At 36.3% G+C, this 51,599-nt stretch overlaps 1 protein-coding gene across 2 annotated transcripts; it reads left to right on the top strand.

The window, feature by feature from the left end:
* Nucleotides 1–330: 330 nt before the first annotated feature.
* TBC1D19 (TBC1 domain family member 19) lies at nucleotides 331–50,457 on the top strand. Of its 2 annotated transcripts, XM_065837775.2 has the most exons (21): nucleotides 331–517; nucleotides 9,967–10,039; nucleotides 10,814–10,859; nucleotides 12,623–12,698; nucleotides 20,615–20,689; nucleotides 21,642–21,705; nucleotides 22,332–22,378; nucleotides 24,442–24,552; nucleotides 25,397–25,469; nucleotides 26,262–26,300; nucleotides 28,857–28,969; nucleotides 35,712–35,786; nucleotides 36,247–36,309; nucleotides 41,285–41,369; nucleotides 41,991–42,035; nucleotides 43,251–43,283; nucleotides 45,640–45,749; nucleotides 46,970–47,061; nucleotides 47,787–47,902; nucleotides 48,893–48,963; nucleotides 49,954–50,457. In XM_065837775.2, the coding sequence occupies exons 1-21, from the start codon at nucleotides 419–421 to the stop codon at nucleotides 50,026–50,028; spliced, it is 1,581 nt and encodes a 526-aa protein (XP_065693847.1). In that variant the 5' UTR covers nucleotides 331–418; the 3' UTR covers nucleotides 50,029–50,457. The 2 variants fall into 2 exon arrangements, with proteins under 2 accessions (XP_065693847.1, XP_065693848.1); XM_065837776.2 differs by lacking the exon at nucleotides 48,893–48,963.
* Nucleotides 50,458–51,599: the final 1,142 nt, after the last annotated feature.

A 51,599-nucleotide genomic window follows, 5' to 3' on the forward strand; every position in this document is an offset into this window, starting at 1 on the left:
CTTATGCTTATTTCTGACTTCCTTTCTAGTAATGATACATTATAAACGTTTATGTCGGACACAGAAGCAGCGTGCGAGGCTTTCACCAGAGCTTTAGGCGACCCTTATCTGGCCCATGGCGGGCGCAGGAAGCCCGCCGGGTGCCCGGTGCGAAGCGGCGATTTGAGACACCACCGAAGGCCGAGTTCCGAGGAGCCGCGGGGATCTACGCCACACCTGGCGGCGGAGGACACCCTGCCGCGCTCCGGTCCCCACGGGCGCTGGGGAACGTTTCAGTGAGGCGGCGCTTTCCAGCCGGACGCCGCAGCGGAGGAGCGGCCCCGCCGCCGCCGTTGCCCGGTAACGCCGCTGAGCGGGGCGGGGTGCGGCGGCGAGCGCGGCCCGGTGCGGCAGCCCGCCCGCGGGCAGGGGCGCCGCAATGCTGGACCCGGACAGCGGGCTCTCCCTCACCATAGCGCGGATCGTGCAGCGGCTGAAGGGCTCCAGCCTCCACTCGCAGCTGGAGCGACAGGCCCGGGTGAGCCCCGCCCTGGCGCTGTGCCCGCAGGCCCGCCTCCCTCCCCCAATCCCCGCCGCTTTGTTCCCGGTCGCCGCTTCCGGCTCGGGCTGTGCTGCTCCGGCGGGGCAGCGGCCCGGGGCTTCCCATCCTTCCTCCCGTCCTCCATCCTCGACCGGGCCGGAGGGCGGTCTGCTTGGTTTCTAGAGCTATATTTGTAGTTTCTCCCCCTGGGACTGGAGGATTTCTCAGTGAATATTAAGATGATCCTCTTGCATTCTCACTGCTTGTAATAGTTCCTGAAATTAATTGCGTTGTCTTTTAATCTCTAACTTGGAAAGATTTAAATATTACTTTCCCCCTCCAGAGTACCCCTGAGAAAATGAAGATTTGGTGAAAAGAAGTGAAAATAAATAAAAAACACAAATGAAAATACATTTTTGTAGCGGGGAGGACAGTTGCTTTTTTATATTTCGTAACTTATCTGCATTCGAAAACAGATTTTCACATTTCAGCTGAACTTCATTTAGAATGTTTCAGATTAAGGTTTTTATCAACTTTCATGTAATAACATAGCAGTGGTGCTATTACAGTTATTGTGTGTTAGTGAAATAGTTAAATAGTTTGGATTCGGTTTTATAAAATCTTGGGGTTTATTTTCTTTTTCTTTTTCTTTTTTTTTTTTTTTTTTTTCCAAACAGTGCTTAAAATGGTACAGTTTTGGTGTTTGTTTGTTTTTGTTTTTTAATAGAATGTCCATTATTTGCCCTTGTTAGGTTTCAAATGAAACATAATTTTCTTCTTTGAATATCTCTAAAGTTTTCCATAGCGAGTGACTTCACTGTGTGCTTTTTCCCCCCCTTTCTTTTTAGACGTATGCTAGTTTGGTTTCTAAATGGTATTTTAAATATATATCTGGTTTGCTTCTTTTGACTGGTTGTTCTCTAAATATGTGAGTAGGCAAATATGCGTGGCAGAGGGGCTGGAACTATATGATCTTTAAGGTCCCTTCCAACCCAAACCATTCTGTGATTCTATGACTTGAAGGGGGCTGGAATTATAAAAGAATACAGCATTGTGTTCTGCTAAGTGTTGAGGAATTCAGCATCCCAAGTAGATGGCCTGACAGGAAACGTGGAGAGTCAAATTCAGGACCTTGTCCTCAGTAAGGAAAGTGATGGGATTTCAGAACAGGACTCTAACAGCTACTGATTATAATAAAACACATATGTGCTCACCTCTGCTTTCATTGTTTTGTGACCATCACCTCTGAGGCCTGATTTTGCAGTCACTTGATACCTTGCATGTTTGATTTGAAACACAAGGGAGCTTGGTGTTGTCAGGAGTTGGCAGGGTATTTAAATGCTGCTGGTGGGTGGCTATTTCATACAGGCATTTTGTAGAGGTGGACACTCTGAGGACCTTAGCAGTGGCCTTCCGTGGTGGTGTCTGATGTCTAAAAGGGTGGTTAAATGTCTAAATCCCTCCCTGATGCTGTAGCATATCAATTTAATCAGTGCAAGCAGAAACCCTATTTAATCTAAAAGCACAGAGACAACCTATAAAATTAATAAAACAGTGTCATGACCACAGCCAGATCTGTTGTGGTAGTTTTGCAGAACACTGCTGTTTTACAGATTTCTCAAAGAACTTAATGTATATATAGAGCAGAAGATTATTCTTGTCATATGAAGTCCTAAGAGGAAAAAAAATAAACAGAGCAACAATATTCGAGTCTGTTCTCAGAGCAGGTGTTTGAAGAGTTTGTAATAGAGATGAAATCAGAGCTCTGGTCAGTGTAGTGATCTGAAAGACTGGGAAGTCTTTATATAACGAACTAGAGGATTCCTTAATCTAAGGAGTCATCTTTTGGAGTTTACAGGTTAGATTAACACGGCCAGCTGTACACCCTATTTGTCGGGAATCTATATATTCTCCTTGATATTGAATTTTTTCATTGACCTTGCATGCGTTTCTGTTACTTCATTACAGTATAGACTTATTTTATTTGTAACGCTTGTATAGGCATATTATTGCTACACTATGCAGTTGCAGAACTGCTGTCAGCAAGTTCCTTTTCCTTCCTCCATCCCTTAGCAGCTGTACAGAATTCTGAATGTTTCTGAATTTTGCTACGCTCTGTATTAAGTTGTTGCTTGATTTCCCTCCCATGACATGGAGTCTTTCTGAAGTTGCATTATCAAATACAAAATCTTTGCTACTGGTATGCATCACACCTGAACTCCAGTTTATCAATAAGATGTGGTGGGTTTTCTGTCTGCTGGTTAACAGTCAGCTTCTGAACAATGCTTAGTCTGCACTGGTTGCAGTGTTGGTCTATGGGTGGTCCCTTTTTAGGCAATTTTAAGCTATTTTGGGGGACACATACTGTATTTTTAGAAATCTCTTGAGGCAGTGCATTGGAATAAAACTTTCTTGTTTTGGATATTTAAACTACAGTTATACTTTACCTTTGTAAATATTGTTCTTTATCTGACAGTGTAGAAAATTACACTGCTGATACTCATTCCTCAAAAATATTTGCCATCTCTGAAAACGTGAGAGTCAAAATGGATTTAAGGTCCATTATAATATTGTCTGAAATTTTTGAGAAGTCATGTAGTCTCACAAACAGTATTTTAAATATTAACAGAAACTCTGTTATGTAAATTCATCTCTTCTTTTAACACCTGGGGAGGAAAGCTCAAGATGAACAGTTTCTTTCACAAGTAAGTAGAATTTTTGGGAAAACACAATATCCTGACATTATTTGCCAGAGGTGATAAAGTAGCCCTGTGATTATGCTCTGATCACACCAGTCCTGCTCTTGCCTGTCACTGAGGTCCTGAGCTTGTGTCAAGGGCTCTGATGCACAATGTCTGCAATAAGTTTGTCATGGGCACCAAATGATTTGCTGTCACAGCTTTAGCTCTGTGCTTGCCAAGATAATTGCATTTTTGTCCCGAGGACTGAGGTAGAGTCATATACTTGTGTTGAGGTTTTGATTGCGGGGTGACAATAAAACCGTGGCAGATGTGTTGTTAACCCCCTCTCCCCTCACCTTCAGCCCCTCCCTCTCCCCCCTTCCCGCTAAGGACAGGCAATCAGGAGGGAAAGAAGGACAGAGAGAAGAGAGCTGGAAAAATTAAAAATGTTTTACTAATGCTACTGATAAGAATAGAGAAAATAATACAAAATATACAAAACCAATCTTGAAAGTCCCAGCAACTGCAGAGCTGGCACCCGAAGTCCTGGATTAGACTCTGCAGCCAACCGGAGCGGGATCCAGTCTCTCACTAGGCCTCAGTTCGCAGGGACGACCAGCAAGGTCCTCTCCTAATGTCAGCCATAAGGAAAAGGGATGAGATCCTCGTGATTTCACACTTTTATATGAAGTATTCACGTGAATGGGATGTTATACTCTGAGAGGTGCATCCGTGCTTATCAATAACTTTGCATTTCATTGCTATGTTTACCAAAACATGTATCTGGTTCTCCAGGAAAATGCAGCTAATATGAAGGCTTTAGCTGACAGGCAAATTCACTAAAAGAGAAACTTGTTTTTAACAAAACCAGGACAACTTGTTAGTGGTGATTTGGAAAATAAATTTTAGGTTGATTTTGTAGGTTGAGTTTTGGTACATTGATAGTGTGTTTGCAGTTAGTACAAAGAGATTAGTGCAGGAGGGAGTGTAAATTTGCCTGTCATTTGCTCTGAAATTTCTTCTGAGTGTATTTTGTAGTGTGACTGAAAGGCAAGAATAACAAAGAGCCAAAATATTAGACAATAGCTTTTCAACAGGTAGAATTGCTGCTGGGGTTACTGGAGTATCAGAAGAGGAATCTGATCTCAGTTTCTCAGGTGCAGCATTCACTGTGTGAGTTTGTAACCAAATTTATTTGCTTTTGTCTTAATTTTTCATTTTCTGAAATGTGAATGTTTTTAAGGTGACAGTTAGAAGTGGTTAGAAAAACTGAGATGTGACATCTTCAATCACAAAATGCGGTTTGAAAACAAATATATTTGTGAAATCTTGCTAAAATTTTGGTTTAGGGAAAATCTTTTTCAGTAAAGTAACAAAAAAATAGAACAGTTCAGAGACATGAAAAAAGTGCTGCTTTTAAACACATTTTCATTTGCAGACAATTCAGAAACTTTGTTTTTCATCATGTTTGAAGGGAGTCAGGCTTTATTAATCAATTAAGACTCATCAGTCTTAATTATTGTCCTCTGTAAACCCCAAATGGAAATCTGTCTGACTTGTGAGTTGCCTGAAACCTCTAGTGGCTGGAGGCAAATAACAAGTTAAAAAAACCCAGACAAACAAACAAACGAAACCAAAAATACCCCACTGAACTAGCTAACCAACAAACAAAGAAACAAACAACAGCCTCAGTAGTTTTAAATTGAACAAGGAACACTCACAATCTATTTTCTGTGTAGACATTCTCAGTTCTGTTTCTTATAGGTGGGTCCGTAGTGGGACAGCTTGAGGGAGAACTTGTAGAAAAACAGGATAATGGCTGTCAAACTAGTCTAAAAGTGGTAACTTGTCTGTAAGAATCAGTCCTGACACCCCATCCCTCCCCACTCTGACAATAAAGTTTGGGAGTGAGAAGAGATTTTAGGAGGTACCTGAAGGTATAAACAAGGTGTGGAGAGACGTGCCAGGGGATGTCATGGTCAGAATGATTTCCCAGAGGAGAGGGCTCTGCCGTCACTCTTTGAGCAGACCTGTGACTAGTACCACAAAAGTTTAAAGAAAATATTAAACAAAGTGGGAGGTAAAGGTCTTCACAAGACTTCAAATGGGGCAAGGAAGAAGAGGAGTTTGCTTTGGGAGCACCAGGAGCAGTGCAGCTGGGGTATTGCCGGACTGTGTGAACATCATAGAATCATTTATGTGGAGTGAATGGCTTGCAAGATATCTGAAGATATTATTTTCATGACATTTTTCTCCAACAGTTAAAAAAAGAAATTGATACTGATTCTTACTTAAGTAAAAGATCAAATTGAGGAGGAGAATGTTTCTGTGAAATGTAGCATTTATTTAATAGAACTTAGCAAATAAACGTAGGCACATGAGTCATCATAGATAATTAATGATTCGTTTTCGTGCACTGCATTTAACAAAGGGCTTACTGTTCCCTCCTGCTAGAGCTTGTACTTTGGTTCACTAGTAACATTTACAGTACAGTGAATTTTAAATATAATGCAGCTGTGTATATGTTGAAGAGATTGCAGAGTTCAGAAACAACACAAGCTTTATTTACACTTTTTTTTTTTTTAATTCATGGAGACAATACGTTTTACTTTGTTTATTTTAGTTGCAACACTAATTTTTATTCAAGTAAAACATAGAAAATGTATTAAAACATCAAACCTATATTATTAAAAATGTATCCTGTGTATCCTGTAGGAGAACATAACATTTGAAACTGTTTATTCCCATATCAGGCTAACTGAAACTCTCTGTTTTGACTGTGAGGTTATTTTTACTTGTTTAAGAAAGTTCACAATACTTTTTCCCTTCGTGTAATTACCGTCGAAATGTAGAAGGGTTGGAAAACTGTCAATGTAGTCAGGGTTTTACACTTAACTGAAATGGGTTTAGTTATGCTCAGAATGATTTCTCTTTCTGTTATAGAAACGTATAAAGCTAAACCGAAATCACTCAATTATATTTGCAGGATTTTAAGTGTTTAGAGAGTGTTTATGTTGAAATCGTTGTGATCATACTTGAAGAGGTTTTTAAACAAGTTGTTTTGATCCTGTTAAAATGTAGTTATACAGAATAAAGTATGTGAGAAAATGTGAACATTTATTAGCTTTCATTTAATTTACTTCTGCTAAAGTTGGGTTGTATTTGGGGTAATGTACTTTATTGCAATTTGAGAAACAATAGCAATAAAAGCGGAAAACATTGTGCACTTGTGCAAAATCATAACAAACAGTAATAATGCTTTGAGAGTATACATACTTATCTAAACCAAAAAGACTTTGAAGAGAAATCATGGTGGATAGCCTGTAAAAATATTTAGACTGTGTAAAGTTATTTGCAGAACTGTTTGCAGCAGGATAAAAAATATGTGCTCACCTGATGCAGTTCCACATTTCAGTACAGTTGGATCACTTCTCTGCAATGTTTATTCTTGCTGAGAAAAGAAATAATTCAACACAGGAGTTATGCTGGAACACTTTGTTCTGTCAAGCCTCCTTTTTGTAGCATGCTGCTGGTCTTCTAGCTTTTTCCTGTACTTCTTTGAGTGTGGTGCCTTGATGGCTGATTTGTCCTCTTGCATGATCAGTGCTGTTCCAGTCATCATGACTGAATGCCATTTCCAAATTTAGATGTTAATTTGCAAATAGATTTCTCGCTGTGTTCAGTTGCTCTACAAATCAATTTACTATGCCTGCTAACTTTTTCCACCTAGCACTGCACTATCCTGTTGCTTGCTTTGAGCCAGATCAACATTGAGTGTCTGGATTTTCTTCCATTGTGGCGTCCAAGTCCAGGAAGTGTGATACATTTAGAGTATCGCTTATGGTGGTGACTGCCTGTATCTCAGCAGGATACCTTGCCAGAAGAAGATGTACATGAAGAATTGCTAGTGGTACCTGAGACAGCTTTCAGAAGGTTTGGCAAAATTTTAAAAGGTCCCAAACTATCTTTAATCTTCTGTACAGCTGAAGAACAAGAGGCTGCTAAGAAATGCTGTGATAATAGCTTGTTTTATGAAGGAATGTCTAACTGCCAGTTGCTTCTTGATTTGGAAGATGGTGACCAAGACTGTAGATGAACATGGGCACCCAATGCCTGAGCCCTGGTGCTCTATTCATAAGAACATGCACAGTGCCAGCTATATGGGAAAAGAAACTGGTAGACATTAACTTTTATTTAAAATAATTTGTTACTGCTTGCTAAAATACGCTACTTTCATCCCTGTCTCCTTCCAGGACTCTGTGTTGGCCTGACTGAACCTCTGAATAGCGTGAAGAGGTGAAGGTAACTGGTGGAGACTGATGCACTAACATAGTCCTTGGAGAAAGTTTTCCCCAGAGTGCTGTCCTGCTTCCTTTTTGTCTTCTGCCCTGCTGCATACAAACGAGTCACTGTTTTTTTTCATTCTGTAGCTGGGGAACAGGCTCTGTTGGGAACAGCAGTTTACAAGAAAGTCTTCTGTTGTGTCTTTTGGCCTGGCAGGGAAAATGGGAGTCATCTGTTTAGACTGAATGCCTTTATCACCTCAAATGCAATATGCAGTATCAATTTCCAGAATTTCCAGGAAACCACAAAAAAAAAGGATCATTAATATGAGTGTCAGACCTTCCTCAGTGAGCCAAGAGCTCACAAATTTTACAGATGTGTGAACAGTAGAGAAATAAAATACTGTTCTCCTGATCACACTTTTGTCGCTTCTTGCACTGTCTACAATGTCAAGACAATGAACCAACTTTTTAGTAGATTGTAAAGCTGCTTTTTTGTTGTTGTAATTAATCAGCTGTCGATAAGTTGTATTTGTGAGGGAGTTCTTGCATATCTAAAAAAGACTTTGAAACATGTACAGGGCCGCACAGGTAAACACCCTGTGGACACTGAGATTAAAATTGGCCATATTTAACCCAGGAGACAAAGCTGAATATTTACAAAACTGTGCACAAAAACTTCAAAGGAACAGTAAGGCACAATTTGCCCAATTTGACACTTATCGCTTTATTTGAAGTTCATACAGGAAAGGTACAAATTCAGTGCCTTACAGCAGAAAAAAATTAAACTCAGCCTGACATACATCAGTCCAAAATGGACATAGGGCTTTCCATCAAAGTTGGTTTAGAAGGAATCCTACATAAGATACTCCTTGAGGCTGTTGCTTAAAAGCATATTTTGTGAGCTGCCCAAGAACTCCCATGAGAATTTTTCTTTGGACCCCTGCCTTTAGTGGTGAACCTTTGCCAGCTATTACCATTGTGCTAAACAGAGTATGCGTTTGTCATTTGACACGAGAGTTGTGCAACTCACCACACCTTATGGTTTGTGCTTATGATCCTTTTTTTCTTTTTTCCCTGGAAAGCATGCTTAAGATATCTTTGCTATTGCAGTCCACAAACCAAATATAAAAGCAGTCCTTACCTGTAATGGCAAGGTGACTTAAAATAAGAGCAGAAATGCTGATGCCGTCAGTCTCTGCATTATTGACTGTTCCTCCTTTCAACTAAGGAAAATGGAAAGGTTTCCTTAAAGTTCCGCCTTGTGAATTCATCTAGACCAGTTTTTCCAGCAAGCTGTATAGCACAGCAAATGCCCTTTTCTGTATATAAATTGTAAGGTAAATGGTGGAATTGTGGAGTTTGTTAGTTGCGTGTGATGGACCTAAAGCATACCGTGCTGTCAGCAGTGCTGTTAGGACTGGCAAACTGCACAAGCTGATGAACGTTTACTTTTAATTGCAACATAAGTTACTGCAATAGAATCAGCAGCTGATATGCCTCCAGCATATTGCTGAGTAGCTTTTGGTAAGAGATATCTCACATTTCTAGGCAAATGATGTGGCCATATGCTTCTAACATATGCCTTGAACTGTCATGGCAGTGGAGTAAGTTGCACACAGCTCTCCCAGTGTTATTTTCAAGTTAGCAGTCGGGGCTGCTATTGTTTTCTAAGCCTCTAGCTTTATCCTCTGGTGTTAATTGGGTATCATCACGCTTCATGTTTAGAAAAATATGGATTAGAAGTCACTTCACAGACACTCCTGAGTTTCTCATTGCTGTGCTTTGGGGACCTTTGTGGTCTATTTTTCTTCTCTTGGTCCAGCTATAAAAGAAGAGATGCTGTAGCTGCTGCTCCTGCTGTTGCTGAAAAGTCTGCAGCACCATCTGCATGGTAGCATTGTGGTACGGTTGTGAAGCTGGTTGGTGCCTAATTGTCTGTGTTGAGTGCATTTCATTAGAAGAGGCTGAATGTACCTGGTTGTCCCAGCTGCAGTGGGGAATGTTCGGTCCAAAGTTTTTATTTGCAGTTTGAATATGGCATTTCTGATCTGAAAGAGCTGAAGTTATGGAATATTTTCAGTTTGATTCTTTTGATGTAGAATACAGTGAGTGGCTTTGAGTTACTTTCTTGTGTAACTTATGACCAATCCTTTAACGTCTGGAGTCTAGCATTATGCTAAGTACTTGCTCAGGATATTAAGCATACACGTCACTGCATACTCCATCTCCCTTCTTCTCTCTCCTTCCCCACATACAGCTTTTAGCACTGATGTAAAAACAAAGACATTGAGTAGGTAAAAAGTGGGCTGATTTTTTTGGCTGCAATTGCCATTGTCGAGTTAGTAGGAAGTGGTTTGCTTCGTATGTAACCTTAAGCATCTACTTTTCTATTTTCATAACTTGAAATATGCAATTTAGTTTCTTTTTAGTGCTTGCTTGGTACTTATTTATTTATTCAATTATTCATTTCTCATATTAGGTTAGCCTACACAAACCAGAAATCAAACTGGAATCACTGAAAGAAGATATTAAGGATTTTCTGAGGACATCAGGTTTGTAATACTTCATTGATACATTTGTGATAGTATAGATCTACATAAGAATATATGTGGCATACATGATGAAAATAGTAGTTTCTGCAGCTTGGTGTCTTGTCCCTGACAGTAGACAAAAGCAGACATTCAGTGATTCGAGATTGTTAAAGGACATAAAGAAAATTAAAATGGAAAATGTTCTTGGATTTCAGCAGCATTTTGAAAAACATACTGTGCAAAAAAGTGATTTTATAATTTTATTAGATATTGGTAATTGTTTGAAAGTTCTGAATGATACAGAAGTTCAGTCACTTCTGAAAATGGAAATTAACATTCAGAGAGGTGCTTTTGAAAATTTTACCCTTAGTTAAATTTTCACTTTCCGTTGGAAGATGTAGGCTACGTGACTATATTGTGAAGATTTGATTATAAGTGATATAAGATTTTTAATAATCAGGAACACTGTGTCTAATAGTATTTGTAGCTGTTTTAATAATATGATGGCTTTAAAAAATAGCATATAATATTTAATCAAAACTATGTTGTAATTAGTTGAACAGTAGATGGTCATAAAGGATATTCAACCTTTAAACAGGTCTCAACTTGCAATTTTTCTTGCAGTTTTTCCTATATTAATTAGATTAAGGTTTCTTCATCTCTTCCTGTTTGTCTGCTAGGTAGACATGAATTGAGACAGGACAGAAAACTAGTGCCTGCAAAGCGAACTCTGATTCATGTTCCATTAGTATTAATTCCTAAAGTAGTCTTCTGGATGTTTTTTTATTTTAACAGGTTGGGAAAAGAAGCTTCAGAATGCTGTTTATAGTGAACTCAATGTGTGAGTTTATTTAGTATTTTTATTTAATAATGCTACTCAGTGGATTTGTATTCTGATTCATTTGTATGTGTAGGTGTATGATGTGTTACTATCAATCTCCAAGATCTGTCATACCAAGGGTACCTTCTTCATTTCTGTTTTTGAAGTGCCATTATTTCTTTTTCATCCTTGTGACTCAACTACATTTTAAAGAATGGGTGAGACAAATATCACCAAGTTTTTTAGTTACTTCAGTAATTTCTTTCTTATTTTACTTCCAAAGGTACCAACAGTCGTAATATAATTCTTGTGTAGCTGAGTTAGTTGTTGCAAATGAATTTCAGTTATTTTCAGATGTTTATGACATTATCACACTTTTTAAAAATGAATTACTGAAAAGAATCTTTAGGGTTTTGGATCTCGAGATCTACCAGATCAGTGCTCATCATGCTTGGGATATGGTTATAAACACACGGAAATTTGTGAAATTCCCATTTTATAATTGTTCGGTGAACTTTGGATTAGACTTCTGGGAAGCATAAATTGCTGTTACATTCTGACAAGGTGGAAAGGTGAGTTTTGTAACAGATGTAACCATAAATGCAACTATATAATAAGAAATGTGTATGCGTATCTATTTCTGCTAATTTAAACAAGCTTGTTAGCAGTTTTGAACAATGTGTCTTAGTAGTACTTCAGAAAAATACTTATAAATGTATCTGTTAGTAAGGATTCATGTTCATTGTATCTTTCAAGGGAAAAATATTTACCTGTCTCTTAGACTAATGCTTGTATTTTCTTTGACTTCGCAGAAATAAGCAGCAAAATAATGAAATTAGCCCTGGAAAATGGAGATTAACTAAGAATACCATGATTTCATGACCATTGTGGAAAAGCCAGAAAATGGCATTGCTGAAATCTGATAGTGTTGATTCCATTTTATACATAGGCACAGAGTTGTCCAGAACAAATTAGCAACAAGTAAAAGAATGATCTTGTCAGTTAAAAATGGGAAGAAATTAGGGGAGGGTTCTGCAAAATCATATGATACAAACTGACTGAATACATTTAAACCAAAGGAAATTCATGATAATGAGAGAAGCTTTGTGTAAATTTGATTTCCTGAAAGGAATTTGAGAAAGTTAAGATGAAATGGAATAAAGAATTTGACAGTGACTCATTGGAAATCATCTGCACTACTGGAAGATAAATCAGTGTTTTGGTTTGGTTTTGTTTTTTAGTTTTGGTTCCAGCTTTTGTATTTTGGCATAATGCAGTTTATGAATGGATATTCAACTTTGCTCAGGTCAATACCACAAAGTTTTAGTTGCTTTGTACATGTACATGTTCACTTGGTTTTTGAAAGGAAATCCTCCAAAAATATAGTATTTTAAAAAAATATAATATCCTGGATAGTAAAAGTTCCAGGGTGTCATAAAGATGACATGATGTGAAGAGGAGGATACACTTTTAAAATTTCTGATTTGTTCGTAGAATTATTTGATTTTATTTTACAAATATGTGAAATTATTAGAGACTATTACTTTTAGTAGAAGAAGAACTCATGTTGAAATGTTACTTACATACCTTGTATTGTTTATGTCCATAAGAAAGGATGAGAAGGAAATACTTCTAAAAACTATGTTTATTCTTAGTTTTGATCAACATACACAGTGGTTTTACTAGTGCTCTCATAGAAGAAGTTATGTTTAGGTTTACAAAGACAGGATTAATTAAGCATAATAGAAATCTGACCATTTAAAACATACAATACTTTCTTAAAGGTTTCCTTCGCCCTGTCATCCTGCAGCACCGCCTGAGCATATGAAAGAACCATTAGCTTATATGAGGAAAGCACAGGTTGGTTGTTATCAATTTTACTGCTAATGTGAGATCTTTGACTTGACTGTTTGACATTTACTCTGTATAATGTTCTTGTACAATTTCTAGATATTATACTGTAGGAAAAACACAAATTTGTAATTGCATCGCAGTTGTTAATGATGTTGTATATGTGACATCTTAAATACACACAAAAAATGCTCAAGTAATTCTCCTATCAAGAAAGAAGTAGGATATAACCAGGCAGGTGAATATTTTAGAATAGAGACAATGTGAAATATGTCAAGGAGGACAACTTCATTTTGTTGGAGAGAAGAAAAAGTGTAGCTATAGGTCATTTCACTTAAGTTACAAAAATGTCATTTTGAAGAGACACAGCCAGGCAGTTTCACAATGAATGACAACAGGGTGCAGAGATAGTGAGATCTTCAGGAAGTAGAGATATATTTAGTACTTAGAAATATGAAAGGAAGATGAGAAGTACAGAGCTAAGAACCTTAAGGCATATTGAAGGAGAATAAGAGAAACTGGACTGTAAAAAATTAAATGAGGATTTTTAGAGTCAGGAAAAAGGAGAGTTTTGATTTGTTGGTTTTGTTTTTTCACCAATATATGCCATTTGAAATAAATAAAATAGTCTATGTAAAAAGGTAAAAAAAAAGTGCTTGAAGAATATGATCTGACCAAAATATCTGAGGTAAGGATAAAATTGTATTGATCTCAGCCGTGCTTAGAAATATATTGCAGTATTCTTTTACAAGGTGTTTGACAAATTGTGTTACTTTTTAAATCATATTGTTGCTTATTCCAGTAAAGCTTATCTTCCCGTCCTGAGTTTGAATCTTTAGCATTTGGAGACAAAGATTGTATTAAACAATTTTTCTTCTGTGGTGTGAAATATAATGCCACAATTTACTGCCTGAAAATAATCACTCATCAGTTTACTAATGCAAAACCCACAGAGATGTATCTGTGTGTGTGTTTGTCTTAAACCAGTTTCATTGATTATTATTTTATAGAAGTGTTTACCATACTTAGGGTAAGCAATATTTTTAGCTCTATATGGGAAGGACTGTTTTTCTAATAGTTTAGGAATGAGTAGGAGAAGCCCTATTTTTGCTAGTTTCAAAATTTCATAGCCCTGTTTTGAAGAGTATTAGGCATCCATGTCCTCTGGGGTGGGTTAACCCTGATAGGCAGCTCAGCCGCTTGCTCAGTCCCCTGCAGCGGAATGGGGGAGAGAATTGGAAGGGCAAAAGAGAAAATTTTTGATAAAACCAAATAAAGACAGTTTAATAGGTAAAGCAAAAGCTACACATGCTAGCAAAGCAAATTAGGAATTAATTCACTACTTCCCATGGGCAGGCAGGTGCTCAGCCATCTCCAGGAAAGCCGGATCCGTCACACGTAATGGTTACTTGGGAACAGAAACACCATCACTCTGATGGTTTCCAGAGCAAGGCAACATTAACCAGCCATCTTCAAGGAGACTGACAAACTCTGCTGGGTCTGGAGGACCCATGTTGTTTGAGTTAATAATGCTTATTTTTGCTTGATCTTCTTTCCATTACCTCTGAATTGGTCTCCAATGAAAAAAATGATAGGTTCATCTGAAATTTGTGCAGTCAGAAACATAACTCTGGGTGATCTTTTGTGATACAGTATACCCTTCTGAAGGTTGGGCAATTCTTAAAACCTGAGTACTGGAGTGATTCACAAAAATGAGAATTCGATCTGTTACTTTAGGAAATCTTAATCATGATTCAGTGTGTTCTTCCTGAGTAGCATCAACTGGTTGTCTAAAAACACAGAGACCTGAAAAGATAAATTGTTCCCTGGTGGGCTGTACTTCAGATTTCTGGGAATATAGAAGACCGTAACTGTTTTGTTGTTGTTGTTGTTGTTGTTTTTAACCTCTTTGTCCCTTTTTTCATTAGAGTCTTTACCTCTATGCTTCTAGTCAAATCTGTGACGATCTTGCTGAAGTGGAGCTTTACTAAAGCAAATCCTTCCTCCCAGTACTTAAATTTTCCTGTGTTCCTCTTTGCTCATTTTCAGATCTTGCAATTTGAAGAAAGTCCATACATAAACAACACACCTGATTAAAAACTTACCTTGAAATACATTGTTACATTTGTTATTGATATTCTGGTAGGTTTTTTCACCCAGCCAAGACCAGATTCTCCATGTTGCACATGCTGTACAGACACACAATCAAAAAAAGCACTCTGACCTGTGGGTTTATAGTTACAAACTAGAGCATGCCCCAGTGCAATTTAAAATATGAATAATGTTGCAGTTGATTTAAATAGGAGTGTGGGTACTAGGAACTTTCTACACAGAGATGTCCCTATCCATACCCTAATTTCTCCCAGAAGATTTAAATAATCCATAAAAGACAAAAACCAGCTAGATTATTTGTTTTCTTTCTTGAAACAGACTGGTGGACTTTGAAAAAATTGAAATGACAATATGGCATATTCTAATGCTGTGACTGCTAATGATCTGCTTGAAACAATAGTCAGTTCACCTTTCCTAGTTTATAAATCTCTTTGAGAAGATAGACATGAGTGCTTGAATAGTTGATAAAGAAAAACCATATTTTCTCTGAAAAGTATTAAAGTCAAAAGAAATTTGGTAACATTTTTGTTATTCCTGAAAAAGTTTCTGTTTCTTGTTACAGAAGTTGTGGTAGGGGATATTCAGTATCTTTTAGATTGTGTATTGATTTGGCTTCTTGTATCCTAAATTAAGTTATGCCTCATATCAGAGACCAAGTGAAAAGTTCATGAGCATGCAGGTTTTGATTCGAGAAAATGTACCAAATGAAATCTGTGTTCAGATACCTTGAATTGTATCCACAGAGTAGGTTTTATTAGGTACCCTCTGAAAGAATCACATTTCCGTCTAGTCTTGTAGAAGAAAGAATTTTAGGATTCATTCTTGTGGAAAAAAATGTAACAAATCCTGGCTAGTTTATGCATTTGTGACATATTTCTCTTTAGTTTATTTGTCCACCCTGTTTCATTTAACTGCAGTGAAAGTTTATAAATTACTTTGCTACAGGATAAGATAAATCTGATATGTAATAGTCATGTTTGGAATTGTTTGCAAATTGCACTGCTGCCTTCCTTAGTCTAAACTGTTTTACTGAAGGTTATCATTGTAACCATAGCAATCACAGAACCTTAGACTCATAGAATGTCCTGAGTTGGAAGGGACCCACCCACAAGAATCATTGAGTCCAGATCCTGTCCCTGCATATGACAACCCCATAGTTCACACCGTGTGTCTGAGGGTGTTGTCCAGTCTCTTCTTGAACACTGTCAGGTTTGGAGCTGTGACACCTCCCTGGGGAGCCTGTTCCAGTGCTCCACCACACTCTGGGTGAAAAGCCTTTTCCTAATGTCCAGCCTAAACCTCCCCGGCACATCTTCCTGCTATTCCCTCAGGTTCTGTCACTTGTCACTGAAGAGAAGAGTTCAATGCCTGCCCCTTCTCCTCCCCTTGTGAGGAAGCTGTAGACCACAATGAGGTCTCCTGTCAGTCTCCTCTTCTTCAGGCTGAACAAACCAAGTGGCTTCAGATGCTCCTCATACCACTTCCTTTCCAAACCCTTCACCAACTTTGTAGCCCTCTTCTGGACACTCTCCAGTAGCTTAATATCTTTTTTATCTTGTGGCACCCAGAACTGCACTCAGTGCTCCAGGTGAGGCTGCACCAGTGCAGAGCAGAGAGGGACAATCACCTCCCTCGCCCAGCTGGCAATGCTGTGCTTGATACACCCAGAACACAGTTGGCCCTCTTGGCTGCCAGGACACACTGTTGGCTCATGTTCAACTGGCCGTTGACCAGAATCCCCAGGTCCCTCTCCGCAGAGCTGCTTTCCAGCATCTCATCCCTCAGTCTATATGTACAGCCAGGGTGACCATGTCCCAGGTGCCAAATCTGGCACTTGCCCTTGTTAAACTTCATGTGGTTGGTGATTTCCCAGTTCTCCAATTTGTCCAGATCCCTCTGCAGGGCCTCTCTGCCCTCCAGAGTGTCGACAGCTTCTCTCAATTTTGTGTCATCAGCAAACTTACTAAGCAATCCCTCAAGTCCTGAGTCTAAGTCATTTATAAAGACATTGAAGAGCACTGGCCCTAAGATGGATCCCTGCAGAACCCTCCCAGAACAATATTCTCCATGATTTTGCCAGGCACAGAAGTGAGGCTGTAGTTGCCGGGGTCATCCCTGTTGCCCTTCTTGTAGACTGGGACAGCATTTGTCAGCTTCCAGTCTTATGGGACCTCTCCAATTTCCCAAAAGTGTTGAAAAATCACAGAGAGTGGTCTTGTTATGATGTCAGCCAGCTCTTTAAGCACCCTTGGATGAATCCCATCAGACCACATCGTCTTGTAGGGATCTAGCTGGAGTAGCAAATCCCATACAAGTTCCAGATTGGTTGGGAGTTTATCGCTCTTGCAGCCACAGTTTTCCAGCCCAGGGTTATGGGCACCCTAAGTGCATCATCGGTATTGAGTACTGATGTGAAGAAAGCAGTAAATGTCTCAGCTTTGTCTATGTTCCTGTTAATAAGGTGACCGTGCTTATCAAGTAATGGCCCAATGTTACTTCTAGTTTCTCTTTTGCCATTAATATAGTTGAAGAAGACTTTTTTATTGTCCTTCACAGTACTGGCCAGCTTCAATTCTAATTGAGCTTTGGCAGCACAAATTTCCTCCCTACAATGGCAAGCAGCATCTCTGTAGTCCTCCCATGTTGCCTGACATGCTTCCACTGACCATGTAATTTATTTTTTCACTGTATTTCAAGAAGACCCCTTCTCAACCAAGCTGGCTTTTTGCCTCACCTGCTAGATTTTTGGCATTTTGGAATTGCCTGGTCTTGTGCTTTTAGTAGTGGTATTAAAAGATGACCAACACTGGTGGACTGCAATGCCTTCAAAAGCTTTTTCCCAGGGAATCAGTATTACTAAGTACTTCTCTGAGCAGCCTCAAGTCTGCTCTCCTCATATCTTGTGTTAAGGTCTAGCTGGTAGTTTTCCTCTCATTAGCAAAGATCTTGAACCTGACTGCTTCATGGTCGCTGTGGCCAAGGAAGCCACCAGTCACCACTTCTCCCACAATACCCTCTCTGTTAGTGACAATTAAATCTAGGAATGTGTCTAGGAAGGCACATTTTCTGCTCAGTTCCCTTAGCACCTGCACCAAGAATTTATCTTCCAGATGCTTTAGGAATCTTCTGGACCCGTTCGTGCCAGCTGTCTGATACTCCCAGTTGATATCTGGCAAGTTGAAGTCCCCCATAAGGACAAGGGCAGATAATTTGGAGGCTTCGCTTAGTTTGTTAAAGCATAACTCATCAGTGTTGTCATCCTGGCTGGGTGGCCTGTAGTAGACACCCATGATGACATCTGCTTTATTTGTCTGACCCTTAATCCTTACCCAGAGGCTCTCAACTTTACCGTCGCCAGCTCTATGCACTCCAGCCCCTCTGCTATGTACAGTGCTACCCTCCGCCTTTCCTACCCTGCCTGTCCTTTCTGAATAGCCTGTGGCCATCAACCATGACACACCAGTCACGGGATTCATCCCACCAGGTTCCTCTAATGCCAATTATATCATATCCCTGGGACCAGGCCAAGGCTTCTAGTTCATCTTTCTTTTCCCTCATGCTGCGCACATTAGTGTAGAAGCACTTCAGTGCTGTTGATTGTGCCCTTCACCTCGTGGCACAGTCTGAGAAATCTTGCTGCCAAGCATCTCCTCAATCTTTGGTGTGCCATCCCACTGCTCATCACTGACTGGCCTGGTACTGCTGCCTTCCCCATTCCAGTCTTAGTTTAGAGCCCTGTCAATCAGCCTTGCTAGCCCCTGAGCAAACACCCTTTTCCTCTTCCATGAGAGGTGGTGTGAGCAACGTGTTTTCTTAGTGTTAAATTTCTTCATGAAATTGGTGGAATCATCTTGGAAAATGTATTGTTCCCATCAACTTAATGAATTCACAAACTCTGCTACCGGATTTATTTCAGTTGAGGACACTGCTTTCTATTTCTGCTCACTGGAGGTGACTCTGCTGTCCCGGGGAGAGGGGAGGATGTTAGGCTTGGAGAGGCTGTGTAGTCCTCACTTCTGTTTTGACTTGGTTGCTTTTATTTGGACATATTTACTGGGCAGAGTCTTGAAGCCTGCATTATGGCACAGTCTATGAGTATCTGGAAATGATCTATTACTTACATGTTGCATCCTCAGCCACATAAGTGGGTTAATGTTTGTTCTGGCAGTTGTCAGTCAAACCAAGAGCATTGACCTCCATCACTCCTTGGAATAATCTGGTTCTTGGTCTTGCAAAGCTGCCATCTGCCTCCTCTCTCCTTCTTCTGTAGCTTTTATATCTTGGAGCACATCTGTGTTTTGGGTTTTTTTTTTTGTCTTCTCCCCGCCCCCCCCACCTTAATTTTTATCTTGGTTATTTCACTTTTTGATTTAAACTGCTATGAAGACCTCTGTATTTTCTCTTTATTTCCACTTTCTTATCCTATATGGCTTAGTAGTGTTCGTGCTTTCTCACTTGTCATTTCTTCTAGCAACAAAACTACACTTAGCAAAATAGGGTGCTGGAAATGCTCTGCACAACCCCTCCACAAGAGAATAGCTGTTTTGTGGTATGGTATTGTGTAACTGCAGCATTTGAAAGGCATTTGAATACAATAATACAGTTAAATAAAAATATTATACAGAACATTATTGAAAATACTGCCATTTGGAAAACACTCCTTACAGTCAAAACTCAAATTATTTTACTTATGCAAGAGAAAGTGAAGGGATGACATGATCATGAGAATAAATTTCTGGTGGAAGATAGCTGTTTCACTTGATGGAAAAAGTCATGAGAGGATCTTGTAAATGGAAGCTAAAATGAAACTATTATAGACAAATACAAGTTTTATTTTTTTAACAGCACATTTGGACATCTGCCTTTCCCTTCATTTGCTTCCTGTCTAATAAGCTTCAGCTTCTTTCAGTTGGAACTTTGAGGAACAAGGGAATGGACAGTCACTAACTGTTGTAGAATATGTGTCTAGAGCAAATTACAAGTAATAAATAGAACTAAATGACATTAAGAGGACTCTTCACATTCATTTGATCAAGGCCTGATTCATCATCCACAGAAAACTAAATTAAATATAAAACCCACCAGTTCTGCTGTAATCACAGAAGCATAATCCTAAATCAGTTGACAAGGAAGTCAGTACTAGTTGGCATTAACTTCAGAGGAATTATCCACGAATTAGGCACCATATGGTAAGTTTGAAGTCTAATGCAAGAGTGGGAAGAATCTGATTGCTCTTTAAGCTGTCCACTTGCTACTGAGATATTGTCTACTTCTGTTTTTCTCTTCAATTAGAGAACTATTTCCTGAGCATTATTTTAGAAGAACTATCTTTTTGAGCATAGCAGAATTACAGATTTACATTTTTTTTAACTTCTGAAACTTCTAAGAAACACCTTTTGTGGAGAAAGACTTGTACTCTCTGTAGGTCATGAAGTGGAGAAGGCATTCTCTGGACACAGTTGATTGCCCTGCATATAATCATTTGAAAAATTTGTTAAATGTTGATAAGGAAGCTTAATCATTAGACATATGTCAAAAATAAATAATGGTGAAATACACTCTTTTTGGTCATCTGAAATATAAATAGCTCATTTTTCTGGTTCTTTATTGTGATGTAAATTATGCAATCTCTTTGCTTTATTGTTTCCACTTAAGCATGTAAACGTTCCCTTAACATTTTTGCAGATGTTAGTCTGTGACTCTTGCTATCCTTTCTTATATATGACTTTAAAAAGCCGCATGTTATTATATGATAAATGCAATTGGAGGAAAAAGAAATTCCATATAATTTTTTGTGTGTGTGCGCCTTTTAGGGAAACTGGGAGAAGCGAATTCTAAAAAGTCTAAACAGCATGTGCACAGAACTCGGTATACCACTAGCGCAGAAGGTAATGTATTATTAACTCTCTGTTGCCAAACATACATTTCTGGACATTAAGCCTCATCTTGCACACTTGTAATGTTTATTTTGCACTTGGTTATCAAGAACTGCAAGGCCACTATCTAAATGATTTTAATACAGAATAATTTTCAGGGATAGTGGAAATGTGTGCGTCAGCTCAACTGGGGAGAAGATGAAGTCTATAGGTAGATCTTCCTCTTTGCTGTTGCAGTAATTATCCTATTGAGGGAGCAGCATGTTGGAAAGCTAATTACTATGTTCATTGCTCTTAATAGAGCATTTTTGTGTGCAGACTCAGCTGTGTAACTTCTAGCTGCATAGTCTGTGCACTATATAGATACACTTTGTGTGCTGGAGAAAGCCACAGGTGAACTGGTTCTCTAGGAGTGAGAGATGCTGGTACATTGCTAATTTTGTAATTAATTCTGCTCTGTTTTGTTTTGTTTTATATTAATTTAGAGGCTTTAATTTTTGAAGATCATGGAACTGGGGAATAATGTTAGAATGTTTTGGAGTTTATCTTTCTCCTTTTGTATGTCTATGAAAGGTAGCAGAACCACGGTGGTTCATCATATGAGATAAAGGATGCAGGGTTTGCTTTTCGTGACTGTGCCAGGGTCAGGAATTTGATGACAAAGTCCAACAGCTCTATGGAATGAGCAATAAATCTTCAGTAATATGAAACTAACTACTAAATAACCTGAAATTCATTAGTGAATGCATAGAACTATTTAATGAGTTCCTTTTTTTCCTTGAACTGGAACTTGGACTTTCTACAATCAAATCTACCTTCAGGCTGGGTACAATTTGTAAGCAAAATGAGTTTCTGTTGCTGTTGCAATCTATTTTTTAAAGTGTTACATTAACTTATGTATTTGAAATAGGCATGTTTTAACTCATTCTGTCAAAAATAAGAGTTACTTTCTTGTGCCTTTCAGAGGCCTGTAAATGAACAGAAAGAACTACTTAATAAATGGAATGAAATGGGAACTGATGAGCCAGGTAAGGTCAACTAAATTTATGTGCGTTACATTTCTGTACATAGAAAAATAGCATATACATCTTATTTATCAGTCACAGATTGATGTGATCAATTCAAAGTAAACTTACTTCAGTCTTTTTTTTTTTCTCATTGGTAATGTGTCATCATGTATAAGAAAATATATATTCATTTCATTGTTATTTTGTTTCAAGTTATTGTACTAACTGTGAGTTACCACTAAGAGGTTATAGTATAATACTCCTCATTCCAGGTCTTTAGAGATTCACACAGCTTAGGGCACAGCTCCTCTTAGTGTAAGCTCAAGCTAATAGAAAGAAAATGTTCAGAGCTGTGGATAATTAAGCTCAGGTCTCTTCCATATCCAAGAATGGTTCAATCTAAAGACTTATGTGGAACAAGTAAAAACTTCCTGTGACTACTGTTCATGTACTTGGGGTTTACAAAACTAACAGTAGCATAGTCTCGGAGAACATGTGGTGGTTGTAGCCATGGTGCCTGTGATGTTATATTCATCTTTGCTTTAGTATGTTATTGAAATTGCTAGATTGTGTTATAGGTATGGGAAAATTGCATATTTTTTTTCATCTCTTGGTTTTAACATAAAATCATTGAAATCTTATTTCAGATCTAAGTCTCTTCCGACCTGTTTATGCTCCTAAAGATTTTCTTGAGGTAAGTATTCATGAAAAATGACTCAGCTATTGACTTGCATCTATTATAGTCCTTAATGTGATGTGGGAAAAACAATTTCTAAGTGTATTTCAAACAACTTGTATTTTATAGCAAGTGAAAACTGACATGTTTGTGATGACTCCATATTTTATTTACAAAATGTAATCCTATTGTGTCTTTTTTTTTTTTTTTTTTTAAACTGCAGTTTTAAAGTGTACTTGTGATAAACTCTTTCTCCAAAGAACAGTTTGGAGCTAACTTTTTTCTTTGAGGGCAATTCTCCAGCTGATTTCATAAATAATTTTACATTTTAAGCTGCAATGCATTGAACTGATAAATGAATGCAGTTGAAATTGTAGGTCATCTATGAAGACTGTGAAAAATCAAACATGAAACAGAACTGTGTGGAATTTGGAGGCTTTTGTCTGTAATGAAACCAAACCATTAAAAAAAGGTGACTGCTGAATCTTTAAAGTCAGAAATGACAGTATTACTCCTCATATTGTATGGTTCAAGCACAGGACATCTTAGTAAAACAGAAGTTGCTTTACCAGCTATGCCAAGAATAGTAAACATTGTTGATGACAGTGGACTTAATGGTGACACAGTAGGAGATTTTGGATTAAAATGTGCCTGAAAATAAAATTTTAAAAATCGGTATCTGTATATCCTATGTGTTATACAGGGAAACAAATCGTCTAGAGCAGGGTTGTCCAACTCATTTTCACCAGGGGCCACATCAGCCTCACAGTTGCCTTCAAAGAGCTGAATGTAATTTTAGGACTGTATAAATGTAATTACTCCTATGCTTGTAGTATGACAACAGTGTAGAATTCTAGAATTAAGATGGCCTCCTGATTTACAGAATAAAACTTAGAAGTCTAACACTGAATTATCAGTCAGAATTAATGTATTAATATTGCAATGTAATTCAGTGCAAGTTTAGTGGAATGTCTTTTGTAGTGGTAGAGGAGATTTACAGTATTTCTGACTTAAATGTAGATTGTTTCATGGTTATGAATTGTGCATGCATTTCTGAATCCAACAGTAAACTTTCTGTCCATTTTATTACATTTCTAAAGAGTTCCTCTTGTTCAGTTAGTGATAATAGTATTGGAAATTTTTAATCTGTTTTCCATCACTGTACAGACAGTTGAGTTGTATATTTAATCTTGAACCTGTAAACAAATCCATCTTCATTTTAGCCTTATCCAGTGACCTTCATGGTCACTCTGTTTTTCTTTTATACTGTTTTCTTTCCAGAGTTTGTGTTTTTTTACATTATCTTTTAATTTACAAATCTGACAGTGAGGTTATATGGTACTATAATACTTACAAGTCTGAGAATAGTAGAGGTAGGATGCTGTGGAAGAATTTAACAAGAGGTGGAAACTCATCTTAGAAAGAATCCTTGCCAGCTCAACATTATATCAAAATCTATACCCATGGAATACCAGTATGTAAGAGACTGTAAATTCCTTTATATATCACAGTTGCTTATCTTGACATGTTTCCTTGTCCCTTCAATTCTATCCTTACTTTAGGTTTTCAATTCTGGAATTTTTTTTCCTTTCCTAAATGAAAGAAGATATTTTGGTGTATTATTATTTAGTAAGATATTATTTTAGCATAAGATCACCAGTGTAAGAATGTGGGTAAAAATTCTTTCTGAAAAAGTAATACTGAAGAATATCCTGGATATTGTAGCTGTTAGAAATATACTTTAGGTGTTCCTATAGCTTTGATGAATAACTGAATTTCAGTCAAGACGTTACTATATAGCCAGCACTTAATCCCATATATCAAAAATTATTTCTGCTTTTTTATTTCATAATATGAGCTTACTTTTTGAAGTAGAATACGTTTGCTTCTTTAAAAAAGTGTCTCCTTTTTGATTTTGAAAATGTTGAGATATAATTTGAAAATTAGGGCCTACATATATAATAGTTGCAACAAATGATTTTGTGCTGAATGTACTGTTTGAAATACTCATGATGTTAAGAAGAGCTCTGAATGTAAATTTCTGAATATACACAAGGAATGACAAAACTATCATTTTGAAGGTACTGATGAACCTTCGAAACCCAAATTATGAAAATGGAGAACAGCTTAGTTTCAGAAATCACCTGGGGCTAATTCAGGTTCCTCTAAAAGTTAAAGATATTCCAGAACTGGTAAGTATATTTTTTCTTACAAGAGGTTTCTGTAAGAATTATTTTGCTTTGCTGATGAATTAGATGCTAAACAATAAGAAGAATATTGGTATCATAAGTTTCTGCTTTTGAAAGTGAAAATCAGTCTAAGTACGTAGTTAAAACACAGAGCTTAAAAAGTTTTATAAAAATACATTTTAATGAGAAATAAAACATAAACATTCATTTGCCAGTAGAGAAGTTTTCATTTTATGACACACAAGTTTTATTTGTGCCAAAACTAAAATACACTTCTGTACATATTATTGACTTACTAATTTTTTTTTTCTGTACAAGAAACTTCAAATATGTAGTATATCTTAATTCTACAGCTTCATTTGATGCTGTACAAGATCAGTAACCTGACGGTCAGGTTCTGATTCTCTTTTCAAAGTAATTGTAAATCCCCTTGTAAATGAAAGGAAATGCTTGTGTATTAGTATTATAATTGGAAAATAGGGGAGCTCTTCTTAATGCTTCACTGATAAGGCTCTTGAGGACTTTATGCTGGTAGAAGAACTGGCACCTGGGTTGAAAAAGAACTGGGAATTAGAGATCCCTAACCTGATCTTTCTTTCACCACTTTATTACATCCAGGTGTTGCTCATAGTTGCCTTGAAAACTGGGGCCTACAACAAAAGCTAGAGTAAGAATTGATGTCAGATTCTTCTCTTTAAAAACATGAGCACATATTTCATTTGTATGCATTCAAAATAACTATGTTTGGTTTAGAAAATATTTGCATTAGGCCTTTCAGAAGATATCTCCAGTGATTTAGAGAATTAAACGTTGCTAATTACTGTTTTATGGTTTTGTTTCTTTTCAGAAAGAAGACTTCAGTGAACTGGGCTTAAATATAGGACAGCTGGGTATAGATGATTCTGCACAAGTACCTCCTGGTTAGCTAATGCTGTGCTTCGGTCATTTAAATGGAACACTAATGAGCTGACTACTTATTATCAAGTAATCTGTGTAGTTTTTCCTTAATGAACCATAAAGATTTTTTTCTGTAGCTATGACTGTAATTATTTTCTTAGTAAAATACAACTAGCAATAGAAAACATTGCAAATATGAAGGGTCAGATTTGGAGAAGGTTTAAAATCACCACCTTAAGTTGAAAATATGTTGATTTCAATGTGTTTGAACACTTCACGATCTAGAGAACAAAATTGTCTGTCTCCAAAAATACAGAAAATATCAATAAATGTTAAGCCAACTAACAGGCATATATACAAACATTTTTAAAATGACTGGCTTTGAGAAAAAATTAAAGAAAATATCCAAACATTAAGTAGCTTAAATAGTACATAATTTCTGTTGTTTTTCCATGTATGCATTTAGTCCTGCAGAAACAGGTTTTAAAATGGTCTTCCATATGGAAATGGAAAACATTGTAGGATCAAGTGATTTTTCTTTTTAAATTGAAACAGACCTAACTGAAAGTCTAGGTTCATGCAGTATAGTGCTACTTCAGTGTTTGTGTCCTTCAGATAAGTAAAAAATCTGTAGTATTATTTTTTCTTACTTTCTGAAAAAGAACGCTGATACTGATGCAGGTTAATTTTAGTGACATTAGCAGTAAAAATCAGCCGAATGTAGTGTTGTGTAGTAAAAATATAGAATACATTACTAGCTAGAACATATATTTTTTCAGTTTAATTTTTGCCATTCTTTTCTATTTATTTTCTAGAGTTCTTTGAAAATGAACATGTACGTGTTGGACAGAAAGGTATGGATCTCTTTTCATCTGAAATAAACTGTGAGTAGTTAGGAATGCATATAGTAAATTTCTATCTCAATTACGTATACCTTTTAGGATTTTAATAATTTAGACAGACTAGCGCAAATCATAATCACTAATACCATTGAAATTTAAACAGAGACAGTCAGTGATACCGTTGTAATTTAGGCAGAGACAGAAAAGCAACCATTTACAGAGCACCAGTAGCTACCAGATAAACAGTTCTGTAGTGATTTCATTAAAAATTAAATAGGAAGCATACAGACGTAAGATTTTGGTGGCAACTTATTCCACTACTGAATTTCATTTTAAAATCAAAAGACTCTGGACTCCTTTCTCTGCTCACACAGTTCTCATTAGTGTAATGGGGTTTATGCCTGTGCGTCAGAACAGAGATTTTTAATGGTTATTTGCAATTGCAGGACTTGCTAAATATTGCAATACTAGGCCACTGTGCAAAACTCACTCATTTGTCTCTGTATACTGCTTTTTCCGAAGTTCTGGGTTTTTTTGTAGGTTGAGAAATAACCTACAAAACAAAGGGAAAGATACAAGAAATAATAATTTATTAGCTCAAGTTTGCTTGTAGAAGAAACATACAAGGAATGTTTGGAATACATCAAAATCTGCTCCTTAATGTCTCTTGTGTTACGTGGTAAACATCATCACCATCAAAGAAAAAAATACAGAGGATAGCATCCCAAAAGTTCTTCATCCTATTCTTCTGTTACAGTAATGAAACAGTGACATTTCTTGCTTGCTTTTCCTTTTGTGATCCTCCTTCTATCCCTCATCATCTGTCTTCTGATCCAAGAGCATCTCATTCGGATACTGTCCGTCTCTCAGTTCTTTTCCTGTTCTTCCAAATAAATTCCCCATCCAGACTTCCTGAGCCAGTCATTCAACTCCACAGTGTAATTCTTACTCTTTGTCTCTTGTCTGTGTAGAGCAGCCTCTGTTAGAGAGATTGTCTTAGTTTTTCCTATATACAGAGACACAAAATTCTGTGAAATGTCAGTTAAGAGTCTTGACCGTAAACTAAAATCTCAGTTCATTCAGTGGGAATCCAACTCCATGCTCTGTTAGGTGTTGGTTATGACTTTGGTTGCCACTGGTGTCTTGATTTTGCTTTTATATTAGATGTATTGCCAAGTCTGAGCTATTTTCTTTATTGTATTTAGTAGAACCAATGCTGTATACAGCAAAACTACTTTTAAATATTTTGCGTCTCAGTAAGAAACAATAAAGGGAACACTCATGGACACTGAGATGAATCACAGTCTTTTTTGAAGTTTTGTGGGAAATGTAGGAGTGTTTTCCTTTTCGCCCTCTTCATTTAGGAAAAATAATTACACACCATCTGTGTTAGAGCTCAGCAGACTGGTCTATTCAGTATTTAAGGAGAGAGGAATCACTTAAATAGATTTATAATTCCAAACCTCATACTTCTAAGTCATGTCAGGACAGATATTGTGAATATCAAGTTTAGTAAAATTTAGGAAAGCAAGCAGTTTTTGAGAGACTTCAGAAAAATCAGAGGGTAGGGATTTGTGGAAACTTCTGAGTACCAGCACAACACCTATATAATGTCTAGGTAATCTCACAGAAATATTCTCCTGTCTCTCTGTTGTGAAAGACATTTCAGGTATGAGGGTACAGTTAATCACATAACCTTGATAGGAAACAACACTTCTACCAGATGAGGATAGCTAAAGATCATTGTTTTTCAATTTCGTAGATTGAAGTAGGGAATGAGGTAATCTGCTTTAAAGGTACGTGCAGTACTGTATTCAGGATGTGACAGAGTAGCCTAAAGCCTCATAGGAATGACACATCTAGGCAAACCTGTCAACAGTAGAGTATTTGTTTCATGTCAATCTGAAGAAACAACAAAATCTTTTGAGAAAGTCTTTATCCTCCAGAGTATGTGTACCGATGAGAGAACATGACAGTAGACTCTGAAATGGAAAGATCTTGCCCCACAGTTATCTGTGAAGATATTAATACAGTTCACACAAAAATAGGGAAGACAAAAAAAAACACCACAAAAAACTCCCAACAAAACAAACAAACAAACAAAAAACCCCCCCAAACAAAAAACCCACAAAAAAATGAAACAAAACAAAAATACCAAAAAAACCCAAACCAGAATGAGTGTCGATCTGCTATTTGAACTGAGATACCACTCATAGTTACACAGGAGTATTTTGTGGCTATATACAGCTGCTTGTTCTGCTTGATACCAGCCCACTAGCTGCAACTATCCTTGATACAGCCATAGATGCATCCTAAGGATACATGCTAAGTGCTATTTTCTTTCAGAAGGTAGTACAGCCTTGCTTATTAATATCAATTGCCTTGTTTCCCAGGGACCTGCTTCAAAAATGTGTTGTGTAAACCAGACCTTTTAGATATTTTCCCATTGGCTAATGCTTACAGTATGATAAACCAGCTTGTAAAGTTAAAAATTAAAGTACTTGATAATTTGATAAACTTTGGACGTCTTAAACTACATCAATCCATTTCCTGCTTTGTTTCTTACAGTTTTAGCAGAGCAAGATAGTGCTGCAGCTCAACAATATGTTCGTCAGGGATGTCCAACAGCACTCCGAGCTGATCTGTGGGCCCTCATTCTTAATATTTCTAATCAGCCAGAGGTAAGGAGCAAAGTGAGAGTAAAATACGAAGACTAGATGAAAACACAAAAATGCGGCACATATCTTCTAGTGATCTTCTTCCAAAACAGAAATGCTTCATTGAGTTGTCACAGAAGCTGATAAACATTTTATGAGAATAGACACATGCCTGTAAAAAAACTCTGTGCTATGGTGAAGTCTTTTAGGTTCTTCCCTAATTCTTTAACAGGTACATGGACAAAATACTGTAGAAAAAACTACTCAATTCATCTGGCTAGCTCCTGAGGTTTTCCTATGTGTTGCTGCCTTATTTGGAAGGAGATGAGAAAAAAGCCCTGGAAAGAAGGCTGAACCTCTCTTATCTTTGCTAAGTTTTAGAAAAAGAAGACATGCTATACCTTTTTTCCTGGCTATTTGAATCTGTCATCATATTTCATGTACATGTCTTGTAGATTACTTTGTATATTATTGCAGGTACTCTACATATGTACAATCAAAAAGACATTAAAAGGAACTAGTAAGATGTGGATTGTTTTACTATTGCCTTGTACATCACCCATTTTTCATAGTACCTTATGTTTGACTCAGGTACTCAACAATAAGATCTTCAGCAGTATCGAAAGACTTGCTATATTTGTTATATCTAACATACCATAAAAAAGTTAAATCCCTATTTAAATCTTTGCAGAATTGTGAATACTTGGATGCAAGACTTTCATTGCAATAACAAATAACATGTATACATGTAAATTTGCTCATAAATGTGAGAATTTTACAGTACTTCATGTCCTTTGAGGAGGTAGCCATTTTCTTGTAATACTGGGGCATTTCTTGGTAACTACCTAGTACAATCATAAGATCTTGTCCATAAAAACAAATGTAAATCTTGTTCTTCACAGCTTATCTAAGGAGTTGAAGTTATTTGGTCTGGTATTAGAATTACTTAGTTTATTTCTTTTTGAAAAAAATAAAATAGACTTTTATTTCTAGTAAATAAAAGATTGAATTTTCTGCAGAAGAAAGCTGTTGAAATAATAATGAAATATTTTACATCTTACTTAATATGCTCAACACTAGATTAAATTGAAGTTATTGGGACAGCTTGTATTTTAGAGATCGTTATGAGAGCAGGAATATTAGAGGTGTAAATATAGTGTTGTTGGTTATGTTGGATCTATTTTTATTCTGTTAAATGCTGCATTCTCTAAGAGCATTTTTATCTTAATGTGAAAAACAAAATAATTGAATAAAAAAGGCAGGTGTTCTGTTTCTATGACTGGGAGTCAAGATAGTATTTGGAAAAAAGATAAAATATTTCATTTTATGTTCATATGAAGCATGAGTTGGTAGAGAAATAGTTTTATTAAAATCAATAGACACATAGACACACATCATCACATAGACAATTTTCAACAGCTACCTTTTTTAAAGAGGAACAGGATATTTGTGTCTATTAATATATTTGTCAGCTGCACTGTTAGGTCCTTTAGAAGTTAACTCTAGTTTATAGTTTGCTTTGGTATGTTTTTATACTATGCATGAAGTATGAATGTTTTAGACCTTCTCAAAAGGTTAGTCTCTCCTGTGAGGATATTAGCTCAAGTTACTGTTAGGTAAGCTAGAAAACAGTACATTAGCTGTTTGATCACAAGTGCTCGTGTATGTGCCTTTACTGTGTAAGAGTAATTCAGCTCCAACTTATTGCAAGGATCCATGTGGACACTGATGTCAGGGCAGCTAATACGTTCTCATTGACGTATTATTGAAGGTTTGGTATGGGCAGCATTGTGTGTGTTAGCATCCAATATTGTTGTTTGGAAAATGTTATTTAGCAAAACTCAGTCTCTATATAAAGCTAATATACAGCCAAGCAATGGATGATGCTAGTAATCTAGCATCGTAATCGTAAAAATGATAAACTGTAAACTCTATATGCAGGATTATTTAGAAAAGCGTAAACACATTTCCTGGCAAGGAATTGTTCATTAGTTTTCATTTGTAATGTTACATGTTAGAGAAACTGTGTTAAAATAGCATTTTTAAGGTTGCAAAGTCAAACATTGGAAAGCTGAACAGTGTCACAGTTAATATTGTCTGTGCGAACAGTCTAATTTGCTGTATATATTTTTATATTTTATTGTATGCTCTTGAATCACAAAATCAGAGTTTTTCCTGTGGGATGTCTGCCTCATTGATTACACAAAATGGATGGTACACACTTACTGACAATCAGTTTAATATTTTTTTTCCTTCTGTTTAGTGTGTTACCTTAGTGTTTATTCACTGCATGCTATTCAAGCAGTGCTTGAAAACAAAATTTGTTCATTGTCTTATAGGCTTTTTTCTCTATTTTTTTAAGTTAATAGGTTGAAAATCAATCTTTATTCTGAAAATTCCAGCATGCAGAAATTAGTGATGCTTTAGTATAGATTTTACTGAATGTAATATCCTAAGTTAAAAAACTTAATAAATAGGTCAGGTGGTAAGTTCATAATGGAGCGTGATGTAACTCTGTGCCTTATCAGTAGAGTGATTTAGATTAGGATCTGTAGCTGAAGGTGCCCATTGCACTGTTCAACCAGCTGAGAAACCAGTAGCAGCAATGGACTGTCATCATCTTTGACTGGAGAAGGATGTATGTTACAAGCAGATTTCACAGGTGTCTAGTCAAAGGAGATTAAGTTTTAGATCCTCTTCCAGGATTTACCAGGAGGGACTTTCTTTAGCTGTTTTGTCTGTTATCTCTTCATGTAATCTGTTTAGATTTTTATTTTGTACCTGTTTCTGATGCTTCTGTTCCAAAATCTACAGCTCATCTAATGAATGCTGATTGTTTTTCTTTAGGCTTCGTCCAATTCTCACAAGTCTTAAAGTCTCCTTTCTAGACTCCCAAATGTCAATCTTTCTTCATATTCCTATTTCTGCGCTTCACCCACTCATTTCTTGTATTAGATTTGAGAGACAAGTGTAGACAGTGTAATCAAGTGACAAGGGTAACCTGAAAATGAATCATGACCTGCCTGCGACTCAGCAGTGAGAGTTCACGTTCTCTGCCAGGGATTTCATGGTGGCCACAGGTGGCCTGTGCTGGCACAGAAGCTGCTGAGTAATCCAAACCTTCCTTTCAAAGGAGGTGAATCACCAGATTCTGCTTAAACTAGCTTTGCTGGGTACTGCTGAAAGATCTGCTCTCTCTTGCTTCTAAGCTACTTTCAGTGCTGCCTTTTCCTTATGTGCTCAGGTCGATACGATGTGAGTATTTTGGGCAGAAAGTTTGGTGTGTGGCTTTGTAAAGTCAAAAGGTCTGGGCACTGCAATCCTGAAATGTACTTTGCTTCAACTTGGAAAGATATGTTTGGACGTGCAGTATAAAAAATACATATTATTTTTGAGAACAGCTATGGTCTATATAAAAATGCAACACATTAAAAAAAAATACAGATTATATGAAGATTTGGCATATGGAGAAGAAAGGTTGAATCAGATGAAGATGGTAAGATTTTGGTTTTATAAATCAAAACATTTTAGGCTAAGAAACCTACTACATTTTTGGACAATCCTGAAACTTAGTAATAGTCAGTTATCTAATCTGGAGGAAGAAATGCAACCAAAAAGTAGTAAAAGAGGACTTGAATCTTTTTTGAAGCCTGAGAGAGGCTCCTAAAAATATTTCTCACTGTGTGAGAAAAACTGGTCACTTAGCAAAAGGGTCATGTGACTCGAAAGCAAATCTGTGACCAATCTTGTTTATAATTTGGGTATAAGGAATACATTTATTAATGAATCACAGCTTCGTGTCTTACTAAGAGGCATGGGCAAGATCTTCTTGTGGTCAAACCATGTCTATAAAACCAGAGTGATTCCCAAGCCCTGTTTTCGTTTTGCATCACAAAAATCACAATTTAAGAGAAAATTAATGACAAACAATGAGTAAACTATTCCTGGAATGGTTATGATGGGTTTTGTATTGCAAGTCTCTTTTTAATAATTTCTGATTTGTTTCCCAAATTTTTTCTCATGAGTTTTAGTTCAGATAGACAGTTTGGCCTTCGGGTCTTTTTAGTAAATTATTTAACTGTTATATTTAAGTACTGTTTTAGTCTGCAAATATTTGCAATAGAAATTTGCTATTCATTTTTTTCAGGGTAGCGTTTTGAGTTGTGTTTGCTGAAATTATAAGAACAACAGCAAGTGGTGTCTTACTTTCTGAGAAATGACCATGTTGGTGTAGTGGGTTTTTGTAAGAGCGAAGGAGAAATTAGTCTTTATGAAAAACTAAAAAGTGATGAACTATTGAGCTTTTTGTTTAAAATCATACTGAATATTCAACTGAATTATAAAGAACTTCCATTCAGTTTCTGCAAGTTGCTGAAGAATCTGAGCGCAGTTGTTCTCCCTTTTAAGCCAATGTCTATCAGGTTGCTTTTCTTACCATTTTTTTTAAACTGGTTGAAATATTTACACTAAATAAACCAAATTAATGGAGGAAAATTGGGAAGGATGCATATTTCAAAAATTGTACATCCTGCTGGCTAAGGCTGATTATACCTCTGTTCTAACTCAGGCAATATTTGCCCTATATTCTAATAGGTAGATTGTTTTTTAAAATCAGTACACAAGTAATCTGAAGGGTGAGAAATGGGAAGTCTCTGCATTTCAGCTTTATTGATTCCTTTGCTAAAACAAAAGAATTTTTTCAAAACGTTTTAAATACATGTGTCATTCTGGATTAACAAACAGCAAATACTCTGTTCTAATTAAACCTGTTTCATTTAAATTTCTTCCAGTGGTTTTCTGTTTTTCTTCCACGGAAGATACTGTTCACTGGCTACACTAAACTGCAGTTTATACTTGCAATTAACATGATTCTTTACACTTCAATTAATAATGCAGTTGAATTAAGGCATGGGAAGCTAGTAAATATTTTAGAGATTAATAAAATAACAATTACAGTTCAGTATGATGCCATAAACAAAGCTGCACTGAAGCTAGCATGGGCTCCTGTAAGCAAATGTAAAACATAACTGAATGGCTTCCTAATTCAGGAAGGAAAAGTTTAGTACAAAATCCTGGACTAGTGATAATGTCAACTTGTGGCTTGGAGCCACCATGTGACCTGCCTTCTTCCAGGCAGTTTTAGAGAACTAAAACCAAGGAAATGATAACAGGAAACCTTGAGGTTATTAGAATCTCTTTCCCAAGTTTCAATAAATAAGTCGTTGCATTAGCTAGTGCCCTTGTAGCCATGAGTTTCATTGTGCCATTTGTTATGCAGGACTATTTCCATGTACAACAGAAACAGTTAAACATGCAGTCTGCTTAGTATGAAGAAGAAGAGGTTTGCTGTTTTTAATTAGCTGCTTCTGTTCTAATATATACAGTCACTTGAGATGGCAAAAAAACCTCCAGACATTATTCATTTGGCAGTGTTACACGTAATTAGACTACAGTATTGATGCTTTAAAATTGTGACTGGAACATTAGAGTAGTTCTCTGTAGCTCTTAGGAACAGAGTGATACATTCATATGACAATTAACTTACATTCAGTAAATATTTGTGTCCAATGGCGTACTATTTATACATCCGCTTTTTTATTTCTCAGAAAGAAAAATGTAAATATTTTCCCTGTGGTAGTTGTCAGTATTTAATAAATAAAGCTATTGTTCTCATTCTAACTTAACTGTCTAATAATGTATTAATTCTCATAATTTCTAAGTGTATGATATTCACCACTTTTTGGTTTTGGATCAATACAAAGAACAGTTACAATGTTCCCTAGCCTTCTCTTAGCTTTTTTCCATTCACTCTCTCTCAAAATTTGATCTTACTTCCCATTTGTTCTTTAAATCTTACTCCAGACTTACCTTTTTTTTGCAAAGAAACTGGCAGTAAATATTATGTAAAACTTGGAATATACAACCTTTCATGTGGTGCCTGTAGAGACACATTGAAATAAAAATATTTTTCTGAAGAGGAGTGGAACGTTGGGACTGCTGATTTAGTTTATAAATTTATTCAATCTGAAATTGTTATTCAATTGTAGGAATAATGACAGAGAGGTATTTAGGGTTTTAAGACTTACATGATGATAGTGCGATGTTTAGTTTTGTGTTTCCTTTGTAAGCCCTTTCTAAGAAGAAAGGGGTAGACTAAGCAAAAGCAAAGAAGTGTTTGCTTTAATACTGCCCCAGCATTTTATCCTTGTCTGTGTTCTGTAGACATTCAGGAAATGACTGGAGTTCTAAAAGAGGTCTGAGTTCTTTGTATTCTTCACAAGATATTTAAAATATAGTTATAATTTCATCTTTTCATAAATTATACTATTTAGAGATTCATATTAGATTGGTATCAAATATTTGCAACAACTCATTAATGCTAGAAGATACGACTAGAGGGTAACAAAGAAAAACAACAACAAAACAACATAATTATTTTGAACATTGAGAAGGTTTTAGCAGTAGAGGCCCAAAGGTTGGAAGATACTGATCTTTGGTTTGAATTAGATCCTTCATTCTCATTTTAGTGATTATCCAAAGGGGATGTCATTTTATAAAGTCTCAAATATCTGCCTCATTTCTTAGGGAATAAGCTAGAATAAACAGTGATAGAATGCTTCACAAATTGTGCAGTGGGGTTTTCAGCTGAATAAATGCTTATCATTTTTCTTTATTTTTAAAAAAAATTGTTAAAAATTGGCTTAATTTGTTTAAATATAAATTAAAATTATGTCTCAGACTGATTATGATAATGTTTTGATTTTAGGATATCTTGTATTATGAACAGCTTAAGTCAAATGTGATTCAGCACGACCTTTTAGTGGACAGCCTGATTTACAAAGTAAGTGGTTCACTAAGCAGTACTTAAGTGATTTATATATGCATCACATGAGTATCTTGTTTTCTTAACAAAGAAAATATTAGATGGTTTGGTTTTAAATAGTGTAAGAATAATTAGTGTGGATTTATTGTTAACTCTCTTCTTGAGCCCGTGTTCGCTCTTGTGTAGGATATTTGTTTGAGTTGAGCCGTTAAGTTGTACAGAAATGGTAACTTCATTTGAAGGAATAACTGGTTTTACGACTAAGAAAGCACTGGGGTCTGAGTGCATCCATTTGGAGTTTCAATTCTGAATATTCTAATCGTCAAGTTAATACAGCATTTTTAATTTTAAAACGTGGAGTATATGCTTAACTACAGCACTTTCATGATTCAGTGGTGAAACGGTGTTATTTACTGTTAAGTCCAGCTTCTATGGGAATCTGTTTTTGGCTTCAAACTGCTGCATGTTTTGATTGCAGGATGTAAAGCTGACAGCAAGCAATGATGACTACTATTTTGTATTTGAGGATTATTTATATCAGGTATGTAACTATTTTTTTCTTAGAAAAGCTAGAAAGTATACTCCTGTGGGATTAAATCTTCTTCTGAGTGAGGACTGCCTATGTTTTTCATGTACAAGCAGAGTACAGTGGGACCCCGGACAGCATCTGTTTGCTGTATTACGTGTACTTTCCCTTCTGGATAGCAATACTGTAAATTAATCTTGTACACTTAAACAGATTAAGCAGGACAGGCTTCTTAAACTCCTATTCTGAAAGACTCTACACAACATCTTTCAAATGCAGGAGCCAGAAAATATGCAGTCAGCCATATTCTTCCCCTTTCCAGCTTTGCAATAATAAAATTATTAACAGCTGTGGCATACAGAGAAATTAAGACTTGAGAAGTATAATCAGGGTTCTGGTTAAAAAATGAACAAATTTTAAAAAATGCTTTACAGTGGTGTACTACGGTAAGCATAGAAGATGTTGTATTGACATATTTTTAAATTGAAGACATTGATTCTGAATAAGGTAGTGATATATATGGTTACTTTTAGAATTGCTCCCTTTCCAAAGCTGCTTCTAGCAATGGGGAACCCAGCTATTGCTGCCTGTCAGATGCCCTCAAATAGAAGGACATTACATCTATGAATTTCCTAATGTGTAGTTGATTGCAGTGTCAACATAAATGTCATGCAGCAAACTTATCATTTCCACAGTGCTTTCAATTTCATTAGTCTCATCTGTTAGGTTAGACTTGCTTAATTTTTTGTTTAAGAGCTATGTGAAACTAAATGATTTCTTTTTTGATGGTAATATGTAAAACTGCTAGTAATTAACCTAAGCAAGAAACTGTCCTTAATGCTGCTTAGTCCATGTAAGTATAAAAATATGCATTACTGTTTAAGCATACTTTCAATCATGTCTACATAGAACATTTTAGTACAATAAACATTCAAACATTAATACTTAAAATTGTAACCTCATGAAATCATAGCATTTTTTACTTCAAATAGTTCCAAGATTAAGATCTGTAACTGAATTTGTTTCTGAATAAAAATTTGAAAAATTATTGCATAGTGACAACTCAGGGATATTTATTCACTAAAATATTTATAATACATGTAGAAGTTTTCCTTAATTTAAGGGTCAGAGTTGATCTTCATTGTTGTGACATTATCTCTTCATCACAGAATGCGAAAATCTCATTCTTATTTCTGCTTCATTCATTATATAGACTACTAAAGCATATTAGTTAGTCATAAACTGGCAGTTCCAGTGGACACAAGTTTATAATCTCTGAAGGAGCATGAATATGGTATAATATTTTATTTGAAGGCCATCAGAAATAGATTTTGTTCAACATTCCCAATATATAGCACAGTTGGATATTTTAATTTTCATATATCTTTCTTAAGTAAAATAGTTATTAGGGAAGGAAAATCATAAAAGGAATTAAATTAGCCTTACTAATTTGAAGGAGAATCACCAAAAATCTTTGAAAAATGAAGTGCCTAGTTTTACCGCAAAAGCTTTGAGGCAAAGAATATCTCAGACTTCTAATTACTGGTTGCTCTGGTTTTGTTTGATACTTTGTGGTATTCCTTAGACTCTTCTTCTAGAAGAAAGCTATCCATTTTTAGAATCACAGAATGGGTGGGGTTGGAAGGGGCCTCTGGAGATCATCTAGTCCAGCCCTTCTCCTGAAGCAGGAACACCTAGAGCAGATTGCACAGGAATGTGCCCAGGTGGGTTCTGAATGTCTCCACAACCTCTCTGGGCAGCCAGTTCCAGTCCCTCCAGCCTGTCCAGGTCTCGCTGAACGGCAGCACAGCCTTCTGGTGCACCAGCCCTTCCTCCCAGTTTTGTACCATCAGCAAACTTACTGGGGGTAGACACTTCATCCAGGTGACTGATGAACAGATTGAACAAGGCTGGACCCAGAACTGACCCCAGGAGAAGACCACTGGCCACAGGCCTCCAACCAGGCTCTGTACTGCTGGTCACAACCCTCTGAGCTCTGCCAACCAGCCAGTTCTTGATAGTTTTCTCTTCCAACCTAATCTGCAAATGCATTGCTGCTGAATGATATGATTCTGTGGCCCCTGAAAAGAATTTGCAGTGTGAATCATTCTGATATGGAATATTATATATTGATTTCATATGATAACTGGAATTAAATTGGCCTAAATCAAATAGGTAATGAAAATGTTAGTTTCAATCAGATAAATTATTTCTGGTTGCACTGGGTTTCTGGTTTTTTTCATGACAAGTTACTGCCTCTGAGTTTTCCAAGTCATCAAGCAGAGTGTGGTATTTGTCTGTGTATTACTTAACAGATAAAGCATCCATCAACCCCAGAAAATTTAGGCCTAAAATAGCAATGAGGATATTTGGTTGGATTATTGGTACCCCTTTATTAGCATGCACAAGTTTATAATCTCTGGGAAAAACACTGTGAAATTGTCGAGGGTTAGATTGCAGGGGTGACAATCAAACCCTGGCAGATGTATTGTTAACCTCCTCTCCCCCCCACTTCCCCCTTTTGCCTCTCCCTCTCCCCCCTTCCCACTCAGCACAGACGATTGGGAGGGAAAGAAGGACAGAGAGAAGAGAGTTGGAAAAGTTAAAGATGTTTTACTAATGCTACTAATATGAATAGAGAAAATAATACAAAATATACAAACACAATCTTGTAAATCTCAGCAACTGCAGAGCCAGCACCCAAAGTCCTGGATTAGGCTCTGTAGCCAACCGGAGCGGGATTCAGTCTCTCACTAGGCCTCAGTTCGCAGAGACAACCAGCAAGGTCCTCTCCTAATGTCACCCATGAGAAAAAAAAGGAAAAGGAAAAAGGGAAAGGCCAAAAGGAACGAGATCCTCGTGATCTCCCACTTTTATATGAAGTATTCACATGAATGGAATGTTATACACCATTGGTCAGTTCCTTGGTCACCGGTTTCTCGTTGCCCCTCTTGCGAGATGTCCATCCATGCTTATCAATAAGCTTGCATTCCATTGCTAGGTTTACCAAAACATGTGTCTGGTTCTCCAGGAAAACGCAGCTAATATGAAGGCTTTAGCTGACAGGCAAATTCACTAGAAGAGAAACTTGTATTTTAACAAAACCAGGACAGAAATGATGTAATCTGTCTCCTTTATTATCTTTGCTTTCTTCATCCGAAGCTTTATATGCTTTTATTAGTTCTTTGTAACGATTGAAATAGAATACAGTTACTTTTAATATAGTGATTTATTTTTCATATAAGCTTAGGTTTTGTGTTATTTTTTTCCTTTTTTTTTTTTTTTTAGTCCTTTAAATGATGTGGTTTTATTTTATTTTTTATTATAAATATCCAATAGTTTGCCAAAAAAGGGGTTTGTGCCATTGTTTTCTTTAGCATTCTCATTTTTTGTGAATAAGAAAAATCATGCACAAATTACTAAATTTGTAAACTCATTATTTCAGGCCAGAAGTTCACTTTTAATACTTTACTCTTACATCCTACATAATGAATACATGCAAAGAACCTCACCCAGCCATTTTTAGGTACAGTCATAACTTAAGTTTGAGCTAGAGTCTATCTCTTCAAGATGCATAGTCTTAATTTAAAGACTTCCAGATACTGGTACTAGACACTGTATTCCTAAAAAAGGGGGCCTCAAATTAAGGTTACATTCTTTCCCTTAATGTATGTCCTTTCTAGATTAGTTTCTTTTTCTTTCAGCTCAGTTAACATATACAAAGAATTATGTTTGCCTGTGTATTGTTATAGTCAGCTATATTTTGGCAGCTACGAAAATGATTGTGTATTGTGCAAGAATAATGTTTAGCTTAAACTGTTTGAGATAAAGAAACTATTTATTTTTTAAAAGCTGTTTGTATCTGAGAAATAGTTTTGATGTTCAAAAGAGGAAAAAGTCTCATAATACGACCTTTCCACACAAAAAAAAATTTAAAAGCAGTGTTGTTCAAATGTCACAGTGTTTCAGTTTTGCATGTTTCCTTTTGACAAATGCTGGTATCTGCAAAATGTCTTCAAGAATTAGTTGAAGGAAAAATCCATTCATTTTTATTCACAATAAATTATGTCATGAAACGCCATGTAAAGCATTTACACCTTTTACACCTTGGCTACAGGTAAAACAAACAAACGCTTAAAACCTACAAGAGAGAGGGTTTAACTTATGCAAAGAAGTCAGCAGCAAGTTGAAGTCTGTCTTACTTCTGCCCTCTTGTGTACATTCTTGATAACGCAATCTTTTGTTGCATGGAAACATGGAAATTTTCAAGTACAATCCTAATTATGACAGTTTTTACAACTGCATGTAGGGTGACAGTCTCTCTTGTTAATTTTTTTTCTAGGAATTCTTTAATTATTTAATTTTATACTCAATTACTGTGAATACTAGATATTTCATTTATGTAACCAATAAAAAATACAAATATATTTTACAAAATACAATGTGCGTTTCAGAACTTATGTATATGAGGTGAACATTTTAATCTGTGCTTTTCTAAAGAGCTGAGTATCATGCAATCACTCTGTAAAGCTCCTGGGAATGAAAGCAGATGTAAGGATCAGTCTTCTATATCTGCACACAGGCAGAAATGTAAATGTTTCATTTGCTTATTCACTTACTAGGACTTCCCCAGGTTATAGTGACTGAATAGAAAAGTAACCAAATAGACAGTAAAGCAGGCAGTTGCATGCACAGTCACTAATGATGTGGCAGCAGGGGACAGACCCGTGCTGAGAGGCAAAGAAGAGAGTTGGAGAATGGGGATATTTTACTGACAACAAATGACTGTGAAGGCAAAATCATAGCAGGTTCAAAACAAGCCTGGGAATTTGAACAGGAAAGTAAATCAAGTTGGTCAAGAGCTTTCAAACATATTAGCTGTCTTCAATAACATCTAATAGGTGCTAATTAAGGCAGGTCCTTAAGTCTGTTTGACATTGCTTTGTTGATCCAGTAAGTCAGCTGATTCTTACATGCCATCTTTCTACAGGTATTGCTCTGTTTTTCCCGAGATACGTCTGTATTGGAGCACTTTACCTACAGTAGTGCCACCCCACCCAAATCATATATACGAGGTAAAAGGAATTGTTTTTAAAAGATTGTATGGATTTTTGCTGCAGCATAGATTGTACAGTTTGCTGCGGTAATACAGTATGTGAATTTCCTTTATGTTCATTACACCTAATAGACTACATTGAAAAGAATGTTAATAAAAACTTAATGTATCTAGTTGACACCTGGACAGATTCCAACAGTTTAGAAGCTGATCACATGAAGACCAGATTGCAATGTCATTCTTTTACTGTAGCTTTCTGTATTCTCCAGAAGAGCATGGCAGACTTATTCCCATAACCTTATTCCCTCATAGAGCTTCACTGTCTTCCAGGTATGCAGCAAATGCCTTTAGAGCTCCTAAGACACACCCCAATAAAATCTCTACGCATAGCATTGCTGAAATCTTCCTCTTCTTTTTAGCTGTTTGTCAACCTCCATTGTTGGTGCTGCATTTTACTTTTATATCTGACACCCTACCTGTCCTATTGCATTGCTTGCTTGTTTTAGACAATAGCAAATGGTCAACAAGGTAATTAGTTATTATTTTTATGATTGTAACTAAGAATCCACTTTTTTTAATTTAAATCTTTACACCTTTTAACAGTTTAATGACATCTTAATTGTGGTTTGATGATTCACAGGAAAGCTTGGAATGGAAGAGTATGCTGTTTTCTATCCTCCAAATGGTGAGAATTACACTATTGTCTCCGCTAGTGGTAGATTTTTCTCAAGCACGCGATAATTTCTATTTCTATTACAAATAATGTTTCACTGTTATTCTGTGAAATTCATTAGTTTAAAGCTGGACTGAAGCTATTCCAAAACCACATTCAGCCTGGTGTTAGTAGTTGCACATGGAGTCTGTCTGTGTGGGTGGGAAGGAGAAGGAAAACAACTTCTGGTGCAGCAGCTTGTGCTCCAGTCTTGTATCACCACTCAGAGGATCTGAATGATACGTGCTGAAACAGTCTGACCCCCAGCTTTTCAGCACTCAATAAACCATACCTTAGAGTCTTTTCCTTTCAAAATTTGTGTTCATTTAAAAAACTCAGACATAACTAATCTATATAACTTTAAGTTAATAACATTGCTGTTGGTTTTACTTCAGTTATTTAAAGTTTTTTCAGCTTCTGTTTTAACCATTTAAACCCTTTTCTATTTAATCCTTTCCCTGTTTCTGTGCTGCATTTGTATTTTAAGTTCAAGCTCTTTGCTTTCAAGGTCTCACCAATCTTAAATCTGCATCACTTGCCTTGTCTTTTATGTCTTCTGTGTTCCAGTGGTGTCAATTACAGCACATACTTTTGTTCCCCCTTCTTCCATTTTTGCTTCCACAGTTCTTTGCAGCTTTGTAGCCATGAAGCATTGTTCCTGTGGCCTTTTGCCAAAGCCGCTCCCTGTTAACAGTCCTGTATGAAAAGTAATGAATGGGAGCTAAGATCAGCTGGGAAAGAGGAGAGAACTGTCATGATACAACTGCCAAGTCCTATAAATGTTTTGCCTGAATAGTGCATGAATTACTAGAGGTCTTGGCCTCCTTTTTTCCTGTTCCCTACTTGTCAGTGCATGACATTTACAGGTTGTCATTTATCTGAAATTAGATGCTGATTTCAGCAAAGCTTATATGTAATAACTTAATGGAAACGGAGCTTTACTTGGCTTTCTAGGAACTATAGCATGTGTTCAAGCATGTAGCTGGTTGTACTGATGTAAGTGATAGAGTTCCTGTGCTTAAATATTTACAGGGCTGAGATCTAAGACTTAAGGTACCATAAAAAAGGAAATATTTTATTCCTATAGTAGGCAGAATACAATTTAGAAACCTGACGGGAAAACGTTTTTTTTTTACATGGATACAAAGAAATATAAAAACAAAAAAAGAAATGTTTTTTGTTTTGTAGGTGTAATTCCATTTCACGGCTTTTCTATGTATGGTAAGTGTGACTCATAAACTTCATAACCTTCATAAACCTCAGGACTGCTTTTTATTATATTGCAGTTTAAAGCTGTGTGTACTTTTCTGCAACTTTTAAACGTGTGCTTTCTATTTCTTTGGGTATGAAGACAGTTGTATATAATTTAAAAAATTCTAGGCTGTTTCTATTTAGTTGTATTACAGCTGACTACCATGTGGGAGTTCCTTCTTTGAGAGCTAGTAGCTGAGCTATACATTTTAATGTATATGAAGAGAGGGATAGTTTGTTAACAGAGTGCTCTTGTGTTTCACTTCTGGGTAGACCAAGTTATCTGTGAAAAGAATTCCTAAAAACATGAATGATGTGAAATGCCTGTTGCTGTATCAATTTTCCTAGGACAGGTGTTAAAGAAGCATTAAAGGATAGAATGGTTGCTAGTTTACTGCATGGAGGAAAGTTCAAATATCCACAAGATTTCTAGGAAAAGAACAGAAAAATCTCCTCAGTTCTTTGACATAACAGGGCAGCTGGTGTAGAGAGACTCCAACAATGGGAGAATGTTTGTTGCAGCTTGCCAGTTTTTTCCCTTTGATTTGTCAAAGGTGTTTGTGGCATCACAAGGCAAGCAGATTTTACAGTTATGCTCAAAATGCTATGTTTTGCTAATAAGAATGATTATGACCACACAATCATCAAAACCGGATTATTTAAATAGGAAATGCAAATTTCAACCTGAGTAGGGCATTTAAATCTTTGAAGTAACTAACAGCTTAGTTACAGACTCTTCCTTAGGTACTCACTAGGAGGCTTTCACTTCTATGTGAAACCACTTGTCAAAATGTTTGTATTTGACTCTGCCCTTGAGAACAGCATCTCAAACTGGGTGTGAGCTGCTTCCCTCCCTCCTGGCTTCTCTCTTTGCAAGGGCTCAGAATGTGCTGGCAGATAGAAGGAGGGGGGCTGAAAAGCAAGAAAGGCTGGTGTAACGCCAGGCTCTGGGTAAGGCAGCTGGGACCAAGCAGAGCACCCTGTCTGTTCCGTGCTCTGCTACTTGGGGAGGAAGTACCTGGGTCCTTAGGTAAACCCTGTGTGCTTTTACACATTCGCTTACATACCCTTGGACAGTGACAACTGTCAGGCACTGCTCTGTTATCCCTCTGCCCTTTATGTACATATGCACGCTGCCACCTTTGATCCTTAAAAACATATACACTAGTAACACCCTCTGCTTTTCTTACGCCTACATAAATACACATTTCTGTGAACATCTCACCCTACCTTAGCACCCCACCTCTCATACACACATACCATTATTTTCTACTAAGCCACCTTCTCTACCCATATATATATATATAAATGTACATATAGTCATGTGCGTATGTATACATATGTATACAGACAAAATGTATACACATCCCTATCTTTGTGTAAATAAAACTGTAAGGGAAGGTGAATGTAGAGATAGAGGCTATGAGTGTGTTAAAAAACAAGCTGTCATCCAGGATTAATGCACCTGTAAAATGAAGCAGTAGATGCGATGAGTGGACAGATGAAAAGACTGTAAACAGAGATGTATATAGAACAACTGCCTGTGAAACGTACATTGAATGGATGAGTAGAAATTGGGGGGAACTGCTTATGTTTGTACGACGTGTACATGCGATAGATTTATCTGTATGCTAGACTTTTACAAAACGAAAAAAGGGGTTGATTGAAAAAAAGTTTGAGAACAGCTGCTTTACAAATGTAGCCAACTGTTGTTTTGAATCAGGTATATTAAGAGACTTCTAAATAGTACAGTACTGAATGCCTGTGTTTTTGAGATCTTACAAGAAATAATCAGGTCTCTATCAATCAGTTGTACTTATGTAATGTCATTGTGGCAGTCAAAAGCTATTTTTTTAATATTTTCATCTTCATAACACCCATCTTGAAGCAGTAAACTTATTCCAGTCTTACAAATGGGGAATCAATTTGGAGATGGTCACTGGCCCAAGAGCACATTGGGAGTTATAGATGGTTGAATTAAAAACTGCTGTTCAACATATCGTTGCCCTATACCTCGGAGAAGCTATTCTTAAAGTGTATTTCTTATGCTTAGGAAACCAGCACTGTAGTAAACAGGTTTGAATTAGTTTAGATTATTGAAATATATAGAACTATTACCCAGAATGTGTTATACTCCCTTTCTTAACTTTTTATGTCAAATAATAGACTCTACTTTAGAATTTCTCTTTCTAAATCATTTGTTTAGCATTGGTTTTGTAAATTGTACTACTATAAATTACTTTTCCTTATACTTCATGCACTTAATCATTGAGCTCTTTTAGCAGTTTACAGTGTTGAATCGATTATAATTTTTTTATCCTTTCAGTTGCTCCACTTTGCTTTCTGTACCATGAACCTTCCAGATTGTATCAGATATTCCGTGAGATGTACGTAAGATTTTTCTTCAGGCTCCATTCCATCTCTTCTCATGCCTCTGTAAGTTCATCAGGAATGAAAACTCACTTGATATTCAGTTTGCTATGGAACAATAATATACATTGGTGTGATTTTGTATGCAATTGAAGTATGTATGTACTTCAGGCAAGCTTGAAAAGAATATTAGGTAACTCCAATTTGGATATTTTTGTTTTCTGTGTCAATGTTAGTAGTTGCTATATAATATCATGTACTCTAAAACAGTGCAGTTCTCATTTTATGAGGGGTTTTTTTGAGAATCAAGTCTTTCCTGTAATAGGTTTCTTAGTTCAAGAAGTCACACAAGTATGTACTTACTTTCATTTTTATCAATAACAGGTAAGTGCACACAGTTTAGTGTTTTCTGAGGTAGAGGAACTGAAATATAGTCGTAGATAGGTACTGTTTCAGTGATTTCAAGTGAGTGCCTGTTTCTTTAACTCAATTATCTTTGTGTGACAGCACATGCTTTTTAGCACTACTAGATGAATTTAAATAATTTGCTTCTGTTTATGACCAGGAACAGCTGTCTTGAATGTAAGACAGTTGTAGAAATTTACTTATCTTCTATTTTCAAAGAATAAAACATAGTAAATTTGTTTTTCTCCTTCACAAAATGCTGAATAGTTACATTGATTTTTGAAAAAATTTCTTGGTTGAAAGAAAATCCATTCCTTTATGTACCATTTCAAGGCTGTGCATTGTGCTTTCAGTCATTAATAGCAGGGAAACCGGTCAGTCAGGAATCTTTTGATTTTCATGGTAATTTTTAAAACTAATTTTGAAATGTGTTTGCATTTAACTTTTCGTAATTATCCCCATTACTGCTTGTTTCTAGTTATCAGAGATATATTATTTGTCACATCCTCTTATTTTTAGTGTATGTATAGTGTAACTGAGTTCTATTTCATGAAAGGGGAACTATGTCAAGTAGGTCATATTATAATAACCTGCTAAGTACTTAGACCCTGACATACAAATACCATAAGTAACTTACAGCTGAAATGGACTATGAAAATATGTTATGTTGCTAATACATAGAATCGTAGGAGTAAGGCTGCAGTGACTGAAGGCATTAGAGCTGCTTGTGTCCTGCTTACGTGAGCTGTATATTATTAATGCATCACTAATAGTGTTTTATGACTTGAATTAAAAGTTCAAGCATACTTAAATGCTGATACTGTTTTCTCAGATTTGACAGGATGAGTGTTAGTATTCAGGGTGTGATCTTGTTTCACTAGGGCATCGTGTCATTGTGCTTGCTGTTCGAGACTCTTCTACAAACCCATCTGCCCCAGCTCTTTTATCACCTTCGAGAAATTGGGGCTCAGCCGTAAGTACTTCTTTCTGACTGGCTACAAATGTTGCAGATCCATTTTCTGAAAATGCTGTTCTCTAGTATTTTAGTTTAAAAGCTATGGGAAGTTATTAAAAAGTGCATTTTTCCTTGAAAGTCAATTGGAGTCCTTTCTCTGACATGCGTATGTGTGCTTTGTGCATTTCTACTACATGTTCTATGAAGAAGAGAGGAGAATTGCTCTGTGAGAAATGCTGCATTATTCAGTTAAGTTTCAGTTATTCATGTCAGATCTGATGAAACTAAGTGATTTATTTCCTGGGGGAGAGAAGACACGGAGATACGTGAGTTACAGCAGGAGCTACCAGAAGGGGAGAGAGCACAAGGGACTGTCATTCTATAGAGTACTCCTGGCACCAAGTGCAATAGAACCTGAAAATCTTACTGTTATAACTGGTATCCATCTTAAAAGCAGAAGGATGAAACATTGAAGGTGATAATAGCTGCGGATCCCTCTAATGTGCTTGTTCAGTCGGAATATTTTTATGGTAATAGTACTTTGTCAAAGAAGATGCTAAATAGTTTTCTCATGGTTGTTGTAAAGGGAAACATTGATTGCTAATGTAGCAAGAGAAAAAATGGCTATTCTTCTTGGAGAAGAAATACAGAAGAATAGTAAAATATTTTCAGTTTATAGAGGATTTGTCTAATAATTATGGGATACAGAAATATAATAACTATTATTTGTCACTTATTTGCAGGCTACGAATTTCATTTAAATGGCTGGTACGGGCATTTTCTGGTTATTTAGCTACAGATCAGCTCTTGCTTCTGTGGGACAGAATCCTGGGATACAACTCTCTAGAAATTCTTGCTGGTAATATAATTATTTTTACAAAATGTTTGAAGTCCAGGTGGATGTAAGGCAAATACATGTTAGCTTGAATATGTTTTGTGACAAGAAGAAAATAGTTACTCTTTGAATGTTGAAAGCAGATTACTTACATGTCAGAGGGTATAACTTTCGGAAAACTAGAATTGCATAAATACTACATCTCTAAAAAAACGTGTGAGGTATTTTTTGTTATGACAGTACTCCAAAAATACCAAGCGCTCTGTAAATAGAACATAGGATGTTCTCTCAGCTTCAGCAGTAACAATATTAGATTAGATTAGGCAATATTAGATTATTGCCTTTCACAAAATGCAAGATTTATGTTGCTCATTTATGGCAAGTACTTCTTCAGTACTTAGAGCAGCTGAGAATTCCCCAGATTTTGCTGGATTTATTCTTTCACAGCCCCATCTTTTAAGAGACTTTGAGTGTTTTGTACTGATTTTTTAAAAGGAAATTCTGTGCTAAGTTTTATGCAAAGTTTTAGATGGGGTTTCTAAGGAAGGACATGTATCTTCAGTTGGGTCAGATTTTAAAAACAAAGTAGGTGAATAGAAGAGAAGAAAAAAGATTTTGATTCTATTTGTGCATGTAAGAGAGCTATGTAGAGAGATACAATCATATAAGATAAAACAAATGAACTTTGATTAGTATTACATAATATTCACAATTGAAATACTGCTATTTCAATTAATTAAGATTATTGGCTAATTGTAAATCACCCTGTCCCTTTAATCAAAAAGCTAGTCACATAAAGCATTTTCAATCAGACTTTCCTGAAAGAATGTTGTGGTTTCCTATCCTTTTAAAGAATGGCGAAAGAAACTCAAACACAGCCATGCATCATTGTATATTATAATTCAGAATCAAAATAATTACTCTAAGGGAGTTAGAATTGGTGTTTTACATCAAGAATAATTCTAACCACTAATTAACAGGTCAGCAACTTAAATATTGGGCATTTTCTTTCAGTCTTGGCAGCTGCTGTGTTTGCTTTCCGAGCAGTCAACCTGATGGAGGTGACATCACTGGCTGCAGCTGAAGTAAGGATAAGTTTCAGTTAGAGGAATTGAAATAGTTTCTGATGCTTTGCCAACACGAGTAACTTAAGCTCCACATGGCACATAGTACATAGTGCAAATCTTTCTGCCTGAATTCTTCCTTAGATAAAAAACTAAGGAAACTGCCAACATGCAGTACATAATATTGTTTTTCTGGAGTAAAAAGAAATAAAGGAGTATATATGTTACAGAAATGCAATGTTATAAAATTACTTCGTAAAATCTGATCTTTTTACTATTTTTATATATAATTTATGTGTGTGGGATTTCAAAATATTGTGGAGGTTTGTCTCTTTTTTTCTCAGTCCATTTTAATGTAGTTGTTTATATGCTTTTTGATATTACAAAAATTTTGCAAAATTATTGTTGTCAGTGTTGAATCTGAAATTTTGCTGTGAGTGCTGTCATTTTACAGATGGGAAATGAAGTAAGTAAGATGAAGATTATTATTGTTTATCTCTACCAATTTGTTAAAATATATTTTTTCCCAAAAATCTGGTGATGTGTTTCTTTCAAACTTTGAGTGCTTGTGATGACTCTTTTTTTTTTGTTTGTTTTTAAACCTGCTTTCATGAGAAGACATTGACTACTTGAGTCATTACATTTGACTTACTTCACAAGCACTGGCCAAGCCACAGGATAAGGATTCTTAATTCCCAATTATTTTTAGAAGCAAGTTGAAATGTTAGACCCCTTATTCACCCATGATGCCATGTGTATTTGAAGGCTAATGGCTAAAATAAAGTTACTTGGTTTATATACATAAACATATGCTTTTTCTTTGAAATATTAAAATGAAGAATATTACAATAAGGCACTAACATAAAACAGCATATTTTGTTTCTAGTCAGGTCTGAATCGAATTATTGTTAGTATTGTAGTGTTTAAATCTTTTTCTGACTTTTTGTCTTGGTTTAAAGAAATTTGATTTAAATGTCAGGTTTAACAAGCCTTTTTGTTATTTTATCCTAGGCTGTACTTGCTGACCTGTCAACCCTGAAAGTTATGCCTCTTCTTCAAATCTTCTTGTTTGCTACTGTCACTTGATCTGCTTCAACAATACTGGTACCACAGTTCCAGTCTTTCTTAAGAAGCCTAATCAACTATGCAATGTCTGCATAAAACCAAAATTAAGCTGTATGTATACTATTAATTTAGAAATCATGACTTAAAAATTTCTGAACTGAGAACAATAACTTTGCACACAAGTGTGTGCAGTGCATGCTACTGAATTCTTACTTTCACATTAAGAATTGCTACCTGTGCAAATAAACAATATGAATCAGTGTCTAAAATGCATGTAGTATTAAATGAAATAAAGTAAATGTGACTTGTGATCTGAGTATTGTGATGTTAATGTTGGAGTTGGAAAAGCTCTCTTTTAATATGAAGTTACCTTTTCATGCTCATGGCTTAGAGGTTATCAGCTCAAATACTGTCAGTTGAGAAAATAAAGATACTTTTAACTTGCAAGAATGTTTTCTCATTTTCTAAGAAAAACATGACATCATACATCAGTTCTACTATCTCTTTTATTCTCTTCATATAATTTTTCTCCATGTTCTTTCTCATGTTAAATAGAGAATAAACTTCTGTTTATCCTTTTCATATACAGAGATGTAGTCACGCATTCCCCATTCATCTTCAGTTAGGTATACAGCTATCTCAGGCGTCTTCTAAACTCCTACCCAGAGTTCCATCAAAGGCCCCATGTTGTAAAATATGTTCCCCTGCAGAGAAGGTCTGAGCATAGCTTCCTCCAGAGCTTGTTGGAGCCAGTCCTTACGTGAGCCAAACTATTCCCTGAGCCCGATGCCAGCAGTCCTTTCGCTGTGCCCCACACCCCTCGAGGAGCACAGTGCTGTGCCTTTGCCAGTTTTCCAGCCTCTCTGATTCAGCAGCTCAGGCTTCAGTTCAGAATCCAAACTCGTATCAATGTGTGACGGATTGTCACTACACTGTCACGCTGGCTTGTTGTCTGGTAGTGATCGTACCTTTTTGTGACGTCTTCCAGCTTTTTCCACTGATTTGTTTGCTACCAAAATTGGAATAAATAATCTGATTTGATTAAGTGTATCTTACTACCTGAAAAAGTGTCAGAATTAAAAGAACATAATGGGTAATATAGCCACTGCATTTGTCATAGGACTTCTATCTTTGCTCAATTTACATACATATATTTGTCATCATTTGTCATACATACCAAATGTAGGGCAGTGAAACATGAATCCTTCATAGTTTGCACAAAAGTTGTCTGAATGGTGGTCCAAGATGTAGTGTCAAATAGGGTTATGAGCTTTATGTCTGTGATTCATGTTGTCTTTGTCAGGATAATGTAGTAAGAAACTTACTGAACTTTTGTAGACTTCTAGTAAATTTTGAAGGCTAATTTTTAAAAAGGTAAAGGTGTGGAGTCCATGTGATCCCTTCTTATATAAAGAACCAAATTGCTTAACAGGTATGACCTATCGAATGAGAATATTTGGGGAAATTTTGTTCTGGATAACAAAGAAAATTGATCTTAATATTTGCAAGAAATAGTTTGTATGGGTTTTGTCGTCATTGTTTTTGGGGTTTTTTCTAAACTGTTTATCTAGAGACTTTTCTATGACATTTAG

Source organism: Patagioenas fasciata, chromosome 4, assembly GCF_037038585.1.
Source record: "Patagioenas fasciata isolate bPatFas1 chromosome 4, bPatFas1.hap1, whole genome shotgun sequence".
NCBI classification, from domain to species: domain Eukaryota; kingdom Metazoa; phylum Chordata; class Aves; order Columbiformes; family Columbidae; genus Patagioenas; species Patagioenas fasciata.

What these genes read in the sequence shown, in the direction of transcription:
- TBC1D19 (XM_065837775.2), top strand. Translation starts at nt 419, where the DNA reads ATGCTGGACCCGGACAGCGGGCTCTCCCTCACCATAGCGCGGATCGTG. An exon ending in ATATTTCTAATCAGCCAGAG is followed by an intron (nt 28,970 to 35,711) that starts GTAAGGAGCAAA and finishes TTTTGATTTTAG; the next exon opens with GATATCTTGTATTATGAACA. An exon ending in TCACGGCTTTTCTATGTATG is followed by an intron (nt 43,284 to 45,639) that starts GTAAGTGTGACT and finishes TTATCCTTTCAG; the next exon opens with TTGCTCCACTTTGCTTTCTG.